Genomic DNA, 72,089 nt, shown 5'->3' with positions numbered 1-72,089 from the left:
ACACCCCGACCTCGAGGGGCTTGGGATATTAACTTTTTACTACTGATTTACAGCGGAAGCAAATAAACTAAATTTTTAGTAAACCAGAGCACTAATTATCCATATTACAATCAATTATTTCAAAAGAAGAAAATTACACAAACATAAATATCTGAAATCATACTAATATTTCTAATCAATCTTTATTTTTCTAATCCCCACCCGCATGCTTGCTAAGCCTGATTTCCAACATGCTCTTCAGAGTTATCTGAAATAAAAATATGATTTGAGTGAGACGACGCTCAGTAAGTAAATAAGATTATTATTAGTGTGTGGCCAAAATGAGCTTTTTAAAAATTTCATAAAACAATATTTAGTATTATAACTTCAAAACTGTCTCTAGAATAAATATAAATTTAAAAAATTTTGCATAAAACTTTTACTATCAACTATAACAGTAAAATTTTATAATTATATACTATAACTGTTAAATTAAACTTTTAACTTTAAAACTGTATAAATATTTAATGATAAATATACATATACTTTTCCTTATACGTTTTCTTTAGATCGTCATTTAAGCAATAGAATGATCATTTTCATGTAAACTTACACTTTTCCTTCAAATCATCAGTAACTTTGTACACGTAATTAAATATGTATAAACATATATTATAAAAACCACCCTTAGGCCTTTTTGTCGTAAGTCATGTTTACCCCTATGACTGGGTTGTGCGGTCCGAAAACTGGACTTAGCTGGCTGGCCGACCAAACTAAATCAACGTACGTAAACTTTAAGTGAGATTTTCCTTATTAAGTCTTGGTCTGGAACCAGGTGTGCACTCAGGAGAAATCCACTAACATAAATAACTACTCTGTAAACAGTGTGGGTGCACTCTGATCTGTATAAACTTTAAACTTCGATACTGAGCATCTGTAACTTTGAACTTTCATTGCCATAAGGGGTTTTAAAATCATCTTGTTATAATTTATGCAATTTAAAATAATATCGTAAAAATCTCATCTTTACTCATATTTTCATAAAAAATGCAACATAGAAATAAACTCATGCCACACAATTTTCGTGTTAAAAATATATATAATTTTATTTTTGAGTAGAAAGAAATGCTGAAAATTTACCAGAGGGGATTAGAACATTTCTTAACCCAAAAATAGATACAAGTATATTAAAAATAGAACTGATATAATTAAATATGCGTAAAAATAAACTCATGGAAATTTTATAGAACTAATTAACATAATTGAAATTTACTTATAAAATAAACTCGAGTATAAATTTTAAATAAAAAAAAAAACTAACATAATCAAAATTTACTTACCTTCTTCCTTATGAACACTGTAACTATTTCTAAGAAATGAGATCGGAAAGAGTGGGTGATTGAGATCTTATTCAAAAATTCTCTCTCCACCACAATTTCTTTCACTCACTAATTCTTCTCTTCCTTGGAAAATTGTTGTGAAAAATGAAGGTTGAGAGCTCCCTATTTATAGGAAAATTTTGGGGAAGAAATGAAATTTATAAAAGTGTGGGGAGATGGGTGAAATTATAATTTTAAAAAATTAAAGAATGGGCAAGGGATGGGCAAGGTATGGGTTGAGTATGGGATGGGGATGGAGGTCATGTGGGAGTGCTTGCCACCATTCCCATTAAATAAATTTTTAATTAATCACTTACCTAATTTATCAATCAATTAGTTAATTAATTATTTTATTATTTTATTATTTTTCTTAATCGTTATTATCATTATTATTATTATCATTGTTATTATTTTTAAACTATTTTTAGTATTTATTTATTTTTGAACAAGAATTAAATTTAAATTTTGAAAACTCATGTGAGCCCTACATGGTCTTGTGGGCCCCACACAACTTCGAGATCCGAATGGATCCTATGGAACTCGAATAACTCTTATACGATTTTATGCATCCTACATAGCTTTGAGACTCGTGTAAACCTCCATACTGTTTCGGGACTCATGTGGACCCCACACAGTCTTGTGGGCCCCGCATAGGATACCTATATTATTATTTTATCATATATTTCTACAAATTATATCAGTCAAAACATTATTTTATGTACTTATTTACGTATATAAACAGTTTCTTGTGGCTCCAAGACTCATGTGGACCCCACATAGTCTTGTGAGCCCCACATATGATACCTATATTATTATCTTATTATGTATTTTTACAAATTTTGTCTGTCAAAACACTATTTTATGTATATATACTTATTTACATGTACAAATAGTGTCTATCCTGTTTATCCTATGAAATTCCATTTTGACCAGGCCGACCTCCAGGGAGCGACTGAGCCGCAATGGTCTCTGAGCACTCGCTTAGATAAGGTCTTTCTTAGGCATCAAACATGGAATCAAGGATCCTACAGAAAAACACTTCTGTATTGATATTAACTCAATGATCATTTTTATTATTTTATTATTATTGTGCTTTAGTCATGTATATATTTTTGGGTCATCACATAAACCTTTGATTTATCTGTGATCGGCCAACCAATGTTAAATTTAGTCTTCAGACCGCACAACCCGGTCATGAGGGTTAAATATGACATGCATCAGCCAAAAGGAGTCTTTTATACATATTTGGGTATTTATGTGATGATGGTCTTTAATAGACATAAATGATGATTTGGAAGAAAGTACGGATGTTTATGTAATGCTAGTTAAAAGTGTTTTTTTTTTTTTAAATTCCATGTGACGTAAATATTGTTTTTGGAGATACCTATGTAAATATCGTGGTTTAGTACTCTGGTATGATATTTGAGGTTTTAGATTATTTTCAGTGCTACATTGAATTCATTTACGGAAAGTGGCACTTTAGACCCCATTGGGTTCAGGGCGTCAATGAACATTCTCATCGACACATCTTTCTTTTTAACAAATGGATCTAGTGCTCCCTATGGTGACACACTGGGTCTGATGAACCCTTTATCTAGCAACTCATGTAATTGCTCATTCAATTCTTTGAATTCTACTGAAACCATTCTATATGGAGCCTTAAAGATCGGTGTCATTCCTAAAAGTAGGTCGATAGTGAACTCGACTTCATGATCGGGAGGCAACCAAGGTAAGTCCTCTAGGAATACATCAGAGAATTTTCTCACTATTAGGATATCCTCAAGTTTTAATTTTCCCTTTGGTGCTTCCTTCACACATGATAGGTACCCTTGACATTCATCCAAGAGTAGCATTTTTGCCTGAATAGTTGACAATGTTTGTGATGAGGAGTGCATGCATGACCCAACAAATTCGTACTCCTACTCTTCAGGAGGTCTAAACACTATCTCTTTCTTGTAATAGACTATACTAGCATAACTGGAGGCTAGCCAGTCCATCCCCAAAATTGCATCAAATCTATGCATATCAAACACTACTAAATTAGCAGGTAGCATTCTTCCCTAAATACAATTTGGATAACCTTTAAGTATCTTTCTATATACCACTAAGGTCCTCGTCGGTGTAACCACAGATAAATCAGCATTCATTGGTTGAGTTCCTACCCCACACATTTTAAAATACTCCATAGATATAAATGAATGCGTTACTCCAAAAACAAATAATACTACTGGTTTCTTTGAAATATAAAAAAAAATACCTATCACCACATTAGTGGCATTTTCTAAATCTCTTGGTGTAAGAGAACAAACATGAGCCTGGGCACTGTTCTTCTGATAGTTGCCTCGAGGTGCCTAATTGTTTCCTCGATATTGACTAGAAGTGGGTGCATTATTAGACGGCATATGACAGTCTTGTGCAATGTGGTTGAGTTTACTGTATCAATAATAGACAATTACCCCAACCCGACATTCACCCCAATGCCTTATATTGCATCTAAGACAAGGGAGCATGGTGAATTGTTTTGATAAGCTCGATTTCCCACTACTTGCCTCTGGCCCACATTATTACTATTTTTCTTCCAAGGACCCTGAGTTGTACCAGAATGAAAACCTGGAGGCACGGCGCTTTGCACTTCTATGTAGACTTTTCTCTACTACGGTTGCTTTATCCACCAACTCAGAGAAGTTCTGGACTTGAAATGCCACCACCTGTTCGTAAATCCTCATATTCAAGCCTTTTTGAAATCTGCGAGCCTTCTTCAATTCATTTGGAGCTAAATATGGGGCAAATTGAGAGAGCTCAATAAACTTGGCTTTAAAACCAACTTTAGTAACCCAAAAATTTGCTCTGATACCAACTATAGTTACCTGAATTTTATACAGTGGAAGACCATAAATATATTTATACCAGAGTACTCCTTATTATAACAACAATATCTCCAATATCACATTTAATGCATCCTTAAAAATTCTAAAATATACACAAATAATAAATTTAATATTTAACCTAAACTGCTCCTTCTAATCCCACCCACGCTTTCGCTACGCTACTATGATTTCGGCTATGCTCCTCAATATTCTTTGAATAAATCAAAATATCATTAATAAATACCACCACAAATTGATTCAGATATTCATGGAGGACCCTGTTCATAAGGTCCCTAAATACAACAGGAGCATTGGTTAGTCCGAATGACATAACCAAAAATTCATAGTGATCATATCTAGTTCGGAATGCAGTCTTTGGAACATTCTCTGACTTGATTTTCACCTGATGGTACCCTGATCGAAGATTGATCTTAGAGAAGACTTGTGTCCCCTGGAGTTGGTCAAATAAATCATTAATACGGGGTAGTGGATACTTGTTCTTAATTGTTGCCTTATTTATTTCTCGGCAATCAATGTACATTCTCATCGACCTGTCTTTCTTTTTTAAAAAATAGAACCGATGCTCCCCATGGTGACACACTACTTCTGATGAACCCTTTATCCAACAACTCCTGTAACTACTCATTCAAATCTTTCAATTATGCTAGAACCATTCTTTATGGAGCCTTAGAGATCGGTGTCGTTCCTAGAAGTAGGTCGATAGCGAACTCGAATTTGCGATTGCGAGGCAATTGAGGTAAGTCCTCCGGGAATACATTAGAGAATTCCCTCACTATTGGGATATCCTTAAGTTTTAATTCTCCCTTTGGTGCTTCATTCACACATGCTAGGTACCCCTGACATTTATCCAAGAGTAGTCTTTTTGCTTGAATAGATGACAATATTTGTGGTATCAGAGCCTAGGAGATAGGTTCTGTAGACTTTAGCAAATAAGTTTACCAGAGTATAGGTACGAAATATGATGAGGGTAGGAATGGGTAGGTTAGGATTTTTATTTTAGCTTATTATTTGATACATAGTAAGTTATTTAAAAATAATTTTTGTCTTTTCTTCAGAGTGCACCACCCCAGGGATAACAACATGAATGCTGAAGGAAGTGATAATATAAGGGCTTTCAATGAAAAGGGCATTAATTCAACTGCAGTGCTATGTGGGTTAGCCCAGCATGTTATGATAGAGATTATACGGAGCTTTAGGGGACAGAATTGCCCACCCACTGACCAGGGTTGCACTATTGAGTAGTTCACCCACATGAACCCCCCAACTTTTGAGGGTGGAGCTGATCCAATCATTGCGGAAAATTGGATCCAAGAGATGGAGGAGTTGTTGGCAGTCCTTCGCTACACAGATGAGCAGAAGGTTCTATATGCCACTTTTAAAATGATCGGGGAGGCCAAACGTTGGTGGATTTCCATAAAGCTACTTGAGGAGTAGAGGCCAGAACCAGAACCTCTTACCTGGAAACGCTTTAGGGAGATTTTCTTTGATCATTATTTCTCCACTTCCACCAGAGATGCCAAGGCGGAGGAGTTTATAAATCTAACCCAAGGGAGCTTGAACGTTCAGTAGTATGCAGCCAAATTTATTGAGCTCTCTCGATTCGCCCCGTATTTAGTCTCTGATGAATCAAAGGAGGCTCGAAGATTTGAAAAAGGCTTGAATATGAGGATTTAGGAACAAGTTGTGGTGTTTCAGGTCCAAAACTTCTCTAAGTTGGTGGATAAAGCAATCGTAGTAGAGAAGAGCCTACAAAGACGTGCAGAGATAATTAATTAGAGAAAGAGGCCCGTGCCACCAATTTTTCACTCTAGTGTAAGTTAGGGTCCTTGGGAAAGAAACAGTAATAATGTGGGCAGAGGCAAGTAGTGGGAAATCAAGCTTATTAAAACAATTCACCACGCCGCCTTGTCCTAGATGCAATATGAGGCATTGGGGTGAATGCTGAGTTGGGGTAATTGTCTATTATTGATGCGGTAAACTCGGCCACATTGCACGAGACTGTTGTATGCCGCCGAATAATGCACCCACTTCTAGTCAATACCGAGAAAACAATCAAGCACCCCAAGGAAACTATCAGAAGAACATCGCTCATAGTCGATTTTGTTCTCTTACACTAGGAGATGTAGAAAATGCCACTGATGTGGTGACAGGTAATATTTTTATATTTTCAAAGAAAGCAATAGTATTATTTGATTCTAGAGCAACACATTCATTTATATCTATGGAGTATGTTAAAATATGTGTGGTGGGAACTCAACCAATGAATGGTGATTTATCTATGGTTACACCGACGGGGACCATAGTGGTATGTAGAAAGATACTTAAAGGTTATCCAATTTGTATTCAGGGAAGAATGCTACGTGCTAATTTAGTAGTATTTGATATGCATGGATTTGATGTAATTTTGGGGATGGACACACTACAAAAAAATTGGTTTTTAGTAACGGAATTATTAGTGACGATTTGAAAACCTTCACCAAAAGTGCTTATTAGTGACGATTTTATATGACCGTCACTAATACATACATGTATTAGTGACGGATATTAAATCATCACTAATAATTTCGTCACTAAATTATCGCGGGAAGCCACTTTTGGCACTAAAATTTTTTGAGAAAATATTAGCGACGGTTTCTATACTATTAGTGACGGTTTTTGGGCGTCACTAATAGTGAATTATTAGTCACGGTTTCTTAACCGTCACTAATAGTAAATTATTAGTCACAGTTCACAAAACCATCACTACTAGGCCATTATCAATGACGTTCCAGAAAACCCGTCACTAATAGTTTTGTATTAGTGATGGGTCATACAACCATCACTAAAAAATTAGCCTTGACCGGGGTAAAAGTCAAGAATAATAGTTGTAGTATTAGTGACGGTTTGCGAAACCGTCACTAATAGTCATGTATTAGTCACAATTCATGTAACCGTCACTTATAATGTAGTGTTAGCCAGGGAAAGTCAATAATATTAGTGACGGTTTAGCACAACCTTCACTAATAGTCTATTATTAGTGATGACTTTTCTCAACTGTCACTAATAGTTTTTGAATTAAAAAAAAATTTGGAAAAATAGCAAATTAATTCGAAAAATTATAAAAATTTGTGGGGAGGTTGAGGGTACATTTTGGAGGTTGCGGGTAGTCTATTTTTTGGTTTTGCCCTCAGGGAAAGGCTTGAAAAATGCTAGGGAAAGCTGCGGTGCACAGCGCGTGGGTTGGTTCAGATTTTTTTGTGGTTTTTTCTATATCTGTAGTGAAGTTTTGCAATGATTGGACTAATTTTTTAAATGGAATAGAGGTTGTGAGATCTTTTGAAACTTTTCATCACAGTAAAATGGAATTTGATGCCCGAAAAAGAAATAGCGCGTTTAAGGTTTGAATTCTTTTTTAAGTTGAATGCTTGAAGAGAAAGATCGTCACTAATAGTCTTATATTAGCTAGTACGGACGATTCTTATAAATCATCACTAATAATGCATTTGTTGACAAGGACAATGGTCAGACTGATTCACAAGTAGGTTGATCTAATGTAGCAACAAAAAATGGCCAATCAAGTGCAATTAGTGAAACGCAAACATAAAAATGACCTCGCCTTGGCAAAATACCTAGAAACTAACCTAGCTGATGAGTCGGGCCATACACCTAGCCCTGTTGGACCAACACCCATCCCTCAAACTCCAAAGTCGAATGATCTATATGGCCATAGACTGGGATTAATGTTCTTAACATAGTAGACGAAAAAGATGGAAGAGCTATCATTGATAGTGAATATTGGTTGAAAAGATTGATTCTTTAAATTTAAACCTGTTCAAGTTCATACATTTTGGAATGACCGTGTACAGACCATGATCGGCTAGTCTTTTATTGCCGTATAATTCGTAGCTAGCGATGGACAAATAAAATCAATTGCTGAGATTGTCTAGGAATCTAAACAGGAAAGAAATAATTAATTAATGTTTTAAGCAACCTAACCAGTGTGCTTCACACCACAAATGAGAATCTGGATGAGTTGAAGATAAAATACAATATGAAAAGCATATGCTTAAGTAGAATGCTTGAAGAGAAAGACCGTCACGTACTAATGGTTTTTTGGATTTTCTATCAATATATTGTTGCAATTATACGTAAATGAGTAAATAAATAAAATCCAAAATTGTTCAAATAAATTAGTAATGGAATAATTAATAATAATACTAATAGCAGTACTTATATAAAATAATTATAATAATATCACAATTTAAAAAAAAAAATCATTATTAAATAGGCCCAACAAGTATAATTGTACAAAAAAAAATATATTTTTATATTAATATATAAAATTAATAAAAAAACATTTAATTATTTTACAAAATATCGTTTTAATAAAATATTGATGTTATCATTTATTTATTATCAAAAAAATAAAATAAAAGGAGTAAAATAGTCAAATGGAAAATTCAGCCAGAATATTAGTGACGGTTTTTAGACATCGTCACTAATAGTTGTTGTATTAAAAATATATAATTAATTATACTAAATATTAGTGACGGTTTAACAAGAATTAGTGACGGTTTATGACCGTCATAAATAGTTTGAAATATTTTAGCCCTAACTTGCGCTGATTTTCCCCACTTCTCCCCCTAAAACCCTTGAAAACCCTCCTCCCCTTCATTCGTGCTTCAGCCTCCTCCTCTTCGCTCATCGTTCTCCTCTCGCCGACTCATAGCCCCAGACTGACTCGTAGGCCCTCGCGATTGTGGTTGAAGTTTTAGGGTTCTTCAAACCCTAGCTACTTCATCATTCTCTTCTCGCTGACTCGCCGGTACGTCACACTAACTCAAGTCCTCAAAAAATCCTCACCATCATTGTTCTTACGGGGTATATCACATTTCTCATTTCTCATTTCTGATTTGCCCCACTTGTGGGCGACGTCTTAAATATGAATTCATAAATAATATATTTGTATTTTTTTATATCATATTTTGTTGTTGCTTTCTGCTTTTTCGCCCGATTTCTATCCATCTGTGAGAAAGTTGGTTCGAGTTTCATTTTCTTTGAGTCTCATTTTCAAGTAGAATATGGGCATTGCACAAACTTGATAGGCTTTAATTATACCCATCTTCTTGAAATGGCTATCGGGATTCTTATTTTGAATTAAACATTGAAATATACATCATTTGTGCATTTTTTTGGAATTTTACAACACAAACAAAGATTTGATTATGAATCTACTCCTTGATGCTTGTAGCTGGCTTAGTCACATATCTAATTTGCTATGTTTTTATGTAAAAATATAGTGCTAAATTTATATGAGTAAAAGAATTGGAAGATCGAAAAATGGTTAAAAGATTTAATACTAGTAGAAAACGGCATGGGGTGGATTTGTCCATGTGTTTGGAGTGAAATTAAGTGTAGTAGCCATTTGTTCAGTTATATATGAGTGAGGTAATGCCCCTTGTGTTTAATCCATGTGCTAGGAGTGAATTTGAGTGTATTAACTTTTGTTTATTATATGCTTGTGAAGTAGTGCTCACTGCTTGGTTATATTACTACAAGTATAGGTTAGCCTTATGTGCCATGTATGCAAGTATTCTTCATGTGCTATTTTCTTAAGTTTGTAATAGAAGTAAATAAAGTGGAAAAGTTTTAGAAGGCATGAAATTTAATTTTAATGTTCATTGAAACTTGTATAGATATTTTTTTTTTTTTTGGCACCATTAGAGACACATATTATCTTTTGTGACAAAATTTGATTATATTCTTTTACATTTTCCTAATGTTTTCTTATCTTGGTTTTCCCACACTAGAATCTCTAATTCATAGCAAAAAATCTTCCTCTACTGAAATGATAAAAAAATCCATGGATAGTGTAACAAGAACATGAATTTGTGTAAGTTTGAAAGAGCATTAAGTTGAAAAGTTAAAATTAAAGGAGTGTATGCAAAACAATCTTACCAATAAATGCAAACATACACGTGTGGAAAAGTTAAAAATACAATTCAACTAACCTTGAACCTCTGCACACATACATGGGCCCCTATTTTTTGTACTTCATTTCCCCACCTCATCAACAAAGTCGTATCCTCTTCCAGGCACAAAACCCTAGCCTCTAATTTCACAAACCGCTTCTTCCAAGCCTCAACCTCAGCCTCGGCTCTCACCTTCGCACACTCCAAATCCTTCATCTTATTCTTCAGATAAGCAACAACCTCCTTCTCACCTTCATGAGAACTCCTCGAAGGCCCCAATAACCTTTCACATCCCTCTTTCCTCCTCTTTTCCCTATCACTCATTACTATGTTATCCTTTCGCAAATGAATGATTGTCTTTTTAGTGTTTTTGTACTTTTTCTTCAAGTCTTCCAATTGATCTTCAAGTAAGCATTTACTGAGTACCAGCTCTCCATTCATGAGCGATCTTCTAGTGAAGATCAAACTTATATAGGAGCATTGATCAAGTGCTGGCACTTAGTAAATGCTTACTTGAAGATTAATTGAAAGACTTGAAGAAAAAGTACAAAGGCACTAACGAGATGATCATTCATTTGCCAAAGGATAATAGAGTAACGAGCGATAGGGAAAAGAGGAGAAAGGAGGGATGCAAGAGGTTATTGGGGCCTTTGAGGAGTTCTCGTGCAGGTGAGAAGGAGGCTGTTGCTTATCTAAAGAATAAGACGAAGGATTTGGAGTGCGCAAAGGTGAGAGCCGAGGCTGAGGTTGAGGCTTGGAAGAAGCAGTTTATGGAATTAGAGGCTAGGGTTTTGTGCCTGGAAGAGGATACAACTTTGTTGATGAGGTAGGGAAATGAAGTACAAAACAGGGGTCCATGTATACTAATTGAATTGAATGCCGCCTACATGGCTGATGTAGTGACTTGTGTATTGTATGCTAGTAGATACTTTTAGGTTCGCACATGCTTAATTTGAATTACTTGCTGTAAACAACCAGGTTTTCGGAGCATGTCTTTATGAGAAATGTTCTATTTATAGACGGCACGCTGGCAAAATTTCGTTAGAATTTTTCCAAAATAATCAAAAATCATGCGCTAAAATGAGTATGCTATACTGCATGCTAAAATGTTCTTGAAAGTGATGCTTGTATTTCAATAAGGTCCTGAATTGTCTAATATAGATAGTTTTCATAGAATTCATTTAAAAATTTAGCATTATAAATTTATTATATGAACCTGAAAGTTAAGGTGTAGTCCAAATAGGGGGGGTGAATTGGGTTTATAAAATTCTTTTAAGTTTTTTTTAAAAAATTCACAATCTTTTGAATACTTAGTAAACACACAAGGATGTTTTTAATTTTAAATGCTCAATCACATCAACCACAATCCACATTCAATATCAATCAGAAACCAAATACCTTTAATAATAACAACCAATCAATCACACAATACTTAACTAATTGCTGCAGTACTTTCTTATTTCAGCGTTTGTAAAAACTCAGTTTAAAGCCCTGTATGAATGAATATTTGAGCACTTATTTTAACCAAGATTTCTGCAAACAATTAATCAATGTACCCCTTTTAAGGTTTCCACAAAAGATTAATCAACGTACTTTATTAAATTAAAAGTTTTTCTTAATGTCAATTTTCAGCAACCTGCACTTTGAAACACAGTTTATATATGCTGAAATTTAAAGAGTAAAGGTTAAGAGTGAGATCGAGATTTTTTACGAGGTTCAGCTTATTCCCAGCCTACGTCATCGCCTTAGGCAAGACCACCTAAGGATTCCACTAAATTGTTGCTTTGTGGGTAGAACAAATTGTTTACAAACCCTTCTTTAGGGTGGAGCCCCCTCTCCAAGCAATACCCTACGCTCGGTTACAACAATCCAATGACCTGAACCATCAAAGAAATAAGAAAACAAGAAAAGGTTTCATTTGTACAAGAGATGCTCTAGATAGAGCAAGTTAGTACATTGAAAGCACTAATATACTTCAAAACAAATATCAAAGAAATTGAATTGAAGCTCAAGAATTAATTCTCCGGATTTCTTCTCTTGATAAGAATCAGCAATTCAGAAGTTTGAATTCAGATAAGAATGATCAGAGACTTAGAATATCCTAAAAATTCTCAGTATGAAAGTGTGAGCAAGAGAGCTTTGAGAGAGAAAGAGCAATTATGGCATTAGAGCAGATTTTCAATGCTTGGTACTGATTTGATTCAAGAAATCATGTATTTATAGGCTAAAAAAGGTTTAATTTGTGTTGCCCAAGTTACTTGGAGTGTTTCCCAAGTTTATACGAAATTTGGGGTGCAAGAAATATAAATTTGAATTTTAAAACTTTTTAAAAAATATAGTCGTTAACAATGGTCAGGTGCTTGAGGTCTCGGGGTCAGTCGCTTGAGGTTTTAGAAAGCTGTGAGATTTTAGCTTTAAAACAGGATCAAGTGCATAAGGTTACCAGGGTCAGGCGCCTGGGCCTACACTGCCTCTTCAAAATTTGTTTGAGAAATTCTTTAGGCACTTGAGGTTTAATCTTCAGTCGCCTGAACAATTATAATTTCTTTTTTTCAATTTAGTTTTCAAAAACTCTTAGCCATCTTGTTCTATTACTTTAAAAAGCTTTTTTTTTTTTTCAGGGTTTTAAAATAAGGTCTGTAAGTCCATAACATCCCCTAATGAGTTTCAAAGCATTTCAAAATGATATTTAGTATGAAGTACTTACATAGGTTATCCTAAAGACTTTAAACACTCTAAGCTTCAAGTTTTCATATGTGTCTTTGCTTTGAATCCTCTTAGACTTGAGCTTGATTATGTTTTGAACATTTTGGTCCTCTTGAGTTTTTTATTTTTTTATTTTATCATGATGTTGATGGAGTATGGCTTTATGGTCCTTGTGATCTTGAACTTGCATTTCTTTGATCCTTTTGACCTTTGTCATACAACGTTTCCTGAAATATCATCACTTAAACAAAAACATGTTAAATCAATCTTTATTTGTTATCATCAAAATGAGATTCGAAAGCCATGTTAGGCCAACAGAACCTATAAGAGTTTTTTTACATATAGGGCCTTTGTGTAAGGATCCCACATTAGGTGTGCAGTGCGGACATCTTGGCCATATAAGGATAATTTGAGTTCCAAATAAATGAGGCGTCTTTTAGAGCACCCAAATACACAAAACATCAAATTAAAAATATGTGAATATGAGAAGGATTAATAAAAGCACTGAAAACTAAGGTGTAATCCCAAGAGTGGGGTAAATTGGATTTAAAAATTTTCTTTTAATTCCTTTTAAGAATTCTTGACTTCTTATTGATTTATCAAATACACAACAAATACTTAAAACAATATCCAACCCACAACTCAAGTACTTAAACAATCAAGTAACCAATCAATCAATTTTTCCAATCAACCACAATATCCAAACTACGATATAAGATTCAGCTTTTGTTTGTTTGTAGCCCTCTATATATATAAGTTTGATTCAAGCCCTGTGGTTAATGAATTTGCTTTCTCAAAATGGAGTGCAATATAAAATCCAATACTATTTCCAAAAGCTTAGACGTTAAATAGACTTCCAGTTAAAGTGTCTTTGAGTGTTTCACCAATCAACGTACTCCCTTACGATTTCCGCAAAGTATGGATCAACCAATGTACTCCTTTTCGATTTCCGCAATCCTAAAAAAATAAATTAAGCTTAAGTTTATTTAATATCTAATCCACGTAGTATATGATTAAGAAATTTAAAACATCAACGCAGTTTATATATATATATATATGCTGGAAATAAAGAGAGTAAGGGAAAGAGAGTGACACTGGATTTTTATGAGGCTCGGCTTATCCCCAGCCTACGTCTTCACCTTTGGTAAACCACTAAAGGATTCACTAAAACCAGTTCCTTTTTTAGACGGAGAAACACCGTTTAAACACTCCTTCAGTAGGTTAGAGCCTGCCTCTCCAAGTGATATCCCCTCACTTGGTCACTCCTTCAATTAGGCTAGAGCAACACCTCTCTAAGTGATACCCCACACTTAGCCAATAATCCAAACACCCAATAATCCAAACACCTTGAATCGTACAAGAACTATAAAATATATGAAGTAAACACTGCGTACAAGAACACTCTCAAAACATAGTAGATTAGTACAAATTCAACACTTATGTACTTCAAGAATTTAAATACCAATATGAAATAGAGTTGAAGCTCAAGTGAAGAGATCACCAAGGGTTCTTTTGTGAGAAGAAAACTTAGTATGCGAACCGTAGGTTGATGTTTTAGCAGCAATTCAGATGATTTCCCTCAGCAAGAGTATGAGCAATAGAGAACTTTGAGAGAGATTGAGAGATTGAATGCAAGTTTGCCGTGTAATTGCTTGGTTATTAATCTCTTGGGATTAAGGTAATATTTATAGACTATTTAGGATTAGTTTCCTTGTTCCCCAAGTTACCTGGAGTGTCCACCAGGTTTTCATAACGTTCACATTTGAAAAATTGATTTTAAGAATTTTCGTATTAAGTTCAAAAATTCAAATTCTCGTAGAGTCAGTTGGCTGGACAGATGACTGGGTAGTGTATTTTACAGGGTCAATCGGCTGGACAAGCCACTGAGGCCTTTCTGTTTGCCAAAAATAAATTCTATTAATTTGTCAATCAATTGGCTTGACCACGTTAAAAAATGTCAGTCGGCTGGACATTGTCAGTCAGCTGAGTAAAGTCAATTCTTTTGGTTAGTTTATTTAAATATTGTATTCCTGTCAGTCAGCTGAGAAAACCCATTGTTTTTCTGGTCAGTCGGCTGACCAATCCATTTTTTAAAAATCTTTCATTTTTCATTTTTAAACTCTTTCGTTATTTGAAAGACTTAAATATAACTTTGTCAAATACATTTTCCAGGGTTTTAAAAATTTGTTAAGTCCATATTCAACCCTAAAAAAGGTTTAACAATATTTCAAAAGATATCTAAAAATATGAAGCACTTACATAAATACTTCTAGGACTTTGAACATTCTTGGTGCTTGAGCCTTCATGAATGTCTTGTGAGCTTTCTTTCTTTGTTTTTCTTTCTTGCTTTGCTTTTCTTTGGTTCACTTGTCTTCAAGCTTTAAGATATCATCTTGAAATCCATGCTTTAAGCTTCATATGTTCATCCTTCTTTGAAGTATAAGCTTGCATTTTTGTGCTTGATCCTTGTGAGTCTTGAAATATTATTACTCAACCAAATATGTCAAGTTTCACTTGTTTGTTAGTATCAAAATAGGATGTTAAACCTTGTAAGGCCAACAATCTCCCCTTTTTTTTGTGATGACAAACAAGGAGCAAAAATTTGAGTGATCCTTAAAAAGAGTCCGCCTTGCAATAAGCAACATCTTCAAGATCAATATCAACACCAATTTCAATATCATACAATATCATGCTTATTAGATCACGTTAAGTTTAAAATCATTCAATGTCAAATACTTCTCCCCCATTTGCTACAAAAATTTCAAAAAACTCAATTTTTCATTTTTTGCTCAAAACGTCTCCTCATTTTGATATCAATAAAAAAGAGTAGGATATAAAAAATAAAAATAAAAAATCATATTTTGAGTATATGAATATCAATCATGCATATTAGGCATATAATACCAATTGAGATTTTCATTAATTCTAATTCCAATTGAACTTTTAATTTTTAATACCAATTGAAACATTAAAGAATAATACCAATTTATACCAATTGAATATATATGATACCAATTAAAAAAAAAACTAATGATACCAATTTAAAATTTCATTAATTCATGATACCATTTTAAAAATTAGGGAAAGTCATAATACAAGAAATGAGTCATAATACTCCCCCTGAATTTAATACATTTAGATTTGATACCAATTATGCTTTCTAAATTTATCGTCCATGTTTCAAACATTTGATTCAAATCATGTATATGCTCATGGATATCAAATATCAAATATCAATATTATATCAATGTCACAACATACTCATGGATATTATTATACTTAATATGCTCAAATATAAATTTGTATATTCATGGACACTAATATACTTTATAGATACCAATGCTAATGTCACATTATGCACAGCTCATGAATACTCAATTATTAGATGCAAATTTATCCAATTATCCATGTGATCCATCATAAACATAGATGGTCAAGAATTAATCAAGTCATATCAATATCATACCAAAACTTATGATTCTAAATCATGCTTAATAACTTTATGCTCAAATTTTCAAAATATAAGTGAGCCATTAATCAATATTTTCATTGTCTTTAAAGATTTCAAGATACCATTTTCAAGATACCCATGTAGCATATAGCATATCTCATAAGCATGGAATATATCACTATCATGTGCATTGTACTATACTTTTGTATGGATTGTTCTTGTGTTGCTCAAATATTTCATTTCAAACTTATTTAAAATTTTTACCTTCACTCAATCGGCTGAGCTTATGTCCAGTCGACTGACTTATCCTTTCTGCTTAAAGGTGTTGTTTAGTCAGTCGGCTGACCTTCACAATTTTTCAGCCAAGCTTTCTTCTTTATCAAAAAATTTATGCAACAAGTTCTATTTGCTTTAGATATTCTTTTTCTTTTGATTTCATATAAACGTCCAAACTTCATGTATCTTAATGCTTTCTAATTTAAGCCTTGTATGATTTATTCATTGATTGAGGCAAACAATTTTCATGAGTTTCAATAAGATGAGCATTAATAAGCTTGAATAATTTTATCCTTATTCTCTATTTCAATTTGTTCAATATCTTTGTATGATTTTCCATATATTTGATATCAATTTAAGTTGAAGGTTTTTAGCCACAGTATTTTATCTTGGTACCCATACTTTCTTGGGTCCGGATTGTTTAACAAGTGATGCTTCTTTTACTTTCCATACTTGTTTTGTTTTCACACATTTCCTCTTTAATGGACATTCAAATTTAACATGCCCCTTTTTCTTACATAGAAAACATGTGGTATGTGTGTAGGCATTTGAGGAGGTGTTAGCATAATCTTTAGATGCTTTTGTAAAGTATCCCATGTAAAGATTCTTTTTCCTTTTATTTTCAATTCCATTGAATCCTATGCCTTTTTTATTTAGAGACATTCTTTGTGAGCCAATCATTTTATCAAAATTTTTTTCCCTTTAGTGAAATTATAAATGATTTTGGCTTAATCATCAATTTCTTTCTTAAGATCATAAATTTCGGAATTTTCTATATTTTTACCCTTTTCTTGGGTTTTAGACATCTTAGTAATTTTATCCTCTAATTCAGAAATATATAAGTTTTTCTCATTTTCCATAAATGATTGAGATCTCAAGTCTTCTACTTCCTTCATCAATTTTTCATTCATGCTTTCTAATTTCTTGATTTTCAATTCTTTTTCTTTTTCAGTACAAATTTTAACTTCTAACTCTTTTATCACAGCTTCATTCTTATTTTCTATTTTCTTGATTTTTGAATCTTTTTCTTTTTCAACAAGTTTGGGAGATTCTAACTCTTTTATCACTCCTTCATTCTTATTTATCACTCTTTTATCACTCCTTCATTCTAAGTCTTATGCACTTTGAATAAATCATTTTGTAACTCTTCATAAGATGCATCATTGGATTCATTTGTTGAATCACTACAAGAATTATTTAAGGATTTGGATGAGAAGTTTTCCTTATCGTCCCAAGCCATAAAGCAAGTATAAGCAACCTTTTGGTCACTTGATTCACATTCCGAAACTACTTGTACTCAAACTATCCCAAGTAGTGGCTTTCATTGCCTTTTTTTTTTTTTTGGAATCCTTCTTAAGTAGTGGACATCCCTATTTTATATGTCCAATTTTGTTGCAATTATAACATGTAGGAATTTTATTTATTGATTTCTTCTTGCTAATTTCTTCTTCTTCTTCATCTGATTCATATTTTGATTTTCGTGTATTTCTTCTTTTGAATTTATTCTTCTTTCTTAGTATTCTTGCAAGTTTCTTAGATATGAAGGCTAATTCATCTTCATCCATCTCTTCTTTATCCTCATCACTAGAGTTTTTGTTTGAAGTTTTAAAGGCTATAGATTCTTGAGCTTTAGTTTTTCCATTTCTTTCATTCATTGACATTTCATATGTGAGGAGAGAACCTATGAGTTCATCTAAGGAGGTATTTTTCAAATTTCTTTCTTCGGTTATTGTAGAGGCTTTTGGTTCCCATATAGGTGGCAGCCTTCTAAGTATTTTTCGAATCATTTCATATGTTGAATATGTTTTTCCTAAGGCATTGAGGGAATTTATAATATGGGTGAACCTAGTATATATACTAGTGATTGATTCATTCGGATTCATTTTGAAACTTTCGTATTCACTAGTTAGCATGTCAATTCTATTGTCTCTAACATCTACCGTTCTTTCATAGGTTACCTCTAACTTATCCCAAATTTCTTTGGCAGCTTTGCAGGCCATGACTCTATTGAATTCGTTAATATCTAGAGCACATTACAAAGCATTGATAGCACTTGAATTTACTTGCATCATTTTGTGATCTATTTCAGTCATGTCCTTTTTGTCCTTAGGGACTTGTTTTCCATCTACTAGTTTGAGGGGAATTAGGTCACCATTCGTGACAACCTCCCAAGCTTTCCAATTCATAGTTTGAAGATATATTCTCATGCTTTGTTTCCAAAATGTATAATTTAAACCACAAAAGATGGGTGGCTTAGTTGAGGATTGTCCTTCTCCAAAGGGAGTTATGCCTAAGTGTGTTATTAAGATCTTTGTATAGCTTCTAATTAAGATTTTCTATAACCTGGCTCAGATACCAATTGAAAACTAAGGTATAGTCCTAAGAGAGGGGTGAATTGGATTTAAAATTTTCTTTTAATTCTTTTTAAGAATTCTTGACTTCTTGTTGATTTATGAAATACACAACAAATACTTGAAATAATATCCAACCCACAACACAAATACTTAAACAATCAAGTAACCAATCAATCAATTTTTGCAATCAACCACAATATCTAAACTAAGATATAAGATTCAGCTTTTGTTTGTTTGCAGCCCTATATATATGAAAGTTTGATTCAAGCCCTGTGGTTAAAGAATTTGCTTTCTCAAAATGGAGTGCAATATAAAATCCAATACTCTTTCCAAAAATTTAGACGTTAAATAGACTTTCAGTTAAAGAGTCTTTGGATGTTTCACCAATCAACGTACTCCTTTATGGTTTTCGCAAAGTATGGATCAATCAACGTACTCCCTTTCGGTTTCTACAATCCCAAAAAAAACAAATTAAGCTTATTTTTTTTTAATATCTAATCCACGTAGTATATGATTAAGAAATTTAAAACTTCCACAGAGTTTATATATATATATATATATATATATATATATATATATATATATATATGCTGGAAATAAAAAGAGTAAGGGAAAAAGAGTGACACCGGATTTTTACAAGGTTTAACTTATCCCAGCCTATGTCCTCACCTTTGGCAAACCACTAAAGGATTCACTAAAACTAGTTCCTTTTCTGGGCGAAACAACACCATTTACACACTCTTTCAGTAGGCTAGAGCCCGCCTCTCCAAGTGATATCCCCTCACTTAGTCACTCCTTCAATTAGGCTAGAGCAGCACCTTTCTAAGTGATACCCCATGCTTAGCTAATGATCCAAACACCTTGAATCATCCAAGAACTACAAGAAATATGAAGTAAACACTGTGTACAAGAACACTCTCAAAACATAGTAGATTAGTACAAATTCAGCACTTACGTACTTCAAGAATTTAAATACCCATATGAAATAGAATTGAAGCTCAAGTGTAGAGATCACCAAGGGTTCTTTTGTGATTGAGAAAAGTCAATATGAGAACTGAAGGTTGATTTTTTAGCAGCAATTCAGATGATTTCCCTCAGCAAGAGTATGAGCAATAGAGAACTTTGAGAGAGATTGAGAGATTGAATGCAAGTTTGATATGTAATTGCTTGGTTATTAATTTCTTGGGATTAAGGTAGTATTTATAGACTTTTTAGGATTAGTTTCCTTGTTCCTCAAGTTACTTGGAGTGTCCACCAAGTTTTTATAACGTTCACATTTGAAAAACTGATTTTTAGAATTTTCCCGTTAAGTTCAAAAATTCAAATTCTCGTAGAGTCAGTTGGCTTCAAGAATTTAAATACCCATATGAAATATAATTGAAGCTCAAGTGTAGAGATCACCAAGGGTTCTTTTGTGATTGAGAAAAACCAGTATGAGAACCGTAGGTTGATGTTTCAGCAGCAATTCAGATGATTTCCCTCAGCAAGAGTATGAGCAATAAAAAACTTTGAGAGAGATTGAGAGATTGAATGCAAGTTTGCTGTGTAATTGCTTGGTTATTAATTTCTTGGGATTAAAGTAGTATTTATAGAATTTTTAGGATTAGTTTCCTTGTTCCCCAAGTTACCTGGAATGGCCACCAAGTTTTTATAACGTTCACATTTGAAAATTTGATTTTTAGAATTTTCCCATTAAGTTCAAAAATTCAAATTCTCGTAGAGTCAGTTGGCTGGACAGACGACTGGGTAGTGTATTTTACAGGGTCAATCGGCTAGACATGCCGCTGAGGCCTTTTTGTCTACCAAAAACAAATTCTATTAATTTTTCAATCGACTGGCTTGACCACGTTAAAAAATGTCAGTCGGCTAGACATTGTCAGTCAGTAGAGTAAAGTCAGTTCTTTTGGTTAGTTGACTAGGCAATTTATTTAACCGCTGTATTCCTGTCAGTCGGCTGAGTAAACCTAGTGTTTTTCTAGTCAATCGGCTGACTAGTCCATTTTCTGAAAATCTTTCATTTTTTATTTTTAAATCCTTTTGTTATTTGAAAGACTTAAATATAACTTTGTTAAACACATTTTCCAAGGTTTCAAAATTTTGGTCTCTAAGTCCATATTCAACCCTAAAAGAGGTTCAACAATATTTCAAAATATATTTAAAATTATGAAACACTTGCGTAAAGACTTCTACGACTTTGAACATTCTTGGCGCTTGAGTCTTCTTACATGTCTTATGAGCTTTCTTTCTTTGTTTTTCTTTCTTGCTTTGCTTTTCGTTGGTTCTCTTGTCTTCAAGCTTTAAGATATCATTTTGAAATTCATGCTTTAAGCTTCATATGATCATCTGTATTTAAAGTATAAGCTTACATTTTCATGCTTGATCCTTGTGAGTCCTGAAATATCAATACTCAATCTAATATTTCAAGTTTCACTTGTTTGTTAGCATCAAAATAGGATGTTAAGCCTTGTAAGGCCAACAAGCACCTCAAGAGTAGGGCCATAAATTATTAATAGGAAAGGTAATTATAATGTACAACTACTGATGGAGTTAGTTATGTGAATCATTTTTTGTCAAGTCTTATGATCATTTACCTTTTCCTTATTTAGCTCACGAACTATTGGTGACAGTTTGTAAAACCTCATTCCAATTTTTTTCTAGGTCTACTTTTACCCTTCAATCATTAAACGGTCAATAATAATCTCACTTTGTAAAACCATAAAATCCACGCTGTGCGGGGGGTTTCTCGAATCTTCTGCCTCCATCCTTTCTTTACCTGTGTGCATGGGTGGGTTGCTCGTGAAGACGACTACTTTTTAGCAGGGTCATTAGGAGACTATCTCCGTAGCAGTGGACAGATGAAAAAAATTCTTGATATTATCCAGGAAGAAAAACCTGATATATATATATATATATATATATATATATATATATATATATATATTAGGTGATATATTGGCAAACCTCGCCATTGTGGTTGGCACCATAGATTAGAATTTGGAAGAGTTGACCATAAAATAGAAGGAGCAACCGATGTTGTTTTAAGTAGAATGCTTGAAGAGAAAGACCATCACTAGTAGTCTGAAATCATCTGTTAGCTTCACCGTTATAAGTCAACTCAAGATCCCCCAAAGGGGTGGACTATTAGTGTCAGTTTTACAAACCGTCACTAATATAGTGGATTATTAGTGACGTTTTTTTAAAACCCTCCCTAATAATGCACGTTAACGAAAGAACAATTTGTGTTTGATTGGTTAAGTTTAGACGATGAGCTACCATCTTTTGTTAGGTGTTTGGGTGCTTGTGAGATAGTTGGAATCCTGGCGAATGTAGCGAAGTTTTTGATCAATAAAAAATGCATAGGGAAGGTTGCTATTCCTTTGCATCGAGGAATCCTAACAAGCGTAGTGAAGGACTTTCCTAGATGAAGGTAGAGATGGTAAATGAAAGGAGCAAAGAGTAGGAAGATTTCCCTTCGGATATGGAGGTTCAACCTAGTGATGCAAGTGAAACTAATATGAAATCAAAAGTGGCACCAAAGGTTCCACCTGAAAAGGGTGAAAGTAATTGTCATGATCTAATCACATGTAGGAGTACTTTAAGATCGTCACCATGGTGTAATGATAAGCTATCTTGAGAAGTAGCAGCATCGAGAAAGAAATACATGGTGTTTCATATTATGGTCTTTGACTCAACTTCCTGTGAGAGGAAATACCCACCGTTTGATCATCATCATCATCATGTGAAATTAGAAGATGATGATCAAAGCTAAGAGAAGGATCAAAGTTTCAAACCAAGCCCTACGAAGGATTTCAGAGGTAAGTAATATTTTGTATTATGCGTTCTTCCTTTACCGCCCAGTACTTCCCAATGCTACTACTTCTTAAGACAGCTTGTCATTACACCATGGTGACAGTCTTAGAGTACTCCTTCATGTGATTGGGTCATGACAACTACTTTCATCCTTTTCGGGTGGAACCATTTGTGCGACTTTTGATTTCACATTAGTTTCACTTGCATCACTAGGTTGAACCTCCGTATCCGAAGGGAAATCTTCCAACTCGTTGCTCCATTCATTTACCATCTCTACCTTCATCTAGGAAGGTCCTTCACTACGCTTGTTAGGATTCCTCGATGCAGAGGAATCACAACATTCCCTGTGCATTCTTGATTGATCAGATACTTCGCTACATACACCGAGATTCCAACTATCTCACAAGCACCCAAACACCTAACAAAAGATCCTAGCTCGCCATCGAAACTCAACCAACCAAACACAGATTGTTCTTTCATTAACGTGCATTATTAGGGACGATTTTAAAAAACCATCATAAATAATCCGTTATATTAGTGACGATTTGTAAAACTAACACTAATAATCCACTCCTTTGGGGGATCTTGAGTCGACTTATAGAGGTGAAGCTAGCAGATAATTTCATACTACTAGTGATGGTATTTCTCTTCAAGCATTCTACTTAAAACAACATAAGGTGCTTGTTTTATTTTATCATCAACTAGTTCAAATTCTCATATGTGGTGTTAACCACATTGGCGAGGATAGCCAACATATCACCTGATATATATCCGGCTTCGCTTCATAGATAATATCATGAATTGTTTTCATCTGTCCACTGCTACAAAGATAGTCTCCTAATGTCCCTGTTAAATATGCAGTCCTCTTCACGAGCGACCCACCCATACACACAGGAAAAGAAAGGAGGGAAGAGGTTCAAGGTGCCCAAAACATGTACTTTGATTAATTGTTTATGTGAATGTTTTTATCTTTTTAGCACATCTTGTGAATAGAAAATAATGGATGTTCTTTTTTGTGTAGTCTTGTAAAGGTGGTTTACTGGTCAAAATGAAACTACAAATTAACTCCTTATTGTTCTGTATGGTATGAGGTTGACTTCTTTTTTCTTTTTATGAACTAATGTACTTAACTCTATTCAGAGCTGGACATATTTTGTTTAGATACAATTTAACAATGGAGAACTGGCCTACTGCCCTACTAGTGTCTGGTTAAGATTCAAAAGAAGGCAGTGATTCTAGTGTTGGAAGTGATGCCTGCCATGAGGATTTTATAGTTCAAATGTCAAGAACAAGTCAATTTTGTCTCAGTCTATAAAGAAATATTTAGATATGGGAGGGGAAACTTCACTTGTGAATAGAATCACTGGCTATGATCATTTTGTATTAATTGACAATTTGGAGAAAGACTTGTCCCAAGGAATAGTTGTTAAATTCATACAGAAGCAGACTACCATATCAACACAAGTTTGCATTTTCCTAAGCTTGTCTTCAGAGACATACACGAGGGGAATCATTGTGTTGGATTCTAAAGAGAACCTGGAGAAATTATGGAAATTTTTGGAAAATCCAAATCACATTATAACATCTTCAACAGGACGGTATCGACTTAATGAATTATTATTGTTGATTGTACAATGTCCTTTTTTTTCCCTCTATTTCTATATCGAATTATATTGGATTTGGAATCAATAATTTCATTATAACTTATATTTCCTTTGTCAGTTAGCTTTCATTGTTTTGTTCATTTTCTGCAGGCCATGGGTGATAACTGAAAAGATACCAAGGCATGGAAGGTTTAAACCATTAATTGGGAACCTGAAACTGAAGTCCCTGGAAAGTTCTTTCATTTTTATTTTTATTAATTTTTGAGGAAATATCATCAACTATAAAAGTGAGATTTTGTGCTACTATTGGAGCTCTGTTGTCAAATTGCATAATTAATTTTATGATTCTCATATTGTAGCAGGAATTACAAAGCACAAAATCTATAATTGGCGAAGAATTAAAGCTCTATCACTCAAGAACTAAAGAATACAGGATAGCTAAAGAGCTAAAGGATTTATTCGTGGAGTTTGAAGATCATTAGAAGGAACTGCACAAGAGGCTTGCATCAAAAGAAAGGAAAATCCTGCACACATCTACCCCATAAGTGCTTGCAAAGTTCAAACATGTTCTTGGATGGCCACTCTGAAATGAGGAATAGCTTCCCAAGAGTTGGGGGTGAATTGGATTCTTTTTCTATTTTAATGATTTTTATACTTTTGCTTTTAATAACCCAGAAAATAAGATATATATGAATGATAACCACACTTAAGAATACTAAAATTTAAATTTACAAGTCAATCAATGAACTTATGATAATTCAATCACTTAATCAAAATATAAAAGCTTTTGTTGATTTCCTTGTAAATTCTTAGTGTATACTTTACTTGATCAAGATTTCCGTAGATTAACCAACGCACTCCCTTTTTGGGTTTCTGCAAACAATTAATCAAAACGTACTTTCTAAATATCAAGTACCTTTATATCTTTCTTAATTTAGAACCTACAACCTGCACTTATAAATCATATAACAATAGCAAGTAAAGAATGTAAAGTAAAGCATTGAGAAAGAGACAAAAATTTTTACGAGGTTTGGCTTCAACACAGTCTATGTCCTCGCCTTTGGCAAATCACTAAAGGATTCCACTATATCAGTTCTTTTACCTGGTGGAACAACACCTACTTACAACACACTCCTCCTGTTAGGCTAGAGCCTACCTCTCTAAACAATAACCCCTTGTTTGGTCCAACGATTCAACAGCTCTGAGTCGTTTAAAAATGATGACAACGAAAATTGTGTACAATAGAGAACTCTCACAACAAAGTAAATTAGTACAATGATCAGCTCACTTATACTCCAAGGAAATTCAAATATAAAAAATTTGAAGCTCAATACTTAGTATGAGTTACCAAATAATTTTTCAAAGAAAAATGAAAGGTTCTAATTTTTGAAAGCTTTGCTTCAAAAATATAAATGAATATCTGATCAGAAATTTAAGCTCGAAAGAGTTTTAGATCCTTTAAGAATTTCAAATACTTGAAGATCGGTTGATCTAAAAACCTTTGAAAATTTGCGTTGATCTAAAAACCTTTGAATGTTGCTGGATCTGAAAACTTTTTAAGATTGCTAGATCTGAAAAACTTTAGAAGATTGCTCAATTTCAAAACCTTTTGAATATTTCACCAATGTTCTCTCTTAAAAAAAAAAACTTTGGAGATTAGAACTATTTATAGAGGCTTTAGAAGCCATCCATTACTCCCAAAGATTCCTAAAAATAATTTCCAAGTATTTTGAAATAAATATGTCCAAAAATGTGGTTTAATAAATCTTCCCGTTGAGAGATTTATTACCAACGTTCGAGTGGTAGTCGCCTGCCACGACTTGGCAGTTGCCTGTCACAGAGCAACTCTTAACATAATATGCTGGCAGTCGCCTGCCAAAACCAAGGCAGTTGCTTGGCTTGTTCACGCAGGCGCCTAGCTGGTTAGGCAATCACCTGTCTAGCTACTAACTTTTTGAAAAAAACATTTTCTTAATGTGGCAGTCGCCTGCCTCTACATGGCAGTCGCCTGGTCCTTCATCATTTCAAAAAGTTTTCTTTTCTTAAACCCTTTCTTTTCATTTATTTAAAAAAAAAAATGTTCTTTAGAGTATATACATAAAAACATATTTTTTAATTTCTATGAGCTTCAAATCACTTTATACTTGAGATTAACTTTGAAGTACTTACATTTAGAATACCCTTAAGAATATAATTTTTTTAATCTTCAAACTTGTTCTTTCATCAGCTTTGTGGTTACAATCTTTCCTTTGAGCTTTTCACAGTATACCTTTGTTCTTCATGCTCTTTAAAACCCATAAGCTTTACTTTGTATTCTTCAAGGATTCTTTGTTAATTCATAAACATCCTTTTGCACTTGAGCTTTACTATTTTCCTGAAAACTTTTGCTTCAAACATATTAAACATATCCGTAGACACCCCATTTTTACCCAGGCCCAATATATGTATTACTATTATTATTATTATTATTATTATTATTATTATTATTATTATTATTAATCTTCACTAATCTTGTTATTTTTATTATTATTATTATTATTATTATTATTATTATTATTATTATTTCATTAGTATTATTAATAGTACTTTATTATTATTATTATTATTTATTATTTTCATTATTATTTTTATTATTTTTATTATTATTATTATCATTAGTATTTTTTTTTTACTATTATTACTATTATCTTATTTATTATTATTATTTTTCATTAGTATTATTATTATTACTTTTATTTTTATTTCTATTTATATTGTTTATTATTATTATTATTATTTATTATTTTCATTATTATTGACATTATTTTTAATTATTATTATTATTAGTATGTTTACCTTTATTATTACTATTATTATTATTATTTTATTTATTTATTTATCTTTGTTATTACTATTATTATTGTTATTATTTATTTCGGTTATTATTATTATTATTATTATTATTATTATTGTTATTATTTTGTTGTCACTATTATTTTTAGTATCTTTATTATCATTATTATTATTACTATTATTTATTTATCTTATTATTATTATTATTATTATTATTATTTTCTGTATTATTATTATTATTATTAGTTATTTTTGTCATTACTATTATATATATTATTACCATAAAATATGAAGGGAATAAAAATGAAAAAGGAAAGGAGAAGAAAGAATTTTTAGGGTTGAGATTTTATAAAAGGGGGGAGCCGGGGGCGCTACACAGAGACAGCCGGCAGCAAGCCAAGGAAAAAAAAAAAAAAAGACCTAAACCTCTCTCTCTCTCTCGCTGCAACAGCAACACCGCCACCCTCCATCCATTCCCACACCCTCATCTCTCAGCACCTCCGTCCCTCTCTCCCATTCCGTCACAACAGTCGAGCCAGCATCAGACAACCTCACCTCGCCCCACTGCCAAGCCTCCGGCCACCCTCCCACTCGACGGCACAGCAACCCAGCCGCCTCAGGCTCCTGCTCTTGATCCCCTGCCGCACCACACCTCAGCCCCGTCGCTCACTCACGTCGTCTCCGGCCACCAGCAGAAAAACGCAGCAGCCGCTCTATCCTCCAGCCACCGCACCATTCCCAGATCCAGTCCGGCGGCCCCTTGTGTCCCTACAACTCCGACGAACCTGCAATTCCGGTCACCTTCTCCAGCAACAGCCGAGCACCATCCTAGAATTTCCACCGTCATCTTAGGCCCCTAAGCTCTCCGGTCACCTTCTCTAGCAACAGCCACTCCTCCGGTATCCCCCTCTCCAACTGCTGCTGCTGCTGCTCCTTCCACACTGAACTCCAGCTCCCAGCACCGCCAGCCCTGCAGACCCGAGAAGCCACCACCGAGCCAAGCCATCATCTCCGGCAACCCCTCGGTGACTCTCTCAAACACACACACCTTGTAAACACCCACACACACGCACAGGACACACACACACAGAACACGCACACACTCACACCCTGCACACACACACACTCTGCTGCTCACTGTAATACAGCACACACAACACTCACATACACACACACACACACACACACACACATATATATATATATATATTTTTATTATTAGTGTTAATATATATATACATGTATATACCTATATACTTTTACATTTATTGCTATTCCTATATTATTAGCAGTATTAATATTATTATTTACATATTATCATTAGTAATATTGTTACATTACTTGTATCTTATTATTAATAACATTATTGTAATATTTTTATATTATTCCGTTCGTATTTCATTATTAGTAAAATTACTATATATATATATATATATTTGGATATTATTATTAGTATTGTTATTATGTTGATTATCATATTGATTTTATTTGTATTGATATTCTATTGTTGTATTATTATCGCCATGATTATTGTTGTATATTATTGTTAAAACATTTGTTATCGTCATATTTATATGTATATGAATTTTTTATGTTTTCATTGTCATTATTAATTTTAATGTATACATGTCTATATTTAGGGTTTATATTGTTTATATCGTTACGAATAATTGTTGATTATGTTAAGCAGTTTATATATGTATTTAGCTATGCGTGTTTCATGATTTAACATTATTATTCCAGGCTACATATCCTTGTCGTGGTAATCGTTTAATTTCTTTGATGAATATTAATTGATTTGTTCCCATTGTTGTAGGGTTCGTAAAATTTGTTAGTTGATGTTCTTGTTGGTATTTTGGTGGTGCATATTATTTAATGAACATTATTATTGTTGTAGAAGTGTTACAATTAAAATTTGTTTTAACCTTCAAGCTTATACTTTTGTTGTATTTAGGGTATGTATTAAATTTCATATTCATTTTTAGGGTTTCCTTATTTGGATTTGCAGAGTTTCCATTTTATCACGTATTGATTTCCATAGTTTGACTATTTCTATATTATCATATATATGTATTTATTGTTTCCATATTATTACACATTGATTTCCTTTTTAGGGTTTGATTTTTTCCTATTATTGGATATTATTGTTTATGATCAAATTAAAGTTATATAGAGCCTATATTGTTATTAATATTATGATGTATACACCTTTTTATTCTAGTAGCATTTATCATTGGTAATTATGTGCTATGATATATATACATATATACATATTGGTTGTGTTATTTTTATAGTAGTATTATTGGTACAAGTAGTGTATTATTATTATAATATATTAGGGCTTCGGTTTCTTCATGTTAATATGGTATGTTTTGAACTATTATTATGATTTTGTTAAATATGGTATCTTTTGGATTATTAGTATTGTTGCATTACTACCGTATACCTTGGGTTCTTCACTATTGCTATGTTAATTACGTATATATCTTAGGGTTTTGATTAATTCATACTGTTTATGGTATTTTTAGAATTTTTAGGATCTAAGCATATATGGTATTTTTTTTTTTTAGTATTTTTATATATATAGTGATAGTATTATAGTATTGCTATTATGTTTGCATGTGATGAGATGTATTTATGGTATCTAATTACTTATTTTGACATTCATGATATTTTAGTAAGTGTGAGTTGCTTATGACTCTATCACCATATATTAAAACCTCCCATACTAGTATTTTTCCTATAAAAATTTTATATACAATTTCAAAATTTCGGAGCGTATTTTTTTTTAGATATTTTATTGATTTTTATTATCCCTATAATTTTATTGCGGGGGTATGAGCCTTCGGGCATCACGTACCCTAAGCTCTGAGGGAATATATATATGTATATATTTATTTATTTATTTATTTATTTTACATGTATTTATAAATTCATAAAAGGGAGTAATTTAAAGAATTATTAGATTAACTTAGGGATAATTTCAAATTAGTTAGGTACCGTTCGTAAGAACGGGCGCGTAGGGGGTGCTCGTACCTTCCCCTCGTGTAACCGAACTCCCGGCCCCAACTCTGGTAATGTAGACCGATTCTACCCCTAACGGGGTAGTAATCATGTGTTCTAACCACACTAAAGGTTAGTGGCGACTCCAACACCATATTTTTCCTGAAAATATTAAAATGATTTATAATTTCGCCGCTCGGGGCACACGCGCTCCCGGGACGCCGCGACAGCTTGGCGACTCCGCTGGGGACCTTAGAGAGTCGAGCCATTAATTAATTAGAAATTATCCCAAGTTTAAATTTATTAAATCTTTTAATTACTCAGTATTTTGTGAATGTTGTAATCTGTAAATAACTTTGATTAGTTGTAAATATTTTACTTCCATAATTTACAAATAACCTTAACTAAGTAAAAATATTTTGTTTCCTAATTTTGTTAATATTAATTGTAGATATTTTGTTTCCAAATATTACGAATAAAGCATATTAATTGTAAGATATTTTGAATAAGCATCTTAATTACCGATATTTTGTTTCCTTATTTTTTGTTTCCAAATTTTTTGTGAATAAACATATTAATTGCATATATTGTGTTTCCTTATCTTTTGAATATATATATTAATTGTAGATATCTTGTTTCCATATTGTTTATAGCATGTGAATAAATGTGGGGGTAGCGGGATTAGGTTAAAAATTAAATTCACACACTCTCACGCTCTATACCCGAGCTTTCCTTACTAGGACTAGACAGGAGTGTAATAGCGTCAGTCCCTTCGTGGCAGAGCTTGATGGGACCCGCAAACCACTCCGCTCAGTGTGGGTTTTATTCGGACCCCAATGGGGGAGGATGGAATTCCAAACTGGGAACCTTTTGTCAATAGGGTTAGAGCCTACTCGCACATACTTGTCTATAATTTTCCCTAACTAGGATAGTGTCATGACGAACCCCGTATATACATACCTACCTTGGGTTGGGACATCCTTATCACCATGCTGTCTATTGTATATATGTTGTGAAATACTTTGTATTATATCATGCATTTGACATACATTTAGACATACATACTACTTAGTTAGTATTCTGAAAAAGCCCAATAATGAGACCATGACCCATCCTTTCAAAAAATAAAAATAAAGCACTTGGGCCAAGCATTTTAAAATATGGGTCGGCCCAACCCTTTTCAAATAACTTAGGCCCAATTCTTTAAAAACAAACCGAGGCTCGACCTTTTCCTAAGTAAAAACTCGGCTCAGGCCTGATTTTCAAAAAGGGTCAAACCCAGATTTCCAAAAATGGGCTTCGGCCCTATTACCCAAAAATTCGGGCCAATATTTTCTAAGCAATCCAAGCCCAAGTCCTTTTAAAACTAGGGCCTGATCCCATCATGAAATATATTGAAGCCCATATTTTAATATACTTGAGGCCCAAGTGGACACTAAAGTCCACAAGCCCGTATTGAACAAATCCAGTGGGTTGACTAACCTGGGTCAACCCCAACCTCAGATCATAATTTGACCCTTCATAGAATCTAAGGTACATGGACCGTCATCAAGGAAAAGAATGATTGAGGGAAGAATTGAATTGAAATTGTGGCCCATCAATGATTGTCTTAATCTTGAAATCTCTCATTAGTGGGACTTTTCCTAGAATGCTGACAAAGTAGTTAGTTAGGTTACATTGCATCCATGCATTCATGCATAATTTCACACATAATCATGCACGATAGGTCACATGCATGGTCATATCTCTATTTGTATGTGTAATTGCACTAGTTACATCCATGCACAAACATTCATTGCATCCATGCTTTCATGCATAATTTCACACATAATCATCCACGATAGGTCACATGCATGTTCATATCTCTATTTGTATGAGTAATTGCACTAGTTACATCCATGCACAAACATTTATTGCATCCCATGGTCATGCATTAAATACTCACACATTTATGCCTTACATAATCATGCATTCAGTTCTAAAAAGGAAGTTTTGGTCCACAGCTCTCTCAAGGAAAGAAGTCGTTTGAGTAGCAAAAAGCAATAATTGAGACCACTACACATCAGTACAATACCCGAAGAAAGGCAAGAGAAATGAGCGAACAGCTAGAAAACAGGATCCTGGGCATAGAACAAGGACAAGAAGAATTGATTGAAAAAATGAGCAAAATTATGGAATTGTTGATGAACAAAGGAAAATCGGTACAGAATGATCCTGAGACAGATACGGACCCTATTCACCCTCCAAGGTTCACCCTAAATCATGGACAAACATCAGCTCCACCACCGGGCGTCATGGGGGATCCAATGCCAAATATACCTCCGTTCATCCCAACTGTGCCAGCACAAGGGTTTCCAGTGGCAGAGACTTCCCCCTTAGCAACTTCTGATATGGGGATAAATAGATTTGAGTCTGAGCGTCGTTGTGACGTATTGGAGGAGCGTTTGAAAGCAATTGAAGGGTATAATACATTTGACTCCGTTGATCCTAATGACCTTTGCCTGGTGCCAAAGGTCACTCTGCCGCAAAAATTCAAGATGCCGGATTTTGAAAAATTTGATGGAACCCACTGTCCTCGAACCCATTTGCGCCTTTATTGCCAGAAAATGGCTGCACACACCGATGATGAGAGGTTGATGATGCATTGCTTTCAAGATAGTTTGACTGGAGCAGCTATCAGATGGTACATTCAGCAGGATCGAGCTCGAATCCGTACTTGGAAAGATCTGGCAAATTCCTTCATAGCTCAGTACCGCCACGTGATAGAAATGGCACCTGATCGCATGACCCTACAAAGCATGCAAACGAAACCTAACGAAACATTCAGAGAATATGCATATAGATTGAGGGACATGTCCATCCAAGTGAGCCCTTCAGTGGAAGATAGGGAGGCTATCTCCCTATTCGTGAATACATTGAAAGATCCCTACTTCGGACATCTCCTAGGGGCAACCCCACATGACTTTATGGATATTGTTTCTACTGGAGAGAGAATTGAAACGGCCATCAAAGTCGGAAGAACCAAAAGTGGTGATGCAGAAACTGACTCGAATAAGAGGAAGAAAGATGAGGAAGCACAGATGATTCAGGGGCATCATTACCAAGAGGGTAAAACCCGGTGGACAAATAAAAATTTTGCTTACAAGCCCATAGTCCATCAGATAGTGCATTCAGGTGCGCAACCCCAAGTAGTTTCCTTCGAACCTAAGCCTATTTCAAGGCAGCTGAATGTTCAGGACACGGGAGGGAGCCCCCTAATGGAAAGAAAGAGAAAAGAAGTTCAACCTATTCCGATGACTTATGCAGAATTGTTCTCTCAATTGGTAGAAATTCAAATGGTTGCACCAATACCAGGATTGTTACTACAATCCCCTTTCCCAAGGTGGTACGACCCAAATGCTCGATGCGAGTATCATTCTATGGCAATAGGTCATTCAATCGAGAAATGTTGGCATTTCAAGCATAAAGTACAAACCTTAAGAGATTTGGGTCTATTGGCAATTGACGTGGAGGAGCCTGTTGTGCAACATTAAAAGAATATTTTGAAGATCAGATCAGTCAGAAAAGTACAACAAGTTTTGAACCAGAAATATTCCACATATAGTCTGAATAAATGGGTTGACTTTTTGACCTTGGAAACAGAGAAATACAAGTGGCAAGCTTTTGATTGTTCGCCCCCTTCAGGGATGCTTTTATTTTCTTTTGTTGCAATTTATTAAAGGTTTTGTCTCTGAAGTTTCATTTTCTATCAAAGAAATGAAATTATGCATTTTCATATATCACTTGCATCGAGAGTTCAATGTCCAAAATTTTGTTTACTCGTGTTTCTTGCTAAGATAAGGAAAATAAAATACCAGCATTCATGAACCAAAAGCAGGTGTTAGTTATGAAAAATTAAAGCTACAAGACGAAAATAAAGGAAGATGAAACAATGAGTTCAAATACTGCGAAGAAGTTCTGAAAGCCTCAGTAAAATATGTGTTGGTTCCATGTCAATCCGCTAATCAAGTTTTAATCGAATGATAGATGGCCATCTTTGGCCGATCAATTATCCCTAAAAGGAACCCAATATTGATTTACCATTTGTTAACCCACTTGAGCTTGATTGTTAAACTAATTCTTCTTAAAAGTCACTTCACCAGAAATTTAACTCGGGTTTGGGTGCCTTAGCATTTGACAAGTCATTTGACACAATAATCATTACCAAAAGGATGGCAGGCTATTTTTTTTCTACTACCCAAAAGAAAGGCAAAGGAGAAACCCCTTGCAAAGCCCTTTTTGAGCCTGAAAAATTCAATTCTTAACCCGTCAAAGGATCACACCCCACATTGGGGCAGTTTTAAGAAAATGATCAGTCCCAAATGGAATTCAAATGAAAATGAAGTTAAGATTCCTTCATAAAAGGAAAAGCAAAAGTTGCGATAAAAGAGAAGGAAGAAAAAAAGGAAGAAGAAAGAAAAATAAGGGACATACTACACATGTGATCTTTGACCAAATTACCCTTAAAATCGATGATTTTGAGCCTTATTTAACTCTTTTCTTCTTTAACCCAAACCCTAGCCTGCATTACAGTCCAAATGAAAGTCCTGACCAGATTGGTATACATTGTTGTATCAAATGATTTGTCAGACGCATTATTGTGTCTGAACTACGTAATGACCTAATCTTGAAAGGGTACGTAGGCAACTTGTCCAAATGACAAGTTCGGTCAATATCTTGCAAGTGCCTCAATTCAAACTGGGAGCATAAAACATCATTATGGGATGGGATTTTTGAGCCTTAGTTTCCCTTTTATTCTGAAAACCTGTATCCCTCAGCCTACGTTTCGTCCCGAGTCTTAAAGACCATCTTGAGATCAAAACATGGGTCGGACTTGGCTGAACTAGGGGCAACCATTAAACAAGAGGTTCCCAATGGTTTCACGGTAGAATAAGGTAGAAGAATAGTCCCCCAATAAAACTGGGGCAATCGGTGAAAGAAGAAAATCAGCTATAAAGTTCGAAAAGTTAACACCATCATCATAGGGTTCTCGAATACTGGTATGAAATTTTCCGTTGAAATAGCATGTGAACACAGTAAAACATCTATTTTGTGCATATGGCCTTTTAATTTAGCAAGTTGATGTCCTAAATGCATGATCATTCATTCCTCGTGCAAAAAAAAAAAATTCCCTTCTTCAAAAGCTCCAAAAGGAGGACGGATGGTCAAAAAGGCTTAATCACTGACACATCCGCCAAAAGAGGATCCTTGTAAAAGACAGGTAAAATGGTTAAGAATAGTTACAGATGCACTCAAATGATCCAAACTCCGTGTTGAGTTCTAGTGACGCTGATTTGGGGTGCCTTCGTGACAAAGTCAAATTTGAAGCCAATATCAGTAACAAACGATGGTAAATGGGGCAGATTTTGGGTTGAGTTTTGTTTGGACTAATTCCGATGCCGTCATATCAGAGTGCATGATGAAAACATAGCCAATATCAGTGGATGAGGATCGAAACTAGGCAATTTTTGAGTTCATTGGAGCAAATTCAAAAACAGGGTCATGACCAGTGGCATGTAAATACTAGGGCAGATTTTGAGTGCCTTTTTGGAATTTGAAACATGGCCAGAATCAGCAGGCACACCCAAGATCAGAGATTGGGTTGTTGATTACAAGCATGTTGGAAAGAGAAAAGATTCATGCATTACCATGCATTTCATTCATTACCATGCATTTCATTCATTACCATACATTTCATGCATTGCATAAGAAAGAAAATATAAAGGGCATCTCATTCAATATGCATACATCTTTGCATTCACGCATCACTATGCACACAGAATAACATTTCACTGCATTCTAGCATCTTAGGTAGCAACATGCATACATATAGCAATAGAGCACTATTCAATCACACTTGCCTGGTTGAATAAACTTTTGAATAATTCTTTTGCCTCATTGACTGAGCCATTCTGGTCTAGACGTATTTTGAATTGGGGCAGCTGGCCCCAATGCACAGATTAACATACTTTGAAACTGTGGCAGTTGACCCCTTGGTTGTTGAGTCTCAAAAGGGTAATCTAAAGACAGCCAAAGAAACTCATGTTTTCATTCCCGATTGATAATCCCCAATGGAATAATTCTGAGCCCTATGCTTGAGGACACTTTCCAAAAAAATCTCAAGACTTCGTACCCGATTCATCATCCCCCATACAAAGTAGCCATTTCCCTGGTCCAAATTGAGTCATCTACCTTAAAATTAGGGCATCGACCCTCACATCCAAAATTGGTGTTGTTCACGACGAAATCGAGGTGTTGGATCACCTCAAAGCTTTCTTGATTACCTCATTCATAAGAGCAGTTTCATCCAAATTATTCTGATTATCTTATTCACTTTTATTTAACCCATCACGGTCCACTCTTATTGACCCATCGCGGTCCACTTTTATTGACCCATCGCGGTCCATTCTTATTAACCCTTCGTGGTCCCATCTTATTGACCCTTCGCGGTCCTACCTTATTGGCCTATCACGGTCCTATTCTTATTGACCCATTGCGGTCCCATCTTATTGACCCTTCGCGGTCCCACCTTATTGACCTATCACGGTCCTATTCTTATTGACCCATTGCGGTCTCAGCTTATTGACCATTTGCGGTCCTATTCTTATTGACCCATTGCGGTCCCACCTTATTGACCTATCACGGTCCCATCTTATTGACCCATTGCGGTCCCACCTTATTGACCTATCACGGTCCCATTCTTATTGACCCATTGCGGTCCCACCTTATTGACCTATCACGGTCCTATCTTATTGACCCATTGCGGTCCCACCTTATTGACCTATCACGGTCCCATTCTTATTGACCCATCGCGGTCCCATCTTATTGGCCTATCACGGTCCTATTCTTATTGACCCATTGCGGTCCTATCTTATTGACCCTTCGCGGTCCCACCTTATTGACCTATCACGGTCCTATTCTTATTGACCCATTGCAGTCCCACCTTATTGACCATTTGCGGTCCTATTCTTATTGACCCATTGCGGTCCCACCTTATTGACCTATCACGGTCCCATCTTATTGACCCATTGCGGTCCCACCTTATTGACCTATCACGGTCCCATTCTTATTGACCCATTGCGGTCCCACCTTATTGACCTATCACGGTCCCATCTTATTGACCCATTGCGGTCCCACCTTATTGACCTATCACGGTCCCATTCTTATTGACCCATCACGGTCCCATCTTATTGGCCTATCACGGTCCTATTCTTATTGACCCATTGCGGTCCCATCTTATTGACCCTTCGCGGTCCCACCTTATTGACCTATCACGGTCCTATTCTTATTGACCCATTGCGGTCCCACCTTATTGACCTATCACGGTCCCATCTTATTGACCCATTGCGGTCCCATCTTATTGACCTATCACGGTCTCATTCTTATTGACCCATTGCGGTCCCACCTTATTGACCTATCATGGTCCCATCTTATTAACCCATTGCGGTCCCACCTTATTGACCTATCACGGTCCCATTCTTATTGACCCATCGCGGTCCCATCTTGTTGACCCATTGCGGTCCCACCTTATTGACCCATCGCTGTCCCATCTTATTGACCATTTGCGGTCCAACTCTTATTGATCCTTCACAGTCCCACTTTATTGACCCTTGGCGGTCCCATTCTTATTGACCCATCGCGATCCCACCTTATTGACCCTTTGTGGTCCCACCTTATTGACCTATCACGGTCTCACTTTATTGACCCTTTGCGGTCCCACCTTATTGACCCATCGAGGTCCCATCTTATTGACCATTCACGGTCCCATCTTATTGACCCTTCATGAACTATAGCTCGGGTTCCTACACCCGGTGCGAGTCACCCTTCGTGAACTATAGCTCGGGTTCCTACACCCGGTGCGAGTCACCCTTCCGTGAACTATAGCTCGGGTTCCTACACCCGGTGCAAGTCACCTTCCGTGAACTATAGCTCGGGTTCCTACACCCGGTGCAAGTCACCCTTCCGTGAACTATAGCTCGGGTTCCTACACCCGGTGCAAGTCGCCCTTCCGTGAACTATAGCTCGGGTTCCTACACCCGGTGCAAGTCACCCTTCCATGAACTATAGCTCGGGTTCCTACACCCGGTGCAAGTCATCCTCCGTGAACTATAGCTCGGGTTCCTACACCCGGTGCAAGTCACCTTCCGTGCACTATAGCTCGGGTTCCTACACCCGGTGCAAGTCACCTTCCGTGCACTATAGCTCGGGTTCCTACACCTGGTGCAAGTCACCTTTCCGTGAACTATAGCTCGGGTTCCTACACCCGGTGCAAGTCACCTTCCGTGCACTATAGCTCGGGTTCCTACACTCGGTGCAAGTCACCCCTCCGTGAACTATAGCTCGGGTTCCTACACCCGGTGCAAGTCACCTCTCATGAACTATAGCTTGGGTTCCTACACTCGACGCAAGTCATTCTCATGTGCTCTCAAGCATACATGCAAATCGGTTTTCACAAATCATTTTGGTCTCTTCCGTTACAATGGGCCTGGTCCAAAATCAGCGTCTTTTATCTTTGCAGGTTTGTTGCCACAAATAACGTAGGAGAGATCTTACTTTTACTTTGAAGCAACGAATCCTACAAAGAGGGGCAGCTGTAGACACCCCATTTTTACCCAGGCCCAATATATGTATTACTATTATTATTATTATTATTATTATTATTATTATTATTATTATTATTATTATTATTATTATTATTATTTATTCTTATTATTATTATTATTATTAATCTTCACTAATCTTGTTATTATTATTATTATTATTATTATTATTATTATTATTATTTTCTGTATTATTATTATTTTTTCATTAGTATTATTAATAGTACTTTATTATTATTATTATTATTATTATTATTTTCATTATTATTTTTATTATTATTATTATCATTAGTATTTTTTTTTACTATTATTACTATTATCTTTTTTATTATTATTATTTTTCATTAGTATTATTATTATTACTTTTATTTTTATTTCTATTTATATTGTTTGTTATTATTATTATTTATTATTTTCATTATTATTGACATTATTTTTAATTATTATTATTATTAGTATGTTTACCTTTATTATTACTATCATTATTATTATTTTATTTATTTATTTATCTTTGTTATTACTATTATTATTGTTATTATTTATTTCGGTTATTATTATTATTATTATTATTATTATTATTATTGTTATTATTTTGTTGTCACTATTATTTTTAGTATCTTTATTATCATTATTATTATTACTATTATTTATTTATCTTATTATTATTATTATTATTATTATTATTATTAGTTATTTTTGTCATTACTATTATATATATTATTACCATAAAATATGAAGGGAATAAAAATGAAAAAGGAAAGGAGAAGAAAGAATTTTTAGGGTTGAGATTTTATAAAAGGGGGGAGCCGGGGGCGCTACACAGAGACAGCCGGCAGCAAGCCAAGGAAAAAAAAAAAAAAAAGACCTAAACCTCTCTCTCTCTCGCTGCAACAGCAGCACCGCCACCCTCCATCCATTCCCACACCCTCATCTCTCAACACCTCCGTCCCTCTCTCCCATTCCGTCACAACAGTCGAGCCAGCATCAAACAACCTCACCTCGCCCCACTGCCAAGCCTCCGGCCACCCTCCCACTCGACGGCACAGCAACCCAGCCGCCTCAGGCTCCTGCTCTTGATCCCCTGCCGCACCACACCTCAGCCCCGTCGCTCACTCACGTCGTCTCCGGTCACCAGCAGAAAAACGCAGCAGCCGCTCCATCCTCCAGCCACCGCACCATTCCCAGATCCAGTCCGGCGGCCCCTTGTGTCCCTGCAACTCCGACGAACCTGCAATTCCGGTCACCTTCTCCAGCAACAGCCGAGCACCATCCTAGAATTTCCACCGTCATCTTAGGCTCCTAAGCTCTCCGGTCACCTTCTCCAGCAACAGCCACTCCTCCGGTATCCCCCTCTGCAACTGCTGCTGCTGCTGCTGCTCCTTCCACACTGAACTCCAGCTCCCAGCACCGCCAGCCCTGCAGACCCGAGAAGCCACCACCGAGCCAAGCCATCATCTCCGGCAACCCCTCGGTGACTCTCTCAAACACACACACCTTGTAAACACCCACACACACGCACAGGACACACACACACAGAACACGCACACACTCACACCCTGCACACACACACTATGCTGCTCACTGTAATACAGCACACACAACACTCACATACACACATATATATGTATATATAATTCATAAACTTCCTTTTGCACTTGAGCTTTACTATTTTCTTGAAAACTTTTGCTTCAAACATATTAAACATATCATTTGATTTGTTATCATCATAATAAGAATTATAAGCCTTATTAGGCCAACACACTCAAATAAACAGGTGAAAATTTGTGTCCTATTTTTGCAAATTGAGTGAATGATTACATTTCTTTGATGGATGATTTATATTTTGTATGAACTATTATTTGAGCTATTGGATTGCATGCCTTATCTGGAATGCCACCTGCATGGTTTATGTAGTGATTTATGTTTTTTATGTAATAGAAAACTGCTAGGCTATCTGGTATACTCTCTTTGATTTATATATTTTGGAAATGTTCTATTTACAGATGGTATGCTGCTGAAATTTTGTTAAAATTTTTCCCAAAATAATCAAAACCCGAAAATCAAGTGCTAATTGTTTATAATATGATGCATGCTTAAATTTTTATTGAAAGGATGACTGATTGCTAAATGAAGATTGATCTTCATCTTAAATTGAAAATGCGTGCATAATAACATATATAGAGGAGTTGAGCACCATTTTTAGATCATCAGCAGTGACAGCCTCCTGTTTTTGATAATGGCAAAGGGGGAGAAATGGATGGTAACGAGGATAGTGTTCACTTTTTGTTCTTAAACTGATGATGTTTTTGGAAGTCAAGAAAGTTTTTTCGTTGCTTCTCTTAAGGATGTTACTAACTACTTGCATCTATTTTGGTGTATTGATGCAAATCATCTTGTACTTTTTATTTATTTTAACTTTGTAATGAAAAAAAATTATGTTTAACTGATGCTTGCAAGGACCTACTTAACTTGATTGTTTGTATGAAATGTTTGGACTGATCATACTAAACTGCTTGTGTTGAATGGAACATTGCCAAATATTGAATATACTGAACTATTTGTGTTGAATGGATTTTTACTGAAATATTGAGTATACTGAATTGCTTCACGCTTGTATGTATGTTTTGTTATGGAAAAAATGCTCCATTTATAGATGGCATGCTGAGTAAATTTTAGTTGATTTTTCCCAAAAAAAAAAAATGATAAAATGGTCATAAAGGGCATACATTAAGTGGGAGGAATTGATCTTCATCCTAAATTGAAAATGGATGCATAAAAACATATATAGAAGAGCCAAGCACCATTCTTAGAAATAGAGCATAAAGAATCCAGGCTCTTCCGAAAATTCTAAACATCATACCCGTCTTTAAAGCTTTATGATTAAATATGGATTGTTCTTTGGTTATGAACACAAAATCATGCTATGTGTGTATATATATATATATATATATATATATATATATATATATATATATATATATATATATATTCAAACATTGTATACTAGCTAGCTAATTTCTTATGAAATTATTATTTTGTAGGGTTTGCGGCTCTCTGAACACTACGACGATACCAAACACTTTAGTTGGGTCAAATGCGCGCAACTTTTTACTTTTCCTATATTTCTTGTTAACTAAAAAGAATTAATTTGCATATTTTAATTTGAATTTGTGCTTGTATGTATTTTAATTTTGAACCATTTGTGTTTTAACTTTTAATAATTTAAGAATGTTTTAGCAATTCAAGTTCAATTTTATGTATTTTAAAATGTAATTAAAGGTTTTTACAGGAATTTAAAAAAAAATTAATTTTTTTCAAAGCATTAGTGACGGTTTGCAAAATCGTTACTAATAATGGGAAGATGAAGTGTAAGAACCCGACCCGAGAATTTCAGATTTAATAAATAACACAAGGGTAAAAAGGTAAATTTTGAAAGCTTCGTCGACGAAGTCATTGTTCTCATCGAAGAAGGCCCTCATACTCTTCATTTTCGAAATTCAAAGTCTCATCGACGAAGAGATACCGAACGTGTTGTAAAATATCAGAATAGGGTTCGTCGCTGAAGGATCTAGTTCGTCGAAGAAATGTGTGGATGTTTCATCAACGAAGGCGTCGTCTCGTCAACAAGGTTGGCCAAGTTAAAGGGTTATAAATATCTTTTAGCTTTGCTTAAGGAGGAAGAAATCAAAATCCTCTCTCTCTCTCTCTCTCTAGAACTTGAATGTTCTTTCTCTCTCTCTCTCTCTCTCTCTCTCTCTCTCTATCTATCTCTCTTTAGGATTTCGGGCCGTCTGTTGTCGGAAGCAACGATCCAACGTTACCACGTGGATCAGGAGGAGAAACTCTATGTTTTCAGCGGATAGAAAAGTCGTTTCGAGGATTTTTGGATTTTGGCCCAAAACCGAGGTATGAGTTCAATTTCAGTTTTGTTTTGAAATATGTGTAGTAGTAAGAATTGTAGTGAAGTATAGTTCTTGGATGTTTAGGTTTTAGGGACTCGGTTCATAGTTTTGGAGCCATAGAGTTTGTGTTTTGGTATTCGGGAAAAGGTAAGGGGATTCTATTTATATCAGTTATTTTTGGAAATTGGAATCGGTAAACATGTAGGTTACGATTGTATGTATGGTTTTATTACTTATTTGGGAAAATCTATCGGGTAAAATGTGTGATTTTCAAGTTATATTTTTTGGAAAAATTGGGGGTTTTGGGTATCATCTCTATTTCTGTTGGAAAAGCTGTATGTTGTATTAAACTGCAGTATTGAGATGATCGTACCTGTATTTGTATTAAACTATATTTCTCGAATTGAAAACGATATGATTTGTTGTATACTGAAATAAGTGTGGAATGAAATGTTGTATGTAAAATGTTCCAGGCTTTTATAAAACAGCTAGGGGCAGCTAATTACCGTACGCTGATGAGTATAGGGACATGAGTTCCAAAATTGTTCCAGGTTTTGTAAATCAGCTAGGGGCAGCTAATTACCATACGTTGATGCCATGTCGTGGCTAATTACCTTGGGCAAGAGTGTCCGACTCTATATCCGAGGGTATGAAATATCACCGATTTGTTCCGGCTGGTCACCGATGGGTGTCAGTGGACACTATACTAACAACGATATCGCTTTTAGGCTTTGGTTATTGTAGGGTATCGGGTTCTTGAATGTGATGACATTGACCGTATGTTTGGTATCGTATGTACTGGAACTGAATTGTGAAAATAATGGAACTGTATTATGTTATGTTTTATGTTGAAATAACACTTGTATGCCACATACTGATATAATATGATTTCTTCGTTACTGAGAGGTGTCTCACCCAGAATACATAAATGTTTTTCAGGTCCTTCATGTAGCTGAAACTAGCATCTTAGCATCCGGAAGCGTGGGTGTCGGTTAGCTGCATTTAGTACCTGTGTAAGTACGAGTTTTGTAACCGAGTTGTCATTGTTGGGTTTTGTAGACACCCAGAGTATGTACTGTATTTGGAAACGTATATTCTAGTTATGTATAGACTCTTGTATGCTATGATGTATGTATAGAAAGAACATTTGTGTTGCATATTTGATGAGTATGGATATGTATGTGAATGTGTATAGGGTGTACGTGTACCCCACGGGGTCGGACCCTCATTTAGTGTAGTATCATGTATGTTTTTATTGATATAGAGACATGTTAGGTTACTAAATCACACCTGAGACCCACTCACGGGTTCGAAGCGTGATAGGTTTGTATGAGAGCTAACCAGGTTGTTAGGTCTTGTAGACTTGGTTAGGCGTAGTTACGTGTACATACTAGAGTATAGGATGTAGGAAATGGGTAGAGTAGGTCGAGGGTTGTCTTGTTGCTAGACGGGGACTCATTGGCGATGTTTGTGTTTTTCCTAGAATAACGATTTCAGTAAAATCATGGCAAACCATTGATGGTTTCGTGTCGATGTGGTAGGACAGACTTGGACCCATGAGAGTTGTAGTTAACATGATTAGCTTTCAATGATTATGTTAACTATGTACGATATAGGAATTATAATTGATTCCTATCCTATTTTCAGAATGGAACCCAAGGATAACAACTTGGATAGTGGTTCCGAGGGGACTGCGAGTGACGAGTCTCCTTTTGTGCCTCGGGGTTGAACGAGGCAGGTTATGCGAGAGATCGGGTAGAGTGTTAGGAGACATAAGCACTCTCCTACCACTACGGGTTGTACCATAGAGAGGTTCACCCACATGCACCCTCCGACATTTATGGGAGGACCCGATCCTATAGTGGTAGAGAACTGGATACAGAAGACCGAGAAGATATTGAAAGTTATGCACTGCACTGACCAACAGAAGGTTCTCTATTCTACCTTTCAGCTGGTAGGAGAAATGGAAAGATGGTTGACAGCTGTGAGTCTGCTGGAGAAGTAGAGATCTGGTCCATCTGGTATGACTTGGAGCCATTTCAAGGAAGTATTCTTCGAGAGATACTTCCCAGCTTCTACTTGCAACGCGAAGGCTGATGAGTTCTCAAGCATGACTCAGAGAACCCTGACGGTGCAAAGATACGTTGCCAGATATATTGAGCTATCTCGTTTCGTGTGGTACTTGGTCTCGAAAGAGTATGAGAAGCTCAGAAGTTGGAGAAGGGTCTGAGGAAGGACATCCGCAGGCTTGTGGGGATGCTGCAGATCCGAGCATTTTCTATTCTGGTGGATAAAGCCACCATAGTTGAGGTTGATCTTTAGGGGGATGATGTGGTACGGGAATCGAAGAAGAGGCCAGTATCTTCTGGTTCTCAGATTGGTCCTCGACAGCGACAGTAGAAGAAGAAGAAGAACTATAGTTCGGGCTATCTCCAGAATACCGAGCGGCAGAGTTCTCAGAGGGATCCATCCTCTGCACTATGTGCCAAGTTCCATAAATGGCATGATGGTGAATGCCAGCCGTTCTGGGGTAGCTATTACAACTATGGCAAACTGGGCCACATATCCTGAAACTGTCAGGCATAGAGGAGCGATATTCTTGCATAGAGTCAGAACTGTGTAAGTAATCAGATGCTTCGGGGGAACTATCAGGCAAACACGGCTCCGACAGGGTGTACTCCCTTACTCCAGCAAATGCGGAACACGTTGGGAACGTGGTGACGAGTACTATGTTATTGCTTTCGAATAGAGCTGTTGTTTTATTTGATTCGGGAGCAACCCATTCATTTATATTTTCTAGTTTTGTGAAACTGTGTGGGGTTGAAACCCAAGTGATGGATGAATGGTTGTCTGTGGCTACACCGACTAGGAGTCTGACAATCTGTAGTAAGATATTAGGAAACTATCCAGTGGTTACTTAGGGAAGATTGCTACTGAGGAACCTAGTAGTATATGACATGTGTGGATTTGATGTCATACTGGGAATGGATTTGATGTCATACTGGGAAGGTAGTAGTGTTCAGACCTCGTGGGGAACAAGAGTATGAGTTCGTGGGATCATGTGTGCATTCGACGCCACAGATTTTGTCGACTATTCAAGCGAGAAGGTTACTCTTGGAGGGTTGTCAGGGATACCTAGCTTGCATGAAGGAACCACCTCGAGATGATCTGAAACTTGAAGACATCCAAGTGGTTAATGAATTCTCGGATGTATTCCTAGAAGACTTACCCAATTTTCGTCTTAATCGAGAGGTGGAGTTCACTATCGAGTTGCTACCAAGTAAGGCACCAATCTCTAAAGCTCCATAACGGATGGCTCCAGCTGAACTTAGAGAGTTAAAGGAGCAGTTTCAGGAACTATTGGACAATGGCTCTATCAGATCAAGTGTTTCGCTCCAATATTGTTCGTGAAGAAGTAGGATGGGTCGATGCGAATATGCATTGATTACCGTGAGATCAACAAGGTAACAGTCAAGAACCGATACCCATTGCCTCGTATAGATGATCTATTTGACCAGATGCAAGGAACGCAGGTCTTTTCGAAGATCGATCTACGGTCAGGGTATCATCATGTGAGAGTTAGGACTAAGGATGTTGCAAAGAATGCTTTTCGAACTAGATATGGTCACTACAAGTTTTTGGTCATGCCCTTTGCGTTGACTAACACTCCGACGGTATTTATGGACCTAATGAACAACGCTTTCCATGAATACCCGGATCAGTTTATAGTGGTATTCATTGATGATATTTTGACATACTTTAGGAGTTCGGAAGAGCATGAAAACCATCTAAGGTTGGCACTTCAGATTCTGCGAGAAAAGAAGTTGTATTTTAAGTTGAAAAAATGAGAGTTCTGACTGAATCAGGTCGCGTTTCTAGGCCATGTATTGTCGAAGGGTGGAATCTCAGTTGATCCTGGTAAGATTGAAGTAGTGGTCGATTGGGTGACATTGAAGAGCATACAGGATATTCAGAGTTTTCTAAGACTGGCTGGGTATTATCGGCCGTTCGTGGAGGGATTCTCTAAGTTATCTGGCCCTCTAACACGGTTAATGAGAAAGGGTGTGAGATTTGATTGGACCGATGAGTGCGAGCAGTGTTTCCAGGAGTTGAAACACCGACTGGTCACTACTCCGATTTTAACTATCCCATCTGGGGATGATGGTTTTGTGATTTACAGCGACGCATTGCTAAAGAATTTGGGATGTGTGTTAATGCAACAGGAGAAAGTAATTGCTTATGCTTCTCGAAAACTCAAGGAATACAAGAAGAATTACCCTACGCACGACTTAGAGTTGGTGGCAATAGTATATGCATTGAAGATCTGGAGACACTACTTGTATAGTGTACAGTGTGAGATCTTCACGGACCATAGGAGCCTCAGATACGTTTTCATATAGAAGGAGTTGAACATGAGGTAGAGAAGGTGGTTAGAACTGATCAAAGACTACGATTGCATCATTAGCAACCATCTGGAGAAAGCTAGCGTGGTAGCGGATGCATTGAGTGGGAAGTCAGAGCATGCGTCAGTATTTGCAGTAGTAAGTCAGCATCATATCAGACAAGATCTGGAAAGTCTTGGCATGGAGTTGGTGGATGGTAATCATCAGACTTTTATTACTAGCTTGGTGATCTAGCTGACATTATTTGAGAGGATTATAGCCGCGCAGGCTAATGATGCGGAGTTAGTCAAGGTTGTATAGAAAGTGCAGCAAGGGTTGGTTGTCGATTTTAACATCTCCAAGGAAGGTGTACTAAGGTTTGGGACCATGCTGTGCGTTCCAAACGACAGGGGGATAGGGAGGACGATCCTGGAAGAAGCGCATCGTTCCTTGTATACGGTGCATCCAAGTAGTACGATAATGTATCGAGATTTGCACGAGTTCTTATGGTGGAGTGGCATGAAATGGGAGATTGCTCAATTTGTAGAACAATGTCTAACGTGTCAGCAGGTAAAGGTTGAACATGAGAGGCCGATAGAGCCGTTGCAGCCATTGAGTATTCCGGAGTGGAAATAAGAGCATATTTCCATAGAATTTATCACCGGATTACCATCAGCACTACACGAGCAGAATGCCATCTGGGTAATCGTGGACAGGTTGTCCAAATCTGCTCATTTTGTACTGATGAAGGTTAGCTACTCTTTAAGTAGGTTAGCATGTTTGTACGTGCAGGAGATAGTCAAAATGCATGGGGTACAGGTGTCCATTGTTCAGATTGAGACCCGAGATTTACTTCTCGATTCTGGAAGAGTTTACAGGAAGCACTGGGGACAAAACTTACACTCAGTATAGCGTTCCACCCCCAGACTGATGGATAGTTAGAGAGGACGATACAGATCTTGGAGGATATGTTATGGGCTTGTGTATTAGATTTCAGTGGTAGTTGGATTCAGTTTCTACCATTAGTGGAATTTGTCTATAACAACAACTTTTAGGCTAGTATTGGGATGGCACTGTTCGAGGCATTGTATGGTCAGAGGTGTCGGTCTCCTTTGTTTTGGGATGAGGTTGGTGAACGGCACATATTGGGTCCCAAACTCGTACAGTAAGCATCTGAGAAGGTTGGATTGATCAGGAATAGGATTAAATTAGCTCAGAGTCAGCAGAAGAGTTACGTGGATGTTTGCCGTCGTGAGTTGGAATTCGAGGTTAGGGGTAAGATATTTTTGAGAATTGCTCCGATGAAAGGGGTGATGAGATTTGGGAAGAAAAGCAAGCTGAGCTCAAGGTATATCGGACCATTCGAGGTACTGGAATGAGTGGTTTCGATGGCCTATAGGATTGCACTACCCCCAGCGCTTTTGAGGATCCATGATGTATTTCACATATCCATGTTGAGGAGGTATGTGCCGGATTCATCGCATATGATTAATTACGAGTCTTTAGCTATTAGGGATGCTTTGGCGTATGAAGAGATACCCGTTCAAATTCTGGACCATAAAGTTCAGAAGCTGCGTACCAAGGAGATACCGTTAGTGAAGGTACTGTGGCGGAATTATGCAGTTAAGAAAGCTTCTTGGGAGTTAGAAATAGAAATATGCCGAAAATATCTGTAGCTGTTATGAGTTGTAGTTTCGATAGTAGGATTGGTATGGGTATGTATGTATGTAGTATTCTGTTATCATGGTAGTGTTGTGTGGTTAGTCTCTGGGAGAGTTTTGCAATATTGTGAACTCCCGAGATAGTGTATGTATGTAACCATAGTATTCCTCCACCATAACTAAGGGTATGTATGTATTTGGGACAGGGCTGCTATGTGAGTGGCCACCAGATCTTCCTAGAGTCGAGTATGCGTTTGGGCATGTAGGTGAGTTGGTAAATAAGAGATTTCAAATTTCAAGGACGAAATTTTTGTAAGGAGGGGAGGTTGTAAGAACCTGACCTGAGAATTTCATATTAATAAATAACACAAGGGTAAAAAGGTAAATTTTGCAGGCTTCATCGACGAAGCCATTTTTCTCATTAACGAAGGCCCTCATACTCTTCGTCGCCGAAATTCAGAGCCTTGTCGACGAAAAGATACCTAATGTGTTGTAAAATATCGGAATAGGGTTTGTCACCGAAGGAGCCGATTTGTCAACGAAATGTGTGGATGATTTGTCAACGAATGCACCATCTCGTCAACGAGGTTGGCCGAGTCAAATGGTTATAAATATCTTTTAGCTTTACTTAAGGAGGAAGAAATCAAAATCCTCTCTCTCTCTCTCTCTCTCTCTCTCTCTCTCTCTCTCTCTCGGATTTCGGGCCGTCTGTTGCCGAAAGCAATGATCCGATGTTACCACATGGATCAAGAGGAGAAACTCTATGTTTTTAGCGGATCGGAAAGTCATTTCGAGGATTTTCGGGTTTTGGCCCAAAACCGAGGTAAGGGTCTGATTTTAGTTTCGTTTCGGAATATGTGTAGTAGTAAGAATTGTAGTGAAGTATAGTTCTTGGATGTTTAGGTTTTGGGGACTCATTTTGTAGTTTTGGAGCTGTAGAGTTTGTATTTTGGTAATCGAGAAAAGGTTAGAGGATTTTGTTTATATCAGTTATTTTTGGAAATAGAAATCGGTAAACATGTAGTTTACGATTGTTGTATGTTTTGGTTACTTATTTGGAAAAATCTATAAAATAAAATGCGGGATTTTTGGGTTACAATTTTTGGGAAAATTGGGGGTTTCAAGTATCATCTCTATTTCTATTAGAAAAACTGTATGTTGTATAAAAATGTAGTATTGCCTGTATTTGTATTAAACATAGTTCTCGAATTGAAAACGATATGATATGTTGTATACTCAAATAAGTGTGGAATGAAATGTTGCATGTAAAATGTTTTAGGGTTTTGTAAAACAACTAAGGGCGGCTAATTATTGTACGCTGATGAGTATAGGGACATGAGTTCCAAAATTGTTCCAGGTTTTGTAAATCAACTAGGGGCTGCTAATTACCATATGCTGACGCCATGTCTCAGCTAATTACCGTGGGCGAGAGTGTCTGACTTTATATCCGAGGGTGTGAAATATCACTTGTTTGTTTTGGCTAGTCACTGATGGGTGTGAGTGGACACCATACTGGCAACGATATCACTATGAGGCTTCGGTTATTACAGGGTATCGGGTGCTTGAGTGCGACGACACTGACCGTATGTTTGGTATCGTATGTACTGGAACTGTATTGTGTTTTCTTTTATGTTGAAATAACACTTGTATGCCACACACTGATATAACCTGCTTTCTTCCTTACTGAGAGGTGTCTCACCCTAAATATACAAATGTTTTTCAGGTCCTTTGGGTAGCCAAAACTAGCATCTTAGAGTCCGGAAGCGTGGGTGTCTGCGTTTAGTACTTGTGTAAGTACGAGTTTTGTAACCGGGTTGTCATTGTTGGGTTTTGTAGACCCTCAAAGTATGTACTGTATTTGGAAACGTGTATTCTAGTTATGTATAGACTTTGGTATGGTATGATGTATTTCTAGAAAGAACATTTTCGCTGCGTATTTGATGAGTATGAATATGTATGTGAATGTGTATAAGGTGTATGTGTACCCCACGAGGTCAGACCGTCATTCAGTGTAGTATCATGTATGTTTTTATTGATACAGAGATAGGTTAGGTCACTAAATCACACTTGGGACCCACTCACGGGTTCAGGGCGTGACATGAAGTATCGGTGATGGTTTAGAAACCATCACTAAATGACCAAAACTGCACTATAGAATCAACCTTATGGCAGTCAAATATTAGTGATGGTTCTATAGTCATTATTAATAGTCAATTATTAGTAACGGTTTTAATAATCGTCACTAAAAAGCATTCTATTATTGATGGTTTTCAACCGTCACTACTACAGTCATATTAGTGACGATTATTAAATCCATCACTAATACATGTGCTTTAGTGACGAAAGTTGAGCCAGCCATATGTGCAATTTTATAGTGACCGTCGTAGGCTATTAGTGACGGTTTTCTTCCATCATTAATACTCTATTATTAGTGATGGTTTGAATATTTCGTCACTAATAAGTATTAGTATCTGCAGATATGGTGACAAAACTAGAACCGTCACTAATACTGAGATGACCATCACTAATAGTATTAGTGACAGTTTAAAACCATCATTAATAACCTTATTTCTTGTAGTGACTGGCTAGCCTCCAACTATACTAGTATAGACTATTACAAGAAAGAGGTAGTGTTTACTAGAGAGAAGGAGTACAAATTTTTTGGGTTATGCGTGCGCTCTTCGCCACAAATATTGTCAACTATTTAGGCAAAAAGGCTACTCTTGGATGGATGTCAGGGGTACCTAGCATGTGTGAAGGAAGCACCAAAGGGAGAATTAAAGTTTGTGGATATCCCAATAGTGAGGGAATTCTCTGATGTATTCTCGGAGGACTTACCTAGGTTGCCTCCTGATCGCGAAGTTAAGTTCGCTATCAACCTACTTCCAGGAACAACACCGATCTCTAAGACTCCATACAGAATGGTTCCAGCAAAATTGAAAGAATTGAAGGAGCAGTTACAAAAGTTGCTGGATAAAGGGTTCTTCGGATCCAGTGTGTCACCATGGGAAGCACCGGTTCTATTTGTTAAAAAGAAAGATGGGTCGATGAGAATGTGCATTGATTACCAGGAAATAAACAATGTGACAATTAAGAACAAGTATTCACTACCACGTATAGATGATTTGTTTGACCAACTCCAGGGAACATAAGTCTTATTTAAGATCAATCTCCGATCAAGGTACCATCAAGTGAAAATTAAGTCAGAAGCTGTTCCAAAAACTACATTTTGAGCTAGATATGGTCACTTTGAATTTTTAGTTATGCCATTTGGACTAACCAATGCTCTTGCTGCATTTATGGACCTTATGATCAAGGTTTTTCATGAATATCTGGATCAATTTGTGGTAGTATTTATTGATGATATTTTGATTTATTCGAAGATTCCTGATGAGCACAGCCAAAATCAGAGTAGCGTAATGGAAGCGGGGGTGGGATTAGAAGGAGCAGTTTAGGTTAAATATTAAATTTGTTATTTGTGTCTATTTTAGAATTTCTAAGGATGTATTAAATGTAATATTGGAGATATTGTTGTTATAATGAGGTTTTTAGTACTCTGGTATAAATATATTTGAGGTCTTCCGCTGTATAAAATTTGGGTTACTACAGTTGGTATCAGAGGAAATTTTTGTATTACTACATTTTTTAACCTCCTGAAGAGATGTTAAAATTGACCTCCTGAAGAGGTGAAACATTTATCCCCCAGATAAGGTAGAATCATACTTGTGAAGAATACAAATTGAGAAAAACAATATAATGTTCCTAAAAAAACATATTTAAGTACCTCGGAAGGGTGGAAATAATATTATATTATTATCTTAGTCTAATTTCAGTTTTTACATTTTACCTTCTAAATTGCTTTATTATTGTTAATTTATTCAAATGTCAAACTTAACTCAAGTTGAATTTGTTCCTCTTGACATCAAAGGCAACAATTATTTATCATGGATTTTTGATGTTGATATCTATTTAAATGCAATGAACTTAGAAAACACTATTTTAGATGGAAATGCCGCGTCCCTGCAGGATTGCACAAAAGTTATGATCTTCCTCTATTATTATTTAAATAAAGAATTAAAGACTAAATACCTCACTATTAAAAACCCACTTATCATATCGAAAAATTTAAAGGATAGATTCAACCACCAAGAAATTGTAATTTTACCAAAATCTCGATATGAATGGTTACACCTGAGGTTGCAAGACTTTAAAATACTCAGTGAATATAACTCAACTCTGCATAAGATTAACTCGAAACAAAAATTATTTGGTGAAAATATTACTAATGAAGACATGATAGGAAAAACTTTTACTACTTTCCATCCCACTAATTTACTCCTGCAACAGCAATACAAGGAGAGGAAATTTATTAAATTTTCTGAACTTATATTATATTTTTTTGTTACTGAAGAAAATAACGAGTTTTTGATGAAAAAATCACCAAACTTGTCTAACTAGTTCGACCCCATTCCCTAAAGTGAATATGAATACATCTCGTGGTCAAGGGCGAAACCACAAGCATGGTCGTGGGCATGGTCGTTTAATGAGTCGAGCTAGAACATGAATGAGTTTGACTCGCTTTGACTCATGGGTGGCTTGATTAGGCTCAATTTGGATTCGTTTAATAGGCTTGAGTTATGACCATTTATGGATTAGTTTGAGAAGGGTTGAATTAGCTTCATAGACTATAGTAGGTTAAAAGTACAGACTATTTTTACATAAGATTATTTAACTTAAACTTCATAACCTTCATTTAATGATAAGACTAATGTTCAAGACCAATAGGTTAGTTCGGAGGGGGAAAAAAACTTTAAAATAGTATTAATAAGAGCCCCTTTCACTTTTTTGTCTAACAATACTTTTTTCAAAATGAGAGATTCCAAAAAAATCAAACTATTAGTGAGAATCTCAATAACTTAACTAGATAAGGGTTTTCATTTGCATGACGTGTAAGCTTGAGCTATTATATTAATTGTCGGTCTAAAATTCAGCTTGAATTTGATTAAAATTTTAGTGAACAAGAGAAAGCTTGACTCGGTTTGCCATATTTGTAGCCATAATTAAGATATTAATTGTCCCCCATAATAAATATAATAACACTAACAATAATAATAATAATAATACAGAAAAGCAAAAACTTGGATTACCAATGAATGTGTAATATCAATTACTTCCAAATAAGAGAAAAAAGTTATTCGAAATAAGATATAGACTATTTAGTCTCTTTATATAAAATTAAGAGCAAGACTACAACTCTTCAGCTATCGTTGAGGCTCCAAGGCGCCTTATATAGATATATATATATATAGATAGAATACTTGTAATCATGAAGACAATAAGGAGATAAATTTAAGGACGGCATCAACCGCGTTCTGAGCTGCCAAAGTAGCAAAGATGGATGCTTCATTTGACTCGGAAGAACCCCCACCTGCTAAATCGGAAAGAGACCTAAATGCAATAAAAGGCATGCTTTGCTGGTGACATACTAGAGCAACCGCAGCGCTCTCCATGTCAACAGGACTCGCATTAAATTTAGCATTTAAGAATTCTCTATACGCTCGGTTGTCGACATAAACGCCCGCGCTAACGCCCCTTGTGACCCTCTCCACCACCGGTTCTCTTGGCAAACAAGTAGAATTTACACATCTCTCGAACCTCATACCCTGCACAAGGGAAAATGAATTCCAGGAATCGTCGTGAAAAACTTGTTCCAACAAGGCATGTGTTTGGGAGGAAAAAAGAAAAGAATCCAGGGAAAATGGTAGGGTGGAGATATATATTACAAGAAGTTTTGTCGACAATGCGAAGTAGTGCTTGTCGACCGGTACCCAGAAGGCGTGCTGCCTGACTTCAGGGGTTCCATTCACTGGAAATATTTCTTCTGGTTGGTACCAAATACTGTTCAGAAAATTGTCTGAGGAATTGCCATTTCTTGTCTCATTGTTGTAGTTGGAAATTTTAAGGTAACCAATTCTCCTCGTGTAGTCTCCATTTGATTCCAAAGCTAGCGCATCAGCAGGCCCATCTCCATACCTCTACTCAAATTTCAATTCAAGGAACCAAAAATTACTACATGACAAACACCAGTCAGCCAGATATTATAATCATAAAACTAGCCGTAGGCAACAGAAATAAGGCTGTGTTTGGGAGCATATATTGCATTTTATACAAATCCAAGTTCCGAACTCCAAACTCTCAACACCAAATAAAGTTTCTAGCCCTTTGGTTTCTTCCCTTTTAACTTCTTTCGCTTCACATATCAGTAGAGGTGGGTATCTACGTGAAAGCAACTATTTCATAGGAAAGGGTATTTGCAATGAAGTAGCAGTAATACCTGCCAATTCCAGAGGCCTGAATGAGCCCAAAACTGAGGGATAGTGACATCTCCAATTTGGAGATTAGGATTTGCATTTCCTGCAATCCCAAAGTGCACAACTCCTTTAATTATGAAAAGGCTTAGCAGCAGCTGAGTGGCTATGCCTGCATTAAGCTGCACGAAGAAATTAACATTGTTGAAAAGGAAAAAAATCAGTACTGCTTGTATCCAATCACTTACTATCGACTATGGAGTGAAGGGCATGGAGAATTTACCATGCTGAGTCCCGTCATCACAACAATAACTTTTTCATTTCCCACGCTTCCTATTCGAAATCTTCGCCCTGCCGAATCCCAAAAACAAAAGGTGAAAAATATGTATTTAAAGGATAATATTACATTTATATACTGTAGAACAGCTGGAAATTCATTTGGTATTTTACTAATGTATGTTATTATCTGCATAAGATCCTAAATTTTTCTTTTGTACTGTTAACCCGGGCAAGCAAAAGGAAGCATAAAAGTATTAAGATTCTGAAGAACAATACAATTAAATATGTACGTTAGTAAATATATGTATTTTAAAAAAAAAACAAAGAATAAAAATCCATCTGAGCCCTCTCTTCTTTTTGGTTGGAGAAAAACACATTATCTTTCACAGATTAAAATTTTCTGTTTTTGCATAGAGAAATCCTCTTTTGTTTAAGTTAAAAAGTTATCTCAGTTCTTTCACATACAAACAACATGCATATCAATGGATCAATATAAATATATATATATATATATATAGAGAGAGAGAGAGAGAGAGACTAAATTAAGTTTAGTTTGCAAAATACTTATTCTTAAGAATATTATAGTCAAAATATAAGAATTTGATGGTTGGGATAAATTTTTTTTTTTTTGAAAAGATGTTGAGTGAGACCTTTTGAAGACCAGACAAAAAGGTATATCATTGTCATAAAACAAATGACAATCACAAAACCTTTTAATTTTTATGACTTCTTAGTTCATAATTATATATATACCTGAGAAATCCAAAAAAGGGGAGTTGGGATGAGCAACAAAGCTTGGAGAATGAAGAAGAGGGTTCATCTCAAATGCATTAGGCACCACAACACCCAAGAATGGGCCTTCTCCGTTTATCCTGTAAATCCTCTGCTTCAGTCTCTCTGAATGTTCCCATGTTCCTTTGTTCGCTCCACTCCTCACACCACCCACCCACCAACCCAATACCCACAGCCCCCAAAACAATATCCTCATACTCCCAACCATCTCTAAGACTCTATCTCTCTTTCTCTCTCACTCCAAGTTTTGGAAACTCTTCAATGGCGGACAGAGAGAGAGATGCAGTCCAAAGAGAAATCCAGAGAGATATTTTTGCGTTCAAGGACAATTAATGTGAAACTAAAAAATCATGAAGCAAAAAACCGCAAAGAATGAGTGGTTTACGATTGGTCTATGATGCTAACCAATCATGGCGCCCCTGGCCCACTGGGCTTGCGTTGAAAATTCGCCCATGGCTTTAACATTGCTGTACTTAGTCACTTCAGAGTTTAGACAGCCCTAGCTTAAGTCGAGGTAAGCTTCCTCCTCTTCTTTTAAAGAGTGAAATTGCTTATACTGTTGACTAAAATGATTTTAATTTTTATATTAAATTGATTAAGACTTGTGCTTAGTAATTTTATTTGATTAATGTGTCCTTTATAATTGTAATGATAAGTGCCAATCATTTTAACACACGTGTGACTAAACAAATAACTTGCGGTTGACAGTTATAGGCTAGATCTGAGATGACAAGTCATCAATTAGTTGCAAGTGACGGGTGACAAATTTCTGTTGAACTTTTTGGGTTAGTTAGGAGATGTGTATTGCATATAATGTTGGTTGTTTGTTAAAGTGAATATATATAATTCTTTTTCCTTGCAATAGAAAGATCAGGGAGAGAGATTGGAAGTTGAAAACACCAAACGCAAAGTTCTTGAAACTATAGAGAAGTTGTGACTGTGAGGTGGTATGCTTGTAATCTCAAGAGATTCATCAATAAAAAGTTCTTCCACCTGGTTCTCACCGTGGATGTAGGCCACACTGGTTGAACCACGTAAGTTTGTGTTTTCTTCTTTTAACTCTTTCAAACAATTAGTTCTCTTTCTTTGTTGATTCATTTCTGTCAATTTGACATCAGTTCTAGTTTTACATAAAAGAACTGAGTTTCTAACAATTGGTATCAAAGCTTAATCACAATGGGGACATCCAAATTTGATGTAGAGAAGTTTATGGGGAAAAATGACTTTGGTTTGTGGGGGCTGAAATTGCGAGCTTTGTTGGTGCAACAGGGTCTTCAGGATGCTTGTCTTGGTGAAAAGTACTAGTTCTTTTTATGACAAGGAGAAGTCTGAGATATTGCAAAAGGCTCACAGTGCCATCATACTTTCTCTTGGTGATAAAGTACTAAGAGAAGTGGCTAAAGAGAAGTTAGTAGCAGCACTTTGGCTCAAGCTTGAAAGCATGTACATGACAAAGTCCTTGGCCACTCGACTGTACAAGAAAACACAGCTCTACACCTTCAAAATGGCTCCAGGTATGTCTGTCGATGATCATCTTGATGAGTTTCACAAGATAATCTTGGATCTTGAAAACATAGACATAACTATAAGTGATGAGGATCAAGCTCAAAAGAGGATCAAGCTCAAAAGCAAGGTGTAGTCCCAAGAGGGGGGGGGGTGAATTGGGTTTTAAAATTTCTTTTAATTCTCTTCAAGAATCCTTAACCTCTTTTAAGCTTTTTTAATGAATTCTTGTTTTCTTGTTGTTTTATCAAATACACAATAAATAATTAAAAACAAAATTCAATCCACAACTACAACACAAATGACAAAAACAAGGTTCAATCAAACAACCAATTGATTTGCCAAGTATAAGTTAACTGCAGCACTATTTAGATTGATGAAAGCTTACAAGATTCAGCACTTTTTGAAATATAAACACATTCCATTCAATATCAAACTTTAAATCATTCAACCACAATTTAATCAATATATTAGTTTCAACTTTCAGCTTTTGTTGTCAACCCTGGGTATATGAATTTGAATCAAGCCCTGTATATACGAAATGGTTTTTCAATGCAATCCACAACTCAAATCCCAAACAAGTCAGAATTTAAATAACATCTTGGTTAATTTTTCTTTGGGTGTTAACCAACTAACGTACTTCTTTTTTAGGTTTCCGCAAAAGTTTGATCAACCAATGTACTTCCTTTCGGTTTTCGCAATCCCGAATCAAAATTGAACCTTGAGTTTATTTAACTTCTAAATTACGTAGTTTATATGATTACCAATTAAACCATTCACGCAATTTAAATTTGCTAAAAATAAAGAGTAAGGGAAAAAGAGAGTGAGATCGGGATTTTTATAAGGTTCAGCTTATATCCAACCTACGTTCTCGCCTTTGGCAAACCACCAAAGGATTACTAAATTCAGTTCCTTTTCTAGGCGGACCAATACCGTTTACACACACCTTCAGTAGGCTAGAGTCCGCCTCTCGAAACGATGTACCCTCGTTCGGTCACTCCTTCAATTAGGTTAGAGCTTGCCTCTCTAAAAAATATAGCCTTCCTTAGCTAATGATCCAAACAACCCTTGGAATCGTCAATCTACAAGATACAAATCAAATATTTGTGTACAAAGAATTTGCCCTTACAAGAGCTAATTAATATAACAATTCAGAACTATATACTTCAAAGTAAATAACAATATGAAATTTAACTTGAAGCTCAATGAAGTATATCATCAATTAATTCTTTTAATGATTGAAAGATTTAGAATTTGTAGCACAATTCTGGTGGAAGAAGATCAGCAAAAACTCAGTTGAATTCGTGCATAATATGTGAGCTTGAGAGCCTTTAAGTGATGAGAACAATTGAGTGAGTATTGAGTGCTGAATTTGATTCTTGATTCTTAGTTAATTAATTCAATGATCTTTGAGACTTATTTATAGATGTAGACAAGTATTTAACTTGTTCCCCAAGTGACTTGGAGTATTCCCCAAGTTTTCACAAAGTTTGAGCTCCAAGCAACCTCATTTAAAAAAATTGACCGTTATGAAAATTTTAAAACAACCGCGTGACAGTTGACTGTCCATTTTTGGCAGTCAGATGTCTAGTTAAATTAAAGGGATGGCAAGGTGCTAGTCACCTGTCTGAACATGGACAGGGGTCTCAAAATGCACAGACAGTCGTCTGTCAAGTACTTGACAGTCGTTTGTCATGCTGTCAGCTTCGAGCACCCTTCGGTCCTTTTGTCATAACGTTTTATGTATAACTCCAAAGTTGATGTTCTTGGTGTCAAATGAAAGCTAAGAGAAAATCCTAAAACTTTAATGTTGAACACATTTTAAAATAAAGATTTTTTTATGGAGAAAAATGTACATCAATGCGGATCTAGAAAAATTGACAATAATTGAGAAATCCTATTTTTGGTACTTTTCATTCCAAAAATGATTGTAACCTTTTTGAAACAATTTTTGACCTTATAAAAAAATATTTTCCACATATGTTAAAAGTCATCTAGGTCTAATAAATTAACCTAAGAGTTTCATGCGTCCATATTAAAATTCTTTGAAGTACTTACATGAAATTTCCTAAACTCTTTTGAATTTTAAATTCTTGAATTCTTTGAGGCTTTTATACTTGTTTCATCTTTCTTTGAGCATTCATAAAGTTCTATTTAATCCTCATGCTCTCATGATCTTCAAGTTTTATCTTTAAATTCATTTTTGAATCAATGCTTTAAGCTTCATTTTGATCATCCTTCTTTGAAATATAAGTTTTCATGAATTCTTTAACCTTGCATTCATCATTGAGTCCTAAAAATACATCACTTAAACAAAACATGTTAAGTTCTACTTGTTTGTTAGCATCAAAACAGGATATTAAGCCTTGTGGGGGCAATCTCCCCCTTTTCTATGATGACAAACAAGAAGCAAAAATTGAAGTGAGCCTTAAAAAGACTCTCCCTTTCAATAAGCATTATCTTAACAATATTTGCAAGATCAATATCAATTTCAAAAACTCTTTTACAATCATGCTCATCACTTCATTCAAGTTCATGTTTATGAAACAATATCAAATCCTTCTCCTCCTTTTGATATATGTTCATGCTCAATTTTTGCAATATCATGCTCAATTTTTGCTTCAAATTTCTCCCTCTCTTGACATCAATCAAAAAGGGGGGAAAAAAAATGATTGAGTTCAAATAACATCACATTTTGAGCATATCATCAAACATGCATATCAAACATATGTGCACACTCAATTTATTATTTTTCAATATAGCATTTGTAGTGTGTTTTAATAATCATGTATATGAGTTGTAACATCTTTACTAACAAATTTTTCCCTTTCACAATATTCAAGATACCAATTGTTGATCTTATGATACTAATTTAAAATTTAAATTTATGATATCAATTTAAAATTTTATTAATTCGTGATACCGATTGATTAATAGGGAAACGATCATAATATAAGCAACAGGTCATAACACTCCCCCTGAATTTAATACATTTAGTTTTGTTACCAATTATACTTTTATCATATCATGTTTTAAAACATTGATTCGCATCATGTATCAAATATCAATATCATGCTAATATCATCAATATCATACCATGCTCATAGATATAATCATACTTTGTCATGCTCAAAAACAAATTAAACTTTTAGATTGTGATACCAAGTGAGCTTTTAAATTTTGATATCAATTAAAATATTCATGGATACCAAAATATTTTATAGATATCAAAGTTATTATCACATCATGCATAGCTCATGGATACCAATATAACTATTATATCTTTCATAGCTCATAGATATCAATATAAAGAGCAGTAAGTATATCCATGTGATTCATCAATAGCATGCATGGTATAAAATTAATCTCATATCAAAATTCATGCTTTTGCTCAATAATCTTATGCTCAAATTTTCAACATAGTGAGCCATAAATTATCAATATAAGTCAAGTCATACACATGCAGTATATAGCATAGCATATAGGCATGTAAGCATGCAGCATATATGCTTTCATTCTCAAATATCTTTTTCTTAATCAAGGCACTTATGTAATAAGCTCAATTTGATATTTCTTAATATTTTTCTTAAGTTAAACTCTGTAAAAAATCATCTTATGATTTGGGCCAACAATGTCATTTTGAATTTGTTATAATAAGCTCTTAAACTCATCTTTAAGTTTTTCTATTTCAACTAGTTCATTTGTTGATCATGAATTAAGTTACTTTCTCAATTTTTAAAGGAGAATGACTTAATCCATGGAGTTTTTTATTTATGAACTAGTCTTTCATCTTGGAACCCATACTTTCTTGGGTCCGGTTGGTTTAATAAAGGATGTTTCCTTAATTCTCCAAACTTGTTTAGTTTTCACACCTTTCCTCTTAAATGGACATTCAAACTTTATGTCCCTTTTTCTTACATTGATAGCATATGGTATTAGTGTAGGCATTAGAGGATGTGCTAGTAAAATTTTTGGATATTTTCAAAAAATAACCCATGTAAAGATTCTTTTTCTTTTTATTCTCAACCCCATTAAAATCCAATACCTTCTTTATTTAAGGTCATCCTTTGTGAGCCTATCATTTTGCCAAAGTTTGCCTTTCTTTTTGTGAAGTTATAAATGATCTTTTCTTTATCTTCAATTTGATTTTTGAGATCATTTATCTCTATCTCTTTCTTGTCGTCAACCTTCTTTAGTGATTTTTCTAATTCTTGAGATAGTTTTCTTATCTTATCTTCTAATTCAGAAATATATGTCTTTCTTATATTCTATAGAGGATAGAGATCGAAGGTCTTCTATCATTTTTTTTCATTCTTGCTTTCTAATTCTTTGATTTTCAAATCCTTTTCATTTTCAGCAAGATTTTTAGATTCTAACTCTTTTGTTATAGCTTCATTCTTACTTTCTATTTTCTTGATTCTTGAATCCTTTTCTCCTTCAGCAGTTCTAAGGGATTCTAATTCTTTCATTATACCTTCATTCTTATTTTTCAATGAAGTATTGTGTTTAGTTACCTTGATTAGCATCTTATGGACTTTGAATAAATCATTTTGAAGTTCTTCATAAGGTGGCATGTACTCATCATTGGATTCATTTGATGAATCACAACAAGAATTATTTAAGGATTTGGATGAGGAGCTTTCCTCATTGTCCCAAGCCATAAAGCAAGTATAACCAACCTCTTGGTCACTTGATTCATATTCCGAACTACTTGTACTCATATCAATCCTATTATCCCTAACATCTATAGTGCCTTCGTAAATGACTTCTAGATTGTCCCATATTTCCTTAGCTAATTTGCAAGCCATTACTATATTAAATTCATTGGCATCTAAAGGACAATATAAGGCATTCATGGCACTAGAATTTACTTGCAGCATTTTATAGTCTATATCAGTCATATCATTTTTCTCTTTAGGAATTTGTTTTCCATCTACTATTTTAAAGGGAATTTGGCCACCTTCCATGACAACCTCCCGTGCTTTCCAATTCATAGTTTGAAGATATATTTATATTCTCTTTTTCCAAAAAGTATAGTTCAAACCACAAAAGATGGGTAGCTGGGTTGAGGATTGACCCTCTCCAAAGGGAGCTATGCCTAAGTGAGCCATTAGGATCTTTTTTTAGCTACTAATTAAGATTTGTTATAACCCCTCTCTGGTACCAATTGAAAAGCAAGGTGTAGTTCCAAGAGGGGGGGGGTGAATTGGGTTTTAAAATTTCTTTTAATTCTTTTCAAGAATCCTTAACCTCTTGTAAGTCTTTTTAATGAATTCTTGTTTTCTTGTTGTTTTATCAAATACACAATAAATATTTAAAAACAAAATTCAATCCACAACTATAACACAAATGACCAAAACAAGGTTCAATCAAACAATCAATTAATTTGTCAAGTATAAGTTAACTACAGCACTATTTAGATTGATGAAAGCTTACAAGATTCAGCACTCTTTGAAATATAAACACATTCCAATCAATATCAAACTTTAAACCATTCAACCACAATTTAATCAATATATTAGTTTCAACTTTTAGCTTTTGTTGTCAGCCCTGGGTATATAAATTTGAATCAAGCGCCCTGTATATATGAAATGGTTTCTTCAATGCAATCCACAACTCAAATCCCAAACAACTCATAATTTAAATAACCTCTTGGTTAATTTTTCTTTGGGTGTTAACCGACCAACGTACTTCCTTATGAGGTTTCCGCAAAAGTTTGATCAACAAATGTACTCCCTTTCGGTTTCTGCAATCCCAAATCAAAATTGAACCTTGAGTTTATTTAACTTCTAAATTACGTAGTTTGTATGATTACCAATTAAACCATCTATGCAATTTAAATTTGCTGAAAATAAAGAGTAAGGAAAAGAGAGAGTGAGACTGGGATTTTTACAAGGTTCGGCTTATACCCAGCCTACGTCCTTGCCTTTGGAAAACCACCAAAAGATTACTAAACTCAGTTCCTTTGGCGGGTGGAACAATACCGTTTACACACTCCTTCAGTAGGCTAGAGCCCACCTCTCCAAATGATGTACCCTCGTTCGATCACTCCTTCAATTAGGTTAGAGCCCGCCTCTCTAAGCAATATCCCCTTACTTATCCAACGATCCAAACAACCCTTGGAATCATCAATCTTCAAGATACAAATCAAATATTTGTGTACAAAGAATTTGCTCCTACAAGAGCTAATTAATATAACAATTCAGAGCTATATACTTCAAAGTAAATAACAATATGGAATTTAACTTGAAGTTCAATGAAGTATATCATTGATTAATTCTTTTAATGATTGAAAGATTTAGAATTTGTAGCACAATTCTGGTAGAAGAAGATCAGCAAAAATTCAGTTGAATTCGTGCACAATATGTGCCCATGTAGCCATGGTCTCTCAGTACTGTCGAAGCTTGCATCACCGTCATGGTGGATCCATCCTCGACACTAAAGTTCCATTGTCTTCTTCAATGAAATAAGAATTTTGTTCAAAAAAATTTTAAATTAAATTATATTTTATTTATTTAAAATATATTAAAATATATTTAGGTCAATCTAGGCAGCGCTGTGGGTGTCGATGGAGTCCGACTAGGCGGTGGTGATCGTGATGACCTCAGTGGCTGTGATTGTTGGCTTTGTGATGTTTTTGTGGCAGAGATCGAGGGAGCAAGGGAAGGATAATGTATTTGAATTTGAATTTGTATATAGTATTTGTATTTAAATTTGAATTTGTATAATATATTTGAATTTGAATTTGAATTTGTATAATATATTTGTATTTTATTTAAATTTGAATTTGAATTTGAATTTTGAATAATTTATGAATTTTTTAGCAATTATGGTTTAATGTTACGTATACGAAAATGTAAATACAGATTTTTATAGGAATTAATAATTGAAAAAAAATTACTTTAAAATTATTAGTGACAATTTCTAATTTAAGTATTAGTGAAGGTTTCAAAACCGTCACTAATAATTGCCTTTTTTTAAAGAGTTTTAGTTAGGGGTGAGCATAATTCGGTGAAAACCGAATTAACAGACCAAAATTGGTTGGTTCGGTTCGGGTAAAAAACTTGGTTTAGTGGGTTCGGTTGGGATTTTACAAAAATTCGGTTAATCGATTTCGGTTCGGTTAACAACCAAAAATAATTCGGTTAACCGATTAACCGAATTATTAATTAATTAAATTTTAAGTATAAATTATGAATATAATTGTTTTTTATTATGAACATGGATATACCTTATGGAAATTAATGTTGTCGTCGAAGGGGATGACGACGCCGACAATAAATTTTTTCAGTGAAATTTTTTTCATTTTTTTATTTTCAATGTTTCAATAATAACAAAAACATCACCTTTTTTTTTATTTCCACTTGATTTGCGAAGACCTAGAATAAATAAATAAATAAAATTTATTGCACCTCAAAATAAATAAGCCTATGTGATAGAGTAAATGCATTAACACAATTATTAAAATAAATTAGTTATGAAATTTTTATTTAATGTATAATTGAATAAATTCGGTTAAAATCGGTTAACCGAATTACCCGAATTGGTAATTCGGTCGGGTTTGGTTCGGTGTGATTTAGTAATTCGGTCGGTTCGGTTAACAGCATTATTTAACCGAATTTTTCAGTTAATTCGGTTAATTACCCGAATTTGGCCGAACCGACCGTTTGCTCACCCCTAGTTTTAGTGAAGGTTTTCAAACTGTCACTAATAATATAGTATTAGTGATGGTTTTAGAGTATTAGTGACGGTTTGAAAACCGTCATTAATAGTTGCCTGTGAGCAATAGTGACGATTTTCAAATTGTCACTAATAGTACAGCATTAGAGATGAATTTACAACCATCACTAATACTATAGCTTTAGTGACAATTTTTTATCGAGCCGGTGTAGAATTTATAGTGACGGACTTAGAGTTTTTAGTGACAGTTTTAATGCGTCACTAATACTCTATTATTAGTGACAGTTGAAAAATTCGTTACTAATAAGTATTAGTAACGACAGATATAGCGACTAATTCAAAATCGTCACTAATAACCTTATTTTTTGTAGTGAAATGTGTGCATAAGAATAATTTTGACATTAAATAAACATTCATATACATGCTGAAATTAAAGAGTAAGAATTTAAATAAGATAGAAAGAGCGACACCAGATTTGTTATCGAGGTTCGGCCAAACTAGCCTACATCCCCTCCTTGGGCTTACCCCCAAGGATTCCACTATACCTGCTCACTTAACCGGGCGGAGCAAAAGCCTTTTACATCCTCACCTTATAAGACAAGGAAAACCCAAACTCAATTATTAGGTTAAGCCAAACTAGTCTCACTTGCAAGGCTGAGACTCCCCAGTTCAATTCCGAGCTGAATTGAACCGGTCTCATTTACGGGGCTGAGACTCCCCAGTCCAATTAACGAGCTGAACCCAACCATTACAATAAAATCATTTTGTACATAAAATATGCTTTACAAGCATAGATGTACATGCTTAAACTCATAAAAGTATGCACTCAAATGATATGAAATAATGCTCAAGGGAGTAAGGGTGCTTAACTACATTTAAACCCTAATAAAAGGTTTTCTCCAAAAAGATATTCCAATAATAATAATAATATAGGAGAACCTAGGGTTTTTCTCTTTCAATGATTTTTTGCACGGCTAGAATGTTTATGAAAAATGTGTATGATGTTCTCCAACAAAGATTTTTGCAAGTGAGAAATACTTGGAAAATCTAAGAGTTAAGCTCAATAAAATGATTGTGCAATAAATAAATTTTCTCCCAAAGAATATTTATCAAGGAAATAATCCGGGAGAAATGCAAGCAATACTCTCAAAGATTGATTTTCAAAAAGTAAGTAACAAGTGAGAGTATATGCATGTAAGTACAAATATAAAGCCCAAAATAAAATACTCTCTTTGAAAGTGATTTTGAGATAAAACAAGTGAAAGAGAGTTGGAGAGATTCGAACAAAATATTTTGCCCCAAAGAAGAAATTTTTGCAATAAAGACAAGTTGGGGGAACTTTGATTAACAAAGGATTAGAGAGAAATTTAGAATTAATCCGAGTTGCTAATTTGGAGTAATGAGGGGGTATTTATAGAGTTTGTGAAAAATATGATTGTTGGGGACACGCTCTGTATTTTGAAAAAGTTTAATTAAGTTTTAATGACGTTTTAAACCTTTTAAAAAATTCCAACTTGAGAGCACTGGTTGACCAGGATAGGTTCGGTTGACCAAGCCAAAAATGAACTGTTCGTTCAGTCGACCGGACATGTATGTCCGAAGGGCGATTTTCCATTTTGCAAGGTTCGGTCGACCGGGAAGATTTGAACTAGATGGTTCAGTCGACTAGACCATTGGGGCATCTCCCGAGGACTTTCGGTCGACTAGAGCGTTGGAGTACATTTTTCTCTTGGTCGACCAGGAAGTCAAAATGTTGACTTTAGAAGGGTTCGGTCGACCAAGGCCATTTGAACTACAAGAATTCGGTCAATCGGATTGTGGTCAATTAGTTGACCTGGTCCGGGTTCGATCAATTAGGGCATTTTGTGCATGGTAGTTCGGTCGACCGAATGTGCACATTTTGTGCATTTTGGTCCTATTCGAGCCAACAATCACCCTATTTCAAATGACTAAGTATGGGTATGCATAAGTGAGTGTCCTAAGGTCATTTCTAGGTCCTTTTTGAAGACACCGAAAAAATCCGGTGTCGATCGACCGAAAGTTTTCATAAACTTCGTTTTAGCCCCGATTTTGACCCTAAATCTATTCTAAAAACTTTGTATGATTTTAGTCTATTTAGAAAAAGGTTTTTGGTGAGATGTGCTGGTCCCTAGGGTCTATCTACAGTTATTCTGAGCATCCATAGACATTATACAGATGCATGCATTATTATAGACCAAAGATATAAAAATTAAATGCAATTACATAAAATACAAATGTCTTCATCTTCTTCTTTCTTCTTTTGCACTTCTGATTTCATGGAATGCTTGATCATATAGTCTTTAAGTCCTACAAGCTTCCATCGCTGTTTCCTTATGTGTGTGTTAAATAAATGAACCTGTTCACATGCTAAATACACACATAAGAAACATATGTTTTGTCAGCATCAAAACAGATATCGGACTCAAAAAGTCAATACATTTGCAGTATTACACAATCTAGGGTCTGTCTACCCAAATATGCAGATGAGTATAATATGCGGAATTTAAATCATGCGCATCATTCACACTAACATACATGTGCGGTAAATATAAAGTGCGGAAATATAAATAGACAAGAAATATGTTATCGGGGTTCTGCCAATACTGCCTACGTCCCCACCTTGGCTACACTAGTAGAAGGATTCCACTACTGCTCACTTAACGGGTGGAGCGGCGCCAGTTACGACCAAGTCAATTAACGGGGCTAACCTCAACCAACACGCCTTACCAAGATGGCGCACCTAACTTTCCTAACCGGGTCTAAGCCAGTCTGGGACTATTCAACAGGGCTAGTCTCCTTCTTCAGGCTCATGCTTGAAATACAATTAATATAAAATTTTCGTACAAATAAACGCTTCTTATACAAACAGATATGTACCACTACACACAATATAATCAATGCACCTCAATGATGTAAGAACCATGAGCTCGGTGCTCTACGCATGCAATCAACACTCTAGGATGTATAATCTCAAATATGCGCAGAGTGTTCTAACAAGCTAATCTTTGAAAGCAAAGTATATTAAATCTCAATATTAGATTAGTGTTTCAAAGATACTAGTAATGATATTCAAACGAACTCAAAAAATATTTTCTCAAATGTATCTAGCACAAGAGTTGGTTGAAATCTAGTTTTGTAAAATATTGCACACAAAAATAAAGTTATATGAATCTTGCAATGACAATGCAAAGATCCTTAAGCTTATGAGTTTATCCCAACACAAGATTTTATTAATAAAAATCTGTGGGATAAACTATGTTAAACTCCCCAAAATCAATATCAAATATTTAAGCAAGACAATGGGAGCATTAGCAATACCTAATAAGCACTAGCACAATTTGTAAACTCTCACAATGCTAAGATGTATCAAGGGAATGAATATATGAGAGTATTTGGAGTGGAATAAGCAAAAATAGGTTTTTTGAGATTGAGAAAATTTTTCACTAATTATATTGCTAATCTCTCCTTAATTTTGCAAATGAGCCCCTATATATAGAAAATGGCAAAATTATAATCGTTGAGGGATACATAGGGCATTCTTAGATTTGTTAAAAAAGGTTAAGCAAAATTAACCCTGTTAATCCTTTAACCTTAGTAAAAATATTAATCAACCCGAGAGGATTCGGGTGGCTGAACTTTGGTTCGGTCCCCCAAACAGACTCATCAGAGAAATTTATAAAAAATGGTTCGGGTGCCCGAGTTTGTGACCGGGTGGCTGAACTAAAGTTAGTACCATATGTTGTGAGATTTAGGTGCCCGATTCAAGGGTCAGTAGCCCAAACTGGTCAGTTCGGTCGCCCGAGGCCATAATGACTGTGAATATTCGGCAGCACAAGTAGTTAAGAAGTCCCTTTTAGAGGGTTTGTTCGCCCAGGAACATTTTGTGTTTGGTCGCCCGAGAGCTGGTCAAATTGTTGACTTCTAAGCAATTCGGGTGCCTAAGGTGATTTGTTCACCTGGGGTTCGGTCGCCCAACCTTTCTCAACTTTTGCAATTAAGCCCAATTCCACTTCAATTAATTCCCCTGATAATATATATGATTATGGGGACAATCTCAAGTGTCGTGTAAGGACTTAGGGTCATTTCTAAGGTCATTTTTCTTGCTGAAAAAATTTGGTGTCGGTCAACTGAAGGGTGATCCCTAAGGTCTTGAGCTTTATAATTCCTACATGCATGTCATGCAATGATTATTACAGACCTTTCCTACTTAAATATTACAGACCCAATAATAGTGAAATGAATTACAACATGAAAATAGTCTTTAGGGTCTTCAATCTTCAAGTTTTCACGTGCCATCAAATGATTTTGTTATTATGAACCTGCACACAAACTTGACAGACATGAAACACTAGAGTATTTGTTATTATCAAAATCGGGACATGACCAATAGGGTCAACAGGTTGGAAGAATGTTATTTCAAACCATAGGCTTGTTTTAAAATCAACCAAAGATAGTAGGGTTGATTATCTCAATTTTTCCCATATTTAGCTATATATTTATATGTAGTAAAATAACAATCTGGAGATATTCATACCCCAATTTTAGCAGCAGTATTTATCTTCTCAAGAAAATGAGTTATATTTGAGTTACTAAACAAAAATTTGTGTGGCATGAGTATATTTTTAATTGGCTTTAAATGAGCAGGTTTTGTGTAATGCTGAATTATAATGGCAATAAGCCGAGATGTGAGATATGATGGCTATAAGCCAAGACATAAGATGTGACGGCTAAATGCCGAGTTTATGAAATGCTTGTTTTTACCGAACCAGTTATGGCAGATATGATACGCCAATTTTTACCGAGTCAGTATCTAGCAGATGTTTTCACAGAAGTATGTACATATTGTGTTATATTACAATTTTATGAAATGAATGATGATTACAGTTTTATATGATGTAAATTGTCATATATGATAGTAAAGCCTTGTTGTGATGATCTCATGGTTAGAGCATGGAACCGTAGTTATATGTATGTAGGGGTGCAACCACGACTCAGATAGAGTGTGGATGGGAAAGGCGGCTGGTGGCCTGGGTAAAGTACTCCCCGAAGGAGAGATTTTAGGGGCCCATCTGACGGAGTAATTTCGGATGACTTAGCCTTCGAGCGATCTTCGGGTACAGATTGAGTAGGCACCATCGTACTACTATGTTTGACTTAACATTAGTCGGCCAACTATTTATTAGGTCCAACCTCCAGGGCTGCACAAGCCGTCATTGGGGGAAGCATGTCACACGTGTATGTGATGGTGTGACAATGGTAGTTCTATAGATCAGGTTGTATCTTCTAGGCATATATGGACATATTTACTATAGAAAGGGTTATATTGAGCCAACAGAATGTATTTTCATATTTATAGAGTAATACAAATTTTAAAATTCCAATTAAATGCATCTAAATGTTAGTAGTATATGTACACACAAAATCTCATGTTAGCCACACACTGACAATAATATAATCCGTCTTACTGAGAGGTATCTCACCCTAACATACAAATGTTGTTTCAGGTCCTCCAAGGGATTGAGCCTAGCATCCTACCGCGCTGAATTTGGATAGTAGACAATCCTTGTCAGAGTTGATGACATATTAGGCATTGTTTGTCTCTTTTGGGATTGTAATAGTAGATTATGTTTTTAGTTATGTATGAATGTATATGAGAAACAGTTAGAAACACTGGTAAGTTTTATTAGAAGATGTATGTTTTCTGCTGTGTATGTTTATGCAGTTCAATATGGATTACTCGATTTCCTTTATTTGGGCGGGTTGTATATGTATGGTATCAGAAAGATGTATGTTATGTATGTTTAGTGGCACTCTGGGCCCACTTAGAGGGTCGGGGCGCTACATGCATGGCCAGGAGAAAGATAGGTGGATGGGTGCGATGATTGAAGAGATAAAATCACTACATAAGAACCAAACTTGGGATTTGGTGGAACTTCCATATGGGAAGAGACCGATAGGTTGCAAATGGGTATATAAGAAAAAGGAGACAATTTTAGAAAAGGAATGAGAGAAATTCAAGGCACGGTTGGTAGCAAAAGGATACTCACAAAAAAAAAAAAAAAAGGATTGATTATTATGAAATCTTTTCTCCAGTGGTCCGACATACTTCTATCAGAATTGTGTTGGGATTAGTAGCCCATTACGATCTTCATTTGGAACAAATGGAAGTGAAGACGAAGTTTCTTCACGGTGACTTGGAGGAACAAATCTACATGATACAACCGGAGGGATTCATTGAACCGAGAAAAGAAAATTTTGTTTGCAGGTTAAAGAAATCTCTTTATGGGATAAAATAGTCTCCAAGGCAATGGTATAAACGGTTTGATTCCTACATGATCAAGATTGGCTACAAAATGTGTGAGTATGACTGCTATATATATATGTGTGAACAAACTTGAGGATAGTTCTCTTATTTTCTTGTTATTGTACGTCGATGTCATGTTGATAGGTGCAAAAGATTAAACTGACGTGAATCGGTTAAAGGACCTGTTATATAAGGAATTTGACATGAAGGATCTTGGCTCGACCAAGAAAATACTTAGGATGGAGTTCACTGTGACAGAACTGCAAGAAGATTATGGCCATCTTAGGTTGGTTATGTGCATAAGGTGTTAGAGAGGTTTAGCATGGCTGACGCAAAACTGGTGAGCACACCTCTAGCGAATCATTTTGAGTTGTCTACTATAAAT

The 72,089-nt window shown here is 35.5% G+C and overlaps 1 protein-coding gene across 1 annotated transcript; it reads right to left on the bottom strand.

Annotated features, from left to right (window-relative positions):
* Positions 1 to 53,957: 53,957 nt before the first annotated feature.
* LOC131157626 (bark storage protein A) lies at positions 53,958 to 56,702 on the bottom strand. Its single transcript, XM_058111925.1, has 5 exons — positions 56,158 to 56,702; positions 55,409 to 55,476; positions 55,152 to 55,307; positions 54,601 to 54,852; positions 53,958 to 54,480 (listed from the first exon to the last, which is right to left on the bottom strand). Exons 1-5 carry the CDS (start codon positions 56,402 to 56,404, stop codon positions 54,142 to 54,144), a joined length of 1,062 nt encoding a protein of 353 aa, XP_057967908.1. The 5' UTR covers positions 56,405 to 56,702; the 3' UTR covers positions 53,958 to 54,141.
* Between the last annotated feature and the right edge of the window lie 15,387 nt (positions 56,703 to 72,089).

The sequence above is a fragment of the Malania oleifera genome, chromosome 6 (assembly GCF_029873635.1).
Source record: "Malania oleifera isolate guangnan ecotype guangnan chromosome 6, ASM2987363v1, whole genome shotgun sequence".
NCBI classification, from domain to species: Eukaryota; Viridiplantae; Streptophyta; class Magnoliopsida; order Santalales; family Ximeniaceae; genus Malania; species Malania oleifera.
This window is presented reverse-complemented; position numbering and strand designations above follow the sequence as displayed.

Bases quoted from the DNA above. Each gene is read 5' to 3' on its own strand.
- LOC131157626 (XM_058111925.1), bottom strand. From the start codon at position 56,404: ATGGTTGGGAGTATGAGGATATTGTTTTGGGGGCTGTGGGTATTGGGT. The intron at 55,308-55,408 runs GTAAATTCTCCA...TTCTTCGTGCAG, and splicing joins TGATGACGGGACTCAGCATG to CTTAATGCAGGCATAGCCAC. The intron at 54,481-54,600 runs GTAATATATATC...TCCCTTGTGCAG, and splicing joins CATTGTCGACAAAACTTCTT to GGTATGAGGTTCGAGAGATG.